The 72089-nt window shown below is 36.8% G+C and overlaps 1 protein-coding gene across 1 annotated transcript; it reads right to left on the bottom strand.

The window, feature by feature from the left end:
- Positions 1-23516: 23516 nt before the first annotated feature.
- LOC129233909 (MAPK/MAK/MRK overlapping kinase-like) lies at positions 23517-67790 on the bottom strand (the record flags this gene model as incomplete). Its single annotated transcript, XM_054867836.1, has 10 exons — positions 23517-23636; positions 26014-26146; positions 29718-29897; positions 32401-32505; positions 35280-35372; positions 40781-40866; positions 44680-44728; positions 51387-51465; positions 60434-60504; positions 67701-67790. Coding segments are annotated over 10 exons (1006 nt in total), but the record flags the coding sequence as incomplete, so codon positions are not given.
- Between the last annotated feature and the right edge of the window lie 4299 nt (positions 67791-72089).

The raw sequence follows: 72089 nt of genomic DNA, 5'->3' as shown, positions 1-72089 counted from the left end.
TGCTTTAAACGCGCAAAAGGAAGTTGAAAAATTGAACCTAATATTGCGAAAACTTAATTGACTGGCAAACAGTTTTTAAGTGTAAAAATCTGCTAAAGTGAATGCGTTTTGCAGGGTGCCCTGAAATAGGCTAACGGTTTTTAAAAATCATAACAAGAAAACAGTAAAAGTTATAAAAGCAGTTCATGCAGAAAATGCATGTGACAGCGCATCAATGTTTCCCCTCAGAGTTCCAGATTTTAGCTCATAGGGTTTCCAATAAATGACGCTGTGTGTAGAAAGCATGCTCGTATATCAAGGAAAAATAATTCAAAATCAGATCAAGTTTTTTCGAACGATTTGCGGGCTTACTCTCAAAAGCAGCATCTATTGGAACATGTAGGAGCTATATTCAGGAATTCTGTGAGGAAAAATGCATGAATTTTTAGCAATAGAATCGTGTTTATAACCTTGACCGTTTTCCTGTTAGTAATTTTTGAAACCATCAGCCGGTTTCACGTCACCCTGTATGTGTAGTGTAAAAGTAGATGAAAAATCTAGCTGTTAATCAATGTTTAAAGGCAATGTGTTTAATCTCTACATAGTATAAAATGAAGTCTCCAAAACGCGTCTGTGTGTTTGAACTCACAAAACTCGAGAACTACCCGGCCGATTTCGCTGAAATTTTCAGTTTGTTCCTTTAAGTCCTGAGAAGGTTTGCAGACCAGTACGAAAAAAATTCGATGAATAGTTCTTTCTTTATTCCAATTTAGGCCCAATTTTCACATAAATTCCCGAATATGGGGGCGAAAAATGACTTGCACATATTAAAATTATATATCGTTGGAAAGGGTAGAATTTTCCGCGTTCTACGCAATGCTCTAACTTAATTACAGCGGGAGTTATTCACATTTTTAGCTCGAATTTGTTTAGGCTTAGCTGAAATTTAGGCACAACTTCCTTCATTAAATCCATCTATAAAAAAGTGAAGGAATTGTCTCACAGTTTTCTTTTTGGCTTTATCGGAAAAAACGACATTTTTCACTCCAGGTCTAACTTGACCTATGGTCGTAAGTTTAACCCTCTATCTCCGTTAGAAAAAAAATTTCAAGCGAATTAAATGAAATTAAAAAATTTGTTCTGTATTCAAATTTTTAACCATTTTATCTTGCGTTTCCATGGTAACGCTTATTGAATCCATTGTTCATTTCCATCTTTCTCATTTTCAGTTCTTAAACTTATTTTATTTTGTGTTTCCATGGTTACGTTTTTTAAATTCTTCTTTCTCATTTTATTTTGATTTCTTAAAAGTATTTTAATATCTGGCGTCATTGTTTGGAGGGGAAATTTTGCATTTTTTTTTTCTTTTATTTAAGCCTGATTGTTGGATATACGTCACTTGATACAATTTTTATTTTCAAAGTAGACCGGGCAAAGCAGCTAGTCTTAATATATAAAAATCAATGTCCTGAGATAACATATATATATGAACGCACTGCCAATACCGCTGAAGCCTCAGACTTGAAATTTGGCGTCATATTGAATTTTCTAGCATTAATTGTTGTTCTTGTCAGGCTACAATTATTATTTAGTTTTATCAAGAATTGATAAATATCGAAGTCAACAGCGTGGAAATAGCTGCTTAGAACATTTTTGCATTAATCTTTGATGTTTAGTAATGCTTCTTGAATTCTCATTTCTTTCTACGTGGGCCAGAATATCCACAGGACTTTGAAAATTAATTTAAAAAGAATAAAGCGAAAAAATCATACGTACGAACAAAAATCACAACACTTTTAGCATTTTCTTCGTTACCACATGCGTTTGTTTTAGTTTTTAAGTCGGTCATTAGACAGTGACTGCAGTGCCCCCTATAGTTCGTTGGAGTTGCGAATTTTAAATTTGATATTGTTTTTATTTCTCACGTGATTCTTCGAGGCTTTTCTCAAGTCAAATAATAATGTTTCTGGCTTTCGCTTTCATTTTTTCAAAACTAGAAACGAAGTTTTTAAGAACATTATCACAGGCAGACTATCCTTTTGAATTTAGAAGAGTGCAGATTCCTGTAAAAGTTTGCTTTGCAATAACCGTTAATAAGTCACAAGGACAGACATTAAAAGTAGCAGGGATCAATTTTGGAGAAGACTTTTTTTTCACGCGGCCAATTTTATGTAGCTTACTCCAAAGTCAGTTTATCAAGCAGCTTAATAATTTTGGCACCAGAAAAAAAAAACTAAAAATGTTGTATACGAAGAAGTTCTTACTTAAACATATAGGTATAACAATAAAATGTGGATGGCCTGTGTTTGCAAACATAATCAATACTTTAAAAGGATCGTCAATAACAGTTAAAGATCGGTTAAGGACAAGGGCATATACATAAAGAGGCCCGGGATCCTCCCAAAATTAGAAAAAATTATCGGTAATAAGTAATTATTATAGGGGATTTTCGAAAGTACGTGCACCAAGCACTGTTAACCCCTGCTAATTCCATTACCCGAGCAATGCCGGGTACGGGAATGCTAGTTAAAGTAGAAGGTTAAAAGTTTAGAGTTTTATTTAGCATCTCGATCTTTTTCCATTAGTGCATTTGATACGGGTGCGTACGCTCCTTAAAAAGTGCTCAAAACGGCTTAATTTTTAATTCTTATTTTTTAATGCCCCTACAACTCCTAAATTTTATTTTCCAACTGAAGTTTAATGAGTCTAACTTCGCCACACATTTTAAAAATGCTTTCCTACTATATTGGCATGCCAATGAACTCATTAATGTTGAAGGATTTTTTTAATTTAATTCGGATTTTCTTGATTTAAATCAGATTTTTTTGACTTTTTAATCTCTTCAAAAATTTGTAGACATTAATTACTTTACACTTAGTAACATAATATATTTCATACAATAGAGGAATTTATTTGGCTTACTTTTAAAATTTGGATAAGTTTTGTAAAGTGTTAAAAAAAATTAAGAATTCATGTGCATATTTAGTGTAAAATGATATATTGAACAATTACTTTTCTTAACTATATTAGTCATGGTGCCTAAGAAAAACTGCAAATTTCTATTTTGTTATGAACTCTAGTTTTGGTGTAAAAGCAATATTTGAAGAGTGAAAATCTGTTACACCCACAGAAAGAGGGATCTATGTAGTTTTGCCAGTTGAAGTTAAGATTGTATAACGCAGTGTAGTTAAATTTAGAGAAACACATTCTAAAATGTAAAATTTAGCTATAAAAATAAAATTAGCTGGTATTAATTAATGATTTTGTTGAAATAAATGACGTAATTTTAATCAATTGATTTAAATATGATTTTTTTTAATCACTTCATTAAAATTAAGGAACCCTGCTATAGACAAAGCTTACGTTCGACGAGCACGACTGGTAGCGACCGGTTGGTTGATCATGTGACAACAATGATGTCGTCAATTACTAACCGGTTGTTCTCGAACCAATGCTTCATCGAACGCTTTCCGTTGATTACCAGTTACTTGCACAGACATGGCGCATGCGAATAACACGCAGGTGAAAAATACTTACACAGTGAAACCTGTCTGTAACAATATTTTTTTTTTCCTTGGCCCAAGCAAAATGTCAGCATAAATAATCAAACCGTCTATAACGATAACCTATCTATAACGATATTTTTTTAGGTTCCAACAGTATCATTGTAGACAGGTTTTACTGTAATTGGTCAAAAATGTCACGTGGTTCCATCAACCAATGAACCAGCTTAAGTTGTGGTTGACTGGTAGAACAACCAGTGAGGCTCATAGAATGACATTGGAAGCAACCAGTTAACCGGCAACTCTCAGGAATGCTGCGGTTAGCCACTGGTTAGTCACTGGTTGACCGGTTGAGCTCGTCGAACGCAACCAAAGATATAAGGGTCTGGTAGCTGAAATTGAGTAGCAATGTCAATAAGCAGCAGGGTTGGGTTTTTACCGGGAACAACTGGTTTTTACCAGGATATGGGAAAAACTAGGTTTTTACCAGTAAAAACCTAGGAAATACAGTTGGCTCTCTATTTAACGACTTTCAAGGGACCACAAAAATCGTTCTTAAGTAGAAAGCGTCCTTAAATAGAATGCTCCTAAAACTACCCTGGAACATCCGGGACCGTGAAAAGTCGTCTTTAAATAGAGAAAGTCGTGAAATAGAGCTCCGTTAAACAGAGAGCCAGCTGTACTATTAACCCCAGCTCATTTTCTGGCAGGCAGTTATTTATTATTCTTAATAATAAACCTCTATACAGTGTGTTCCGCTTTAACCTGTAGGACCTTTATTTTCGCAACCCTTAGTCCTAGATATATACTTCAATGGGGTTGTTTCCTTCAGTCAAAAGTACTACTTTTAATCACTAAAATTGATATAATAAGCAAAATAAAATAAAAAATACATGGACCCAGAAAATACTTTCATTTTCCCAACAGTTATTTTTTAATGTCTGATTTTTCAAACAAGGCGTGGTCTTTATGACGTCACAAATGATGTACTTCGGCGCATCTTTCTAGTCAGGGCCGGATTTAGAGGAGGGCAGGCAGGGCTACTGCCCCGGGGCCTCCACAACAAAGGGGCCCCCACAATAAAATTTTTACAAAATATCCTAACTTTCACGGGTCACCAAATTTTACACTTTTTCTCCCAGACTTTTTTTTTATTGTATTTCTACAAAGAATGCTTGCACAAAAATATTATTATCGATATATCAGAAAGCTAGTATCCATTTACTATCAATTTTTTTATTTGATCGAGCATTTAAGTGGCAATATATATTTTCTTATTCATTTGATTTGTAATTTGTACCTTTGAGTTAAAGAGAAATAAAGTAAGTAAAAAAAAAAAAGAAAATTGATTTGAATTCTGAAATTTTAAATTCAAATTATGTTTTTCGCAATCACGAACTGAGACAGGACCCTACTCATTGGAGTTATTGTTTCTAGAAACGGCTCCTGTCCCCCCCCCCAAGCCTGCCTCTCCTCCTGGGCAGTTACGTGTGCATAGTTGTGTGTGTGCGTAGACCTGTGTGTATGTACGTAGGCGTGTGTGAGTGTATGTGTGTGAAGTCGTGTGTGTGTGTATGTGTGTGAACATGCGTGTGTGTAGGACATGGACGCCTCCGACCAGGAGATCGGATAGCTCAAAACCGGAGCAGCCGCGCCGCCAGCAGAGGACGGTGGGCGGTGGTGCTGCAAAGGCTTCTGGTCCAAGTTGAAAAAGGCACGGACACCAAAAACGGTCAAATGAGAACAATAAGCAATCGTGATTGCTCAAAAAAAAATCGAAAAATGGGCAACTTTGCAGGTTATCCTTACAACTTCTCTCTTCTTGAGCTCAAAAATTTAAAAATTAACGAAATGGATTGAATGGAAATTTTTTAAATCGAAAATATGGGATATATACATATATATCAAAATATTCGGGTATATATCAAAGTATCGTATTATTTTCGAAAATATGATGATCTTTTCGAACCCTGATTAGGGGGCCTCCACACTTCCAAATCCGGCCCTGTTTCTAGTATAAAAAGTTAAATTTTGTATTTTTTGACTCATTTTTATTTTTGCTTCAAACTTTCAATATCTTTACCCTGCATCTCATTTTGAACATTTTTGCAATTGGATAGTAAACATCGAGAACTAACGATTGCGAAAATAAACGTCTTGCAGGTTAAAACGGAACACCCTGTATATCTTATATAAGATTTTATTATCTTGTATTATATTTTATACTAAATATATTATTGCGTTTTAGCAGCCATTGTACCATTGAAAAGTAATAAGATAACAGCTAGCTCATGAGTTTCCGATATAGAATTTGTATCAAAAATAAGGTGAAGGGAGAGGAACAAGTTTTGTGCTATTAAAAACAAATTGACTATTCCATTCAATTTTCAAAGTACATCAGTAGCTGTTCATACAACGTTAGAAATAGTTAATTTGTGCTACATGTGTATTATATATCAATGTAGATCACAGTCTTATTGTAATACGCACACACACGCAATCTTTTTTTCCCCTATAGACTGTTAAGAGGACAAAAAAAATTTAGATTGGTAAATTCATCTTTTGTTTTTTGTTGAACTAGACTGGTCAATTCAAGTTTTTTCTTTTGTTTAAAAAATGTAGCTCAGAAGAAAAAAATAAATTGGCTTCATTTTACTATGCGAATGAGTTTAAAGGTCATATTTCTTGAACACTAATTATTTGAATAAAATTACAGAAGCAATGAATATTTTCTAAGTATGAAAATTTTTACAATTAAGGTACATTTATTTGCATAAGTAAAATAATAAATTTTTTTTTAAAGAAAATAGACCAACTCATAAGAACAGTTTGTTTTGTTTTTGCCAAAAGTTAGCAAACATTCTCATTCATTTTTCACAATATATGAATAAAAAATTACCGATACTAATTATTTAACTTTTTTTCCCTTAATGATCAGCATGCAAAAATCTAATAAATCGGATCAAAAATCACATTTCGCATAACCAAGTAAAAAACTGCTGCCTTTTTTTTTGGTTCTTCGAGTCGAAAACTCATTTTGGGGGGGGGGGGGGGTCAAAAGTTTTAGTAGAGCTGAAAATTAAGTAATACCATGTAAATCGATTTTGATTTAAATAAAAATAAGAACTGTTCATGTTTACATCATGAACAGTTCCTATTTTTTAATTTGGCTTTTTGAAAGCTTGAACATGTTTACAACCTTAAACATAAACAGTTATAACCTCAATTTACTTTTAAAAAACAAAAACATGTGCATATAATTAGCAGAAACAATTAAAAATGCCATTTTTCTCCAAAATGGTAAAAACCATGGAGAAAACAGGTTCTTCCTAGGGCGGTAAATACCACAGACGGTAAACCCCAACCGTCTGGTACCCAACCCTGATGGGCAGGGAAAGGGGCATGGCCAGTTTGCCCCTAAATTGTTTCATGTCGAAGGTTCAAATTTTATTTTGGGGAATAATTCTGAAACTCTTCTACCAGTATCAGGATCAAGCAATCTAAATTTCCTATCTGCTTTAAGAAAGGAATTTCAATATTGAACGAGCGAGGATTTGAAAAAAGTAGAGAAATGTTGAGCGAGTGACGATTGATTTTTCAGCGGCTATTTTAGCTAGTTTTGTCATTGCCTGTATTGTTCGACAGGCATTTTTATCCAGTATAAAGAATTGTAGGATTATTACTCAAAAGTTGTTGAATGGAGGAAGTTATTGGGTTGGGTTAAAAACTGAGAAGAGGGAGGACTGGATCTGAAAAAAATCTGGGTATTGTCTATTATAAAATGTATTGCATTCTTGGTTGCAAAGCGTTCTGTGTTTAAAAACAACTTCGATTTGCTATTTATCATAAATTATTCATTATTTGCAAAATACAATGATTCATTATTTGAATAATATGTTGTATGTCCTTGTTTTTATTTATTTATATTCTCGTTTTCTCTAAAGGTTTTTAGTTTCTAACTTCTGTTAGAAGGCCAGTTTTGAAGATGAAATGCACTAGTATTGTTACATTTTGCCATGAAGTATAAAAAATGTGCTCTTCTATTCTGTCATATTACACTACCTGAAAAATTGGCCAGCTTTGTAAGTGAACTCGTTGTTTCAAATACTGTTCGGAAGTGGAATTTTATCAAAGAAATCTATTTTCATTTTCTGCAACCTGAGATACCCGGCGAAAATGGAGGATACTTCGGGTCATGACATGAAATGCAGTGTTTCAGTTCACCCGAGGGAAAAAAGTCGCCGATGAAGAAAGTCGGCTCTATGTGTCATCTTTATCTGAGGAGGAACAGCACACGGAAATTTTTTCTGACGAGAAAACACCGAGACTTGACTCAAAAATTCGTAACAAGTGCAAGCACTGTGACAAGTCATTTTTTCGAAATGTTATTCACACGAAGGAAAAACCTTATCCGTGTGAAATCTACAAGGTTCCTTTTGCCACTAAGAAAACTTTGCGAAAACACTTATTGACGCACACGAATATTTTATATCTTTTTTAAATCGCGCACCTAAATTTTATTTCGAAAAAACAAATTTCTTGAGCCTGTTTATTTTGTCAAGACTATTGTTGTTATAATTTATTGCAGTGGTTTGTGGATCATCGGTTTTTATGGATAGCATGCTGTATGTAGCATTTTCTGGCGTAAAGTGACCAACTACACTAAAAGTACTTATTCAAAAAGAAAATCTCGATTGGGATAAAATCGTGAATCGCATCTCTTTTGATAAATGACAGGAATATTATATAGTGGAAACAAAAATGTGATAGATAGTTTGAAGCAAAATGCTGATTTAATTGCGTAATTTTCTTTGTTTGGTACTTTAATGTTATGAGAAGGTCGCGGCGCATTTTCAATCCAATTTTTCATATTTATTGTCGCCATGTTTGGTCTTAGAAACTACTTTTTTGTCAATACCGTGCGTTAAATATTTGTACGCAACCAGCTCAGAGATTCCCTTGGTGGATGTCTGTGGGAGAGAGGAAGCCTATATTCAGTAATAGGCATCTTATAGCTGAAATGATTATAATGCTGATGAAGTGTTCACATGTATTGTATATCTCTCGTTTCTGGGAAGCATGTTCAACGACTGGCGAGAGCCTTAATATTTCGTTAACGTGATGCTTTTCAAGTATATTTGAAAAATTATCGAACCTTAGAAAAAAACAAGCTGACAAAAAAATTCTTTTAAAGCCGGGCGAGGCTCGGTCGTCCAGATATAATATAAACAGTGGGAACTGCTGAGAAGCATGGGAAATGCAGTGAATGGAAAAAAAAGAAAAAAGGTTGTTTAAACTTAAGAAACACCTTTTTTTTTAAATTGATTAGTTAAAAAGAAGAATTTAAGCACGCTGAACTTTATACCCCTCCTTGGATAAGAATAAAAGGAGGGAGTGCAGTAATTTATTTGCATGAAAATAATGGACAAAAGCTGTGAGAGTATTATTGGAAGGGGTCAATGAAAGGGTTACATATAATGTGAAAAGATTTGGTTATTAGACAATGGATAATGTAACGGTCTGCTAAACCTGGAAATCCACAAGTACATGTTGTAGAATCAGAAATTGAGAAACGAAGTAGGTAGGCAGGAAATTGGCCTTTATCTGTTTGATGTCTAAGTTTAATTTTTGGGTATTGTTCGAAAACTCTCCTGGAGGGCCGGTATCAGAATCAAGCCATCTAAATTGCCTATCTGCTTTTAAAAAAGTCAATGGTTCATATGCCGGATTCCGAGAATTATTTCGAAAGGGTGTCCAAACCTCTATTTTAACCAAATATGACGGATCTCCCTTTCTGAAAAGGACTCCCTCCAAGAGCGGGACCTGGATACTCTTTTAAGTAGTAACGAACTACTCAACTAGTTTTTTTTTGTAGTAAGTTACCGCCCCTAAGCTAGGGCTAAGGCAGAAATACTTAAAATACACCACCAGCTCGGTTATTCCATCCGAGGACTGCAGTTTCGGGCTTTTTAGCACTCATCAGCCCGGAATAGGAATCACATGAGCTGGAGGCGAAAATCCTCTTAAGGGAGCCAAGAGAGCCAAACAAACTGGTAGCTGATGCAGAATTAGCAAACCAGATGAGCGACCGCAGCAATGGTGCGCTTCAACTCAAAGATTGATGGCAAAGCTAAGGTATTTTATTGGTAAGCTGGTGGTGTATTTTAAGTACTCAACTAATACTTCGTGGCCCAGCTGTAACGTCTTTGTTTCGAATTCAGAAAGATCACAATTCTAGGACAATCAAGCAAAACAGTTTTATCTAAAAAACTCAAATCATTTTACTTTTTTATTATTTCGTTTTTACAGGATGTGGTATGTTATGTCCTCAACTTTAATGTAATAACACAGGAATACAAGTAAGGCAGCTTCTACGAGCTTCAATATCGTCCAATGTACACTTTCAACTCGTTACTGCAACTGGAACTAGACAAGGGCGCCCATATAGGGGGTAAGGGGGGGCTCGAGTCCCCCCTTCCTTTGAAATTAGAACTTCCTTGCTTTTAGTACTTTTTTCTTTGCAAAAATGTAAAAACATTTCTTCTCCAGCCATTAATGAATAAGTTATTAAAAATTAATTAGTCAAATTTTAATGACTCTAATCTGTTCTGAAATCAGTTTCCACGGTGAAAAAATTGAGCCCCCACCCCCCCTTGCAACTTTGTATATGGGCGCCCATGGAACTAGATGTGTTTCGGCGAAATGCTCCAAATTCTGCTCGTCTGCTAATCAGTTCCAACAAGTAGCTCGTCACGGAATGAGTCGATACGAATCCGTCCGTTCCAAAAACGACACGATTGTTTGAGCCACACTTTCGCTGTAGATGTTCTGACTCTTCATTGATACACCGAGCTAGAAATAATGCCGGGATGCTGGCAGACCGCGCAATAAGCTCAGACTGTATCTGTTTCCAACTGAACAGTCCCAGACGAAAAACGTTATTAGCGTGGTCCACTTAAAAACAAATTGTACTGCTTATGATATGAGGCTGTCTTATTTCTACATTCACCTGAAGTTTATACAATCGAGCCCGCTTAATGGAATGGGCAATTTGCCATGAAAAATTAGTCTTATAAGCGGGATATTCCATTATCCGGGATAAAAATAACACATATCAACGGTGTAGTACATTGGAATTTTATTACATTAATCGGGATATTATATTATCCGATATTCCATTAAGCGGGCTCGACTGTAATTTGAATATGATTTTTATATCAGACAACTCTCAATAACTCGAAGTCGTAAGGAAGCGGCTAAAAGCTTCGAGTTATCAGACGTTCCCTTCCCAGCCTTTGCAAGAATGTCTCCCATTCTCAGAAATAGTGTTTGTTAAGATAGACTATAACAATCATAGTTTAGAATAAAAAGAATTATCTGTACAGTGCTAAAATGTTTTCACAGAGAATAAATTATCTTGACATACTTACTTAAAAAAAGGAAGTTATCTTGTTTACATTACTTTCTTAATCGGACTTAAAGAAGTCATTCAGTTTGTTGAAAAATCGACTTTTTCAAGCTAAGCGTAATCAATTTTCGTTTTGACGTCCATTCTAAGCAAACACCACACAGTCAAAACTTAATCCTGAAGTCTGCATTGGAAATGGCTAAGCAGGGTGGCCATATGTTTAGGATAGCAAAACCCCAAAATATTGCAAAAAAAAAATTGTATTTTGACATCTTTAATTTAAATTATGTTTTTCGCAATCACGTTTTTTTTTTTTTTTTTTTTTTTTTTTTTTTTTTTTTTTTTTTTTTTTTTTTTTGCGTGTGTGCAGGCATGTGTGTGTGTGTGTGGGTATGTGTTTGTGCAGACGTTTGTGTCTGTGTGCAGGCATGAGTGTGTGTGTATGTGGGCGTGTGTGTAGGCATGCGGGTGCGTATGTTTGCGTGTAAGATATGGATGCAACCATGACACTGTTTTCGCTGGAGAAGCAGCATCGTTAGGCCGGTCGACGGTGGTGCTGCAGAGGGAGGCGGGGGGGGGGAAATAAAATCAGCGTAACGCCAAAAACAGTCAAGTAAGAACAATAAGCAATCGTGTTTGCTCAAAAAAAAAAAGCCCGAGACAATAATCAGCTAATTTTTATTTAATCTGGCAAAGCGGTACCAATTCCTAATCAAAGTCTGGAGGAAAATGACACAGCGCTGACGCTCCTCTCACAGAATCTGGGAGGGGGGGGGGAGAAATACCGCTAAGTTGCCACTAGAGTATTTTGTGAATGAATCCCTTTCTCATGCTGATAAAGCAAAGCACTAAATAAAAGAAATTTTTTTTAGTATATTTTTTTGCTGGGTTTTCGCGAATGAAATGAAAACAAAACTTGCGTAAGAGCTTCGACTAAAAAGTAGTTAGCTTCGAGATATAAAAACAACTCAGCATTGAAAAACACTGGTAACTTTGGGACCCAATAAAAACTTCGATATGAAGGAATATTCGAGTTACATGACTTCGAGTTATCGAGAATTGACTTTTTTTTACACACCTTGCGTTTGCTTTTAAGTGGTTACAGTACCTCAAAAATGATGAAACGATTAAAAATGTTTTTATCGCTTATTTCAAAACTAAAAACTATTCTGAACACAGGGGAAAAGTTTCATTGCTTTAGTTCAAATATTTAAAAATGTTATGAGTGGTTTTAGGCCATGCTCGCTATGTGTTCTTATGCAAAAAGAAAACTTTAAATTGCTTTTTCTCGATGATGGTTTTTTTGTGTTTTCATGTCAGAATCCTTAAGGATTTTTTTCTTTTAAAGATACAACTTTAAAGTAATACTTTTTGCAATTGGGATAACATATTTGACAATACTGTGCATTGGATAAGCATTTTATAAATTACTCAAACGTTTAGAGCATGTTAAACCTTTAAAAACCAAATTTTTTAAAAAAAAACTATGGTTTTTTACATAATTAATCACAGAAAATTTTCTAATAAACCCATAAGCAAATGCATGCACAGATTTTTAGAGATGATTATAGTGATGGTTTTTTTAATAAACTTTTTAAAAACTTTTTTTTAAATTAATGCAAAAATAAAAAAGCCTTAGAAATTTTAAAAAGTTGAAAATTTCCTCAATTTTTTGAATGTTTAAAAAAAGTATGCAATATTTTTCAATTTTGAAAATAAATTATTGATTGAGGAATAAGTATGCACGTTATAAAATGGTTTCAAAGAAATATAAAATTTACTTAAATTAAAAAAAAAATGTTTGAAAGGTATTCTGACCCCTTAATATTTTTACGACTCCTGTCGAGTCCTTCAAGCAATAAGTATGGCTGTTCATGAAAAACCCTTAACCATACTACACACACAACCATACACAAGCAGACGCGCAAGTCTTCAAAATAGTTACAGAGCAGAGCTATATCACAATGCTGCATGCTCAAAGGAGCCAAAATACCACGGAGTAGGAAGAAGGAGAGAAATGTCCTACGGGTTTGCTAGTGTAAAAGTGGCAACGATTGTTCACTTTTTCAATACATATACAAAAAGAGTAAATTGTAATTTTCGAAAACTTGATTGATTTCAACAAAACACCCCACAAATATCTCAAAAAAGCGTTTTAAGGTATAATTTTTTTTTTAATGAATAAGGTTTCTCGATTTTTTTTTCCATTTGGTTGTCGAAATAAATGCAATAATAAAAAAAAATAATGATAACAATTCCGTTTAAGCAGTGAGTAAATACATGAATAAAATTATTGTAATGAATATCAGCTGGAAGTTAAGTAAATAGAACATTAACATTTATTTTTATCTGTTAAAGGTCGTGAAAGCAAAAATTATTTCGCTTTAACTAGTTCTCGAAACATGTCACGAAATTTACAGCTAATTAAAAAATATTTACGTAATTAATTCTACTATATTCTCATTCGTCAATTATTTACAGGAATAGAAACATTCCAACTCATAAAAAATAAAACATCGCACAGCGCAATATTAATAGCAGACGAATTCGGCAAGTTGGTGATAAAAAATATAATTAATTTTTTCCATCAAAATACTGCGCAAACTTCATGTGGACGAAAGCCGTACATCGTCCACTATATTAGCCCCTTATTACAACCAATTTCCAGTAGTATTTTTCTTTTTTTTTTTGCTTTAATAGCTGCCTCTAAAAAAATGAGAAACTTAGCATCATTTACATTGATCTGCTGCGATTGACGGGAGCGGTTCGCCGACAGCGCCCTCTAAAAAAGTGAACACTCGTTGCCACTTCTAAATAGGAAAGATTCATCTTCTACCTCCCTGCAAAATACAGCACAGTACTTTGTCTCGTCGCTTTATTGACGCAGTCTGCACCCTGGTTCTATTCTAGCTCAGTGAATTTCCGAAGTCCGACTGAATCCAGAACGAAGCACTTCTGAGAGCCCGAGTCGATATAGGGGCCGACGCATCCGCCATTTTGGAGCAAACTTGATCCATTGCTTCGTAGCGATAGCATTGCTGCTGATATTTACATTTCTTTAGCACGTGTTAAATTGAGTCAAATGGTTGGTTGTTCGGCTTTTAATTGTGTAAAGAGCTCCAAAAAAGGATTTCAGATTTCCAGCAAATGCAGAAAGAAAAAAGAAATGGATAACTAATAGCCCGCGAAATGACTGGCAGCCTGGAAACGACGCCAACTGTTTCCAAAATTTTGCCAATGTTCACGTTCACTCTAACGTTCCCTGTTTGGCGAATGATTGCCAATAAAGGTAGCTTTCCCTGTTGTACGCTTGCTCCAAAATGGCGGATGCGTCGGCCTCTCCAGTTGTAGGGGTTCTAGAGTCGAATAGCCTCCGAGCGACGACTCCATGATTGTCCGAGTGACGTCAGATGGGTTCGGGCACCCTACCGACCGACTCCGGATTGCGACACGAAGTAGAAAAGACTCGTTGTTCGACTTGCTCTATGGTCTCCAGGGTTGCTGTTGAATAGGCGGCAGATGGGGCATGTGACCATGGTTCCGATGGTGGATCTGAAACGATATGGAATGCCGAAGTTAGACCTTAATTTTGCTAAACATGTAGTGCGAAATCTCCAACTTTCTTTTATTTGCAAACAGAAGATGGCAACATATAAAACATTTACGTCGAGATTTTCCCGATCATTTTCCAACAATTAAATCGCAGACGATATTTTATCATATTCAGTAAATTATATTCAGTAAATTACCGCCCATTAGCCAGGGCTAAAGCAGAAATACGTGAAATACACCGCCAGCTCAGTCATTTCCAGCCGAGGACTGCAGTTTCGTGCTTATTAGCACTCATCAGCCCGGCATAGGAAAGTGACTGAGATGGAGATGGAAAAACCTCTTAAGGAGGCCAAGAGTGCGAAACAAACTGGTAGCTAATAAAGAATTAGCAGACCAGACGAGTGACCGAACAATGGTTCGGTTCAACTCGAAGATTGAACGCGAGGCAAGGTATATTCAGTAAATTACCGCCCATTAGCCAGGGCTAAGAGTGCGAAACAAACTGGTAGCTAATAAAGAATTAGCAGAATAGACGATATTTTATCATGTTTTATCTTTTTTATTAGCAACTCCAATAAACTATAGAGGGCGCTGCAGCGACTGTCTAATGGCGGATGAAAAAGGTAAAACAAAGAAACGCCGCAACTTATAGCTTGCTTTGACCCTTTGTGAATGACAGTCATTTTTACTTTCTTCTATATCTAATATACAGAAGAAAGTATTGGATTCGTGCAAATTTTCGAATTTCGAATTTTGACGGATTCGAACGTTTTTAGGTGTGCTGAGTCCATTTCGACTATTTTTGAAAAATGTCTGTCTGTCTGTGTGTGTGTATGTGTGTGTGTCACGTCTGTGTGTGACCAGTTTTTTTGTGGCCGCTCTACAGCACAAACAACCGCATGAAATCGAACGAAATTTGGTACACATATGTGCCGCTATGTGAACTTGTGCCCATTGGTTTTTGGCGCGAATCCCTCCAAGGGGGGTGGAGCAATGGGACGTTTTTTGAGTTACGCGTGCTTGCTATTCCTCAGGAAGTAACTGGCGGAATCAAACAAAATTTCGTCCATATGTTGTCATTAACAGGAACAGGTGCTGATTCAATTTTGGTGTCAATAACTCAAACGGGGGTTGAGCTATAGAACGTTTTTTGTCGTCAATTGTGACTGCTGTATCTCAAGAAATAATGAACGGAATAAAAGAAAAATTTATCGGCAAGTAGCCCTTAGTGGGTATAAGAGCTGATTTTATTTTGGTGTCAACAGCTAAAAAGGGGGGTAGCGCAATCACCCGTTCTTTTTTTCCATTGTGAGTGCCCTATCTCAAGAATTAATGCTGCGTTCTGGTTGAAATTTGGAATATATATGAATCCATATGTAAACAGGCTTTGGTTCAATTTGGACGCCAATCGCTCCAAGAGGTGTTGATTTATTTTTTTTCGAATAAAAATAGCTTTATTAATGCAACAATAAGAAAGATAAATCGTAATAGATTGTCGTCTGCGTATTTCTCGTGATTTTAATTGCATGGAAATGATCGGAAATATTATCTCAATGATTTAAAATTTTTAACTGTTGCCATCTTATGTTTGTTAATAAATAAAATATTTGTAATTAATTCAAGCAAGGCTTTCAAAATAACTTTCAATTTTCGCTCTTTGCTTTGTTTTTGCAATAATTCAGACATTGGAATGGTCGTCAAGTTTTTTCATGTGAAATTTTGTTTTTGTTGGGAATATTGCTTCCTCATCAAGCATGGGGAGGGATCAGAAAAAAAAAAAGAAAAATATAGAAGAAAGTTTCATAATGGCCACAACATACTAGTTCATCGTGTTTGTGGGAAGCTTTCTTTTCTATTCCTCTGAAATTACATTACACCACAAACTGTCTGAAGCCTGTAATTAATCCCAAAGAAAACACGTGGAATGGAATATTTTACCTTTTTCTTTCGTATTGTTAATCACCGCAAGGTAGCGTATTCGAGCTCTGGAGTTGCGAATTGTTGATCAAGCTGTTTTTATTCGCACAAAAAATGGCAAAAATCAGTATCCTCTCGGAGCGTGCTAAAATTAAATCAGCGTCTGTTTTCGTGTAGATTCAAAATTTCATCTAAAACATCACATTAGTTCTTGAAATATAGCATACTCGATAAACAAGAAAAAAAAGTTCGATTGCACTACCTCCTTTTGAGCTATTGACGCTAAAATAAAATCAGCTCTTGTACCCTCTAAAGGGCCGATAAATTTTTGTTTGAATCCCTTCATTACTTCTCGAGATATAGCAGCCACAAGTAATGACAAAAAATGTTCGATTGCGCAACAGCGTTTTATCTATTGACACCAAAATTGAATCAGCACCTGGAGGTCAACATATGGACCAAATTTTTTTTCGATTCCGACAGTTACTTCTTGAGGTATAGAAGGCACGCATAACGAATGAAACATTCGATTGCTCCACCCCTTGGAGGAAATGGCGTCAAAACTAATGGGCACCAGTTCACATGGGGGCACATATATGTATCAAATTTTGTTCGATTTCATGCGGTTTTTGCTCTGGAGGAGCCACAAAAAATCGATCATACATACAGACCGACACACATTTTCCAAAAATGTTCGAAATGGTCTCGGCATACCTCAAAACGTGCAAATTCGTCAAAACTTCAAATTCGGAAATTTTCTTGAAACCAATATTTTCTTCTTATTATCAGACTAGCTGCATTGACCGGCGTTGCACGGTCTACCTCAAAAATATACGTTTTTTCGGCGTTCCAAGCGTTTTATATTGTGATACAAATTTTCTCGTTTTCATAACATTTTTTATTGCTGCTCCACTCCTATTAGTCATAGCGTGACGTTATATACAATGGACGACTTGCTCAATAAATGGACTATTCAACACAAATTTTTCAATTCGAACCAGTAGTTCCTGAGATTAGCACGTTCAAACTAACTCTTCAACTGTATATAATTAAGAAAGTAAGAAAGGAACTACAGTTTCATACAGTGTTTAATACAATTTTTATTGATATTTTAAAAGTATTAGTAAACACTTGTACTACTTAGTGCATGCGTACGTGAGGATTTCTTTCAATGGGTTCACCTATGTCATGTACACTGGTGCAAGAAATTAAGAGAATTTTCAGGTTTGGTCAATTATCTCCAAAACTACTGGACCGATTGAAACTGCGGCAACAAATATTGACAGCTCAACTTTTTGCTATTGAAGTGAAGTGAAGCGCTACATGTTGTCATTGCGCCAAGTTACTCGCACTCGTACGAATCACGTGTAGATAATCCTTAGAATGTTTACCATTTTCTTTTCCCCTTCTTGTATTGTCCAAAAATGTTTGAATAAATGTGTCACTTTTGTGTAACTTCGTTTTCTTCATGAACGTAACACGCCAACCTGCCGTAAAACAATACAAAACAAATAACCGTCCAAAATTTATAATACACACGCAAGATGATAAATAACATTCGTTAGAGTCGGAAGGTATGAAACAGCGGTTGCAAAATTGAACAAAAAAAAGGGGGGGGGGGTTAATATGGGGTTTGGTCCCCTCTAACAGACATATAGACCTTGCAGTGTGACTCCATACTTGAAGCAGTTTATGGGATCCTGGGGCAATGGACCTTATTCACGGTTTGGCAACGGTCCCATCAGCTGTCCGTCTGCGGGTATTTTGACCAATCACGCAGTGTCAGTAGTGCTAAAGAAACTCGTTTTATTTAAGGATTACTGGACTTGATGCGCATAATGAACATGTTTAGAGCTTAAAAAGACTTACGAATGCATGGAAAATGCCGAGAAACGGAGAAAATAAAAAGAGAATTCGAGTTTTCACCATGTTTGTGATAAGGAACCAAAGAGGCTTAAACCCATGAAAATACGATAATAAAGAAAGTATTTCGTATCAAATGAATCGTTCATCATTCTTTTACAGCGTTTCTTAGTTAAAAACTTAAAAAATCTCCCATTTTTAAATAGAAAGAAGAGTTTATAAGCCACACAAAAGCAAGTGTTATTATACGCTGTAGTGCCGGATTTTCGTCTGCTACAGTTCCCACAATGCACTGCAGTGAGGGTTTTTACCCGCAGTGACGTCAGGTGAATACTGTCCATTGTTTCTACTCATTCAACAACGCTATACTCAGGCTGTAGAGGGTCCTCGGAGGGGTGTTGTCCTCCCGAGAGAGTCCCAGACATAGGATTGGAGTCAAAAGATCTGCTTGGCCAATCCATCCAGTGGATATCCTACCCTTCAGGAAATTCGTCGACCAGAAGAGCTCTACGCGGCCTTGTGTTAGCATCCATTAAAATTAACGCAGGGCTAACGGCGCCCCTCAAGAGGTGAGCATAGGGCTCCAAGACCACATCCCTATACCTCGCAAATGACCCAGATCCTATCTCAAATACTTGGAGGGGCATGCAGCAGGGTTGGCCGAATTGGACCCAATTGGGTTGGACCCAATGGGTTTTTTTGAAAAAACCCATTTAAAAAAACCCATTATTTAGCCCACTTTTGGGTTTTTTAAAATTTTGTGAGAAGTTTTTCAAAAAATTAATTAATTTAAATACTTTCACAATTTAAACTTCTTTTTTATTTGTTCTTCACCACAGACAATGAACATAAAAAATGAATTTTGAGCTTTAATAGTATTTCTTAACTCTTAACGGCATTAAAAATATACTTCAAAGAATTTAAATAAATGTATTTAACCTTTTTCTTTAACTGGTCAATAAATAACTCAAATTATCTTGACCAAGTCCTGTCACGTCTGATTTTCTCAATATTTGTAGATTGTACAGAGGAAACTAATCTAGTTAAAAGACTTTCATGTGAATTATTTTCTGCTAACCAACACGTCACAAATCTCGAATAAACACAAGGTATTTTTTTTAGAAATAAACAGATTTTTCAAACGGTTCACAGAAAACAGAACAGGTACAGTATTTTCATTATTTTACAAAATAGTTTAATATTTCTTACCCTGTACACAGAAATAGAAAAACAGGCAACATAAAATTCAAAGAAATGTCTTGATTAAGCTGGATTTCAGTAAAAAGGGATTTAAACTAATTGAGGTTCTACAGTATTTTTGCATAACAAAATGAAATACTATAAAGCAAAATGCAAAAAAAAAAAATTTAATTAAAAACCAACAATAGATTTTATCACTCGAGAAGTAACTTTGCCTTAACTGTTGGCAATAATGAAAATTAAAAAATCTGAAACTTTAATATTCTTGGGTTTTTTCGTCTTTTATACTTTTCTTCAGAAAACTCTGAATTTTAACTAGTTTTCCAGCTTTTTACCCGAAGATAATTTTTGTGCTTTGTCCATATACTTACGCTACAATATGCTACAAGTACCCCACATTTTCCCTAAAAAAAAGCCAAAAAAACCCACATTTCTTTTAAAAAACCCAACTTTAGTTGGGTTTTTTTTGGGTTTTATTTAAAAAAACCCAAAAAACCCTGGGTCCATGGGCTTTTTTAAAAAAACCCGGGTTTTTGCCAACCCTGGCATGCAGCCATCCAACATGATGCCTGCCCAGACCGTCAAACCTCCTCCTCCATAATGGTCGATTTCGCGGATATTGGAGGGTTCTTGATCGGGTCCGGGTTCAGCTTAACCCACTATTCTTGTCCTCTGTTCACGTGGATAGAAGCAGGAACGCGCTAACCTCCCGCAAATATTCGCGAAATCGACCATTATGGCGGTGGTTGTTTGACGGCCTGAGCAGGTATCATGTTGAATAGTAAAGTAAGAAAAACAACGTTAAAAAAAGCACGCATTTGCCAATTACAGCAGACACGTGTTTCGGCGTTACAGGGAACGCCTTTTTCAATGCATAAAGTAATGAGCTTATGGATGAAAAGACATCCGACAAAAGCCAAGAGCAGATAAGCATGCAGATTAAAAGATAAAAATAGCGGATCAGCCAAACACCAATGAGAAAATTATAAACCGATCAGGAACCAATAGGAATGCAAGAAAGGCCAAGAGCTTTCTCTTAGGTACAAAACCCAGAAAGAAAGAATTCAATTGGACAAAGATTAAGCCGAAGCTTAAACTGGCTAATCCGCTATTTTTATCTTTTAAGCTGCATGCTTATCTGCTCTTGGCTTTTGTCGGATGTCTTTTCATCCATAAACTCATTACTTTTGCATTGAAAAAGGCGTTCCCTGTAACGCCGAAACACGTGTCTGCTGTAATTGGCAAATTTGTGCTTTTTTTAACGTTGTTTTTGTTACTTTACTGTTCAACACAAAGGTATTTATTTATCTTATCATGTTGAATGATCGCCCGCCCCTCTAGTATTTGAGAGATGTCGTCTGGGTCATGTATCTTGGGCCGTGGTCACCTGATTGGTAAGGCATTGGACTCGGGGCCAGAGGGTCTCGGGCTCGATCCTCGCTGGTCGAAGATCCACCGTCGTCATTAGTGGTGACCGGGCGACGTTAAATATGCTCGTGGTCACAATGTCCTCCAAGTGAAACGATACCTCTGGGGGTGCGAGACGAGAAAGTTTTTCAGCTCCTGGCCTGGTTTTAAATTCTCGAACTATCTATAGATGGCACCACCATCAAATGTGTTGTCTTCTGAAGGCAAGGCGCCTGGCACGCAGTCCTTAGTTTGAGAACCAGAGGTCCCTTTCATAGTTGATAGTCAGGGCCGGATTTAGAAGTGTGGAGGCCGCGGGGCAACGAAGGAGTGGAGGCCCCTAATCAAGGTTCGAAAAGATCATCCTATTTTCGAAAATTTCCGATACTTTGATATATATCCGAATATTTTGATATATATGTATATATCCGATATTTTCGATTTAAAAAATTTCCATTCAAGTCATTTCGTCAAATAATTTTTAAATTCTTGAGCTCAAGAAGCGAGAAGTTGTAAGGATGACCTGCGAAGTTAGCCATTTTTTGATTTTTTTTTTTAACTTACTTTATTTTTCTTTAACTCATTAGGTACAAATTACAAATTAAATGAATAAATATATATATATATTGCCACTGAAATGCTCGATCAAATAAAAAATTGATAGTAAACGGATACTTGCAATCAGGGCTTTCTGATATATCGATAATAATATTATTTTTATGCAAGCATTCTTTGTAGAAATACAAAAAAGAAAAAAAAAAAAAAAAAAACAAGTCTTTGAGAAAAAACGTTAAATTTGCTGATCCGTGAAAGTTAGGATATTTTGTGAAAATTTTATTGTGGGGGGCCCCTTTGTTGTGGAGGCTTCGGGGCAGTAGCCCCGCCTGCCCTCCCCTAAATCCGGCCCTGTTGATAGTCATGTATCTGGGTCATTTGCGAGGTATAGGATGTGGTCTTAGAGCCCTATGCTCACCTCTTGAGGGGCGCTGTTATCTCCCAGTTAATTTTAATGGATGTTAACACAAAGCCACATTGAGCTCTTCTGGTCGACGAATTTCTTGAAGGGGAGGATATCCACTGGATGGATTGGCCAAGCAGATCTCTTGACTCCAATCCTATAGAGCATGTCTGGGACGCTCTCGGGAGGGCAACAGCAACTCACAAGTCCCCTCCGGGGACCATCCATAGCATGAGAACGGCATTGTTGAACGAGTCGAAACAATTGCCCCAGGATCCCATAAACTGCTTCATTTTAAGTGTGGAGTCACACTGCAAGACGCCAGAGTAACGTAAGTCCAAAAATTGCGATTTTCCATTTATTACTGCAACGTATGTAGAAGCTTATTCCGCCATGTGAACGCAATTCCTTTAAAAAAAAATCCTTTTCAATTTTTTACCAGGGCCAAAAGGACGTGCGTCCCATCCTTTGCATGCGCCAGAAAAAAGTTTTTCCTCCCTCCTGTAAAGTGTTCATAATGTGACTAACGTCGTTCTGGCTCTGAGGTATAGATATGTCTGTTAGAAGCGACCATACCCCCTACTAACCTTTTTTTTTGTTCAATTTTGCAACCGCTGTTTCATACCCTCCGACTCTAACGAGTGTTATTTATGATCATGCGTGTGTATTTTGAATTTTGCATGGTTATTTGTTATGTATCGTTTCCATGCATGTACCTACTTACCAAATTTCATTAAAACCGGTCCAGTAGTTTTGGAGATAATTGACGAAATCTGAAAATTATCTTAATTTCTTGAACCAGTGTATATCAAGAAATACACCGCCAGCTCAGTCATTTCCAGCCGAGGACTGCAGTTTCGTGCTTATTAGCACTCATCAGCCCGGCACAGGAAAGTGACTGAGCTGGAAATGGAAAACCTCTAGGCGGTAACTTACTGAATATACCTGCCTTGCCTTCAAAATTCGAGTTGGACCGAACCATTGCTTCGGTCACTCGTCTGGTCAGTGCTAATTCTGTATTAGCTACCAGTTTGTTTGGCACTCTTTGCTTCCTTTAGAGGTTTTCCATCTCCAGCTCAGTCACTTTCCTATGCCGGGCTGATGAGTGCTAATAAGCACGAAACTGCAGTCCTCGGCTGGAAATGACCGAGCTGGCAGTGTATCTCATGTATTTCTGCCTTAGATATATCTTGTATTTCTGCCTTGGCTATAGGGCGGTAACTTACTGAATACAGTGTATATCAGTTAACACACTATATCGTGATATATATCCATTGATATATCAAATTTTTCGATATGTATTTTGAAAATATCATGATATCTGATACTTTCGATATTTAGTAACTGTAGTATTTCTGAAAATAAACTAGTAGAATGTGGTCATCACGAAACTTTTTTCCATTTATATGTAATGAACTCTTGAATCTAAGTTATATGTTCAGTAAATTCCGCCCATTAGCCAGGGCTAAAGCAGATATACATGAAATACAGCGCCAGCTCAGTCATTTCCAGCCGAGGACTGCAGTTCCTATGCCGGGCTGATGAGTGCTAATTAGCACGAAACTGCAGTCCTCGGCTGGAAATGACTGAGCTGGCGGTGTATTTCATGTATAAGTTATATGCTCTTAAGTTCGATGGTTTAAACCATATTTTATCAGAAACATTTAATTAAATATTATTTTTTATTATTATTAATTATTATTAGTTTAAATTATTTTTCTAGTCTCACCTTCTTCTTCCTCTTGGCCCTCCTGCCGGCAATGGGGGGCAAGTTGACCGAACGGTTCGTCTTGCAGTGGAGAGGGCTCCTCGACCCCTTCATCCCCATGTTTGGAAGCATCAGCGCCTTCTGGTGGAAAGAAAGGGAAGCAATCAAAAACAAATCCAAACAGGGAGCCACACGAATAGTGTTATCATGAAAAAAAGTTAAAATAAGCAGCTATCGAAAGAGCCTCGAACTATTTTTTTTTTTTTTTTTTTGACGCAAAAGCATTCCCTCCCCCCCCCCCCCCCGTTATTGAGATATTTGGTCTTAAATCCCAGAGAAATTTTAAGAGGCAAGAGATTGAAGATAGCATGCAATATGACAGGGACATCCATCTCCGAAGAGGGTGAAAGAGGTTTTCCGTTTCTCGCCGAAACTCGCTAAATTGGGCGACTTTTCTTAAAGTTTCGGTGGACTTTAAGACCTTCTGTTTCGATACCAGGGACACGAGAACAAATAACTTATGCATCCAGAAACACGTTTAAAGTTTCAAGTACAGGTTAAAATACAGATCAAATGCTATCCTTCGCAATAGACTAAAATAATACTGGAATGACATAATTCTGTAAGCGAGAGCACCTCAGCTTTATTTTCAACATCACGTTGGTTATGGCGAATACAAATTTACCTTGAGGTCTAAGAAGTCGTATGCATCGGTAGGAACACCGCCCATGTCGTAACACAGCTGAGGTCCGAGCCATGCTTTCGCTGATGTTTTTTGGAGAAACTCCGGAGTCAAACTGGGTTAAGGCCCCTATAGTGGAGGAGCCGCCATTTTGGAGCAAACTTGATCCAGTGCTTCGCAGCGATAGCATTGCTGCTGATGTTTACATTTCTTTAGCATGTGTTAAATTGAGACAAATAGGTGGTTGTTATCAGCTGTTAATTGTGTAAACAGCTCCAAAAAAGGATTTCAGCCCCTCAGATTTCCAGCAGATGCAGAAAGAAAAAATAAATAATTAACAGCCGACTAAGTGACTGGCAGCCTGGAAATGGAGCTCGCTTGTGTGAGGTTAATATCGATTTATTTCTCATGATTTTACTATCATTACGTTATAAATGCTCTGTAATCTCTGCTAACATGTTGCCGTGTCTTTTTTCTGTATTTTCCTGACGTGCGATAAGTACGTTTACTCCCGCTAGCACCAATATGGCGGATGCGTTGGCCTGTCCAGTTATAGGGGTTCTGCGCTTAGTAGAGGCGCGTTTCACGTCACTCCCGCGTTGTGCGATATCGAGTGTTTCTTACTTGTGGCCTTATGAAACTGTAGAGAGCGTTGTCTGGTGTCATCAGATCGGTTTCGTACTTATGACCTTATGAAACTCTAGAGAGTTGTCTGGTGTCATCAGATCCGTTTCTTACTTGTGGCCTTATGAAACTGTAGAGAGCGTTGTCTGGTGTCATCAGATCGGTTTCGTACCTGTGACCTCATGAAACTCCAGAGGGCGTAATCTGGTGTCATCGGCTCGGTTTCTTACTTGTGGCCTTATGAAACTCCAGAGACCGTTCTCTGGTGTCATCGGATCGGAACTTCACGGAGGCCAGCAAAAGAGAGTTGGTGAAGATCCCCGCAAAAGACTTGCGAGAACATGGCTCAGAACTCGGCAGTGTTACTACATGGATGACTCGACGTTAAATCCCGGTTATCACAAAGTTGCCATTTCAACTGCGCTTGCGCGCGGACTTCGCTTGTTTCAAAAATCTTGCTAAAATTAATTACAAACATTTTGAATTTGTTAATAAATATGAGATGGAAACATAAAAATTAAAAATCACAAAGCTTTCTCTGATTTACTTTTTAGTCCTCGGTAAAGATTGAGTTTTGCGTCTTAATTATTAATGGATTCGATGTCTGATTTTTCTGTCCTTTTTCAGGGTCAAATTTTTAACCTCAGAGGAGCGTACTAGAATTGCAGCAGCACTTCTATTACAAAGCCGAACCCTCAACCTAAATAAAAATGTATAATACTAAGCTGTTTACGCCTAACGTAAAATATCCGCAAAAGAAGGACATCTGTACTCATATTCCAATCATTTTTTAAGTGCACAACGTATTTTACGTTTATGTTAAATAAATATTTCCAAACCATTAAATACTGAGGTGTCATTTTTCTCTTTACATTATAAAGATTATCAGTTATTCATATCCGTAGTTTCATATACTATATCACGGAATCGCTGAGAAAATATTCTAATCGCATTTACTAATTTGTTGGGACTCTAGCTCAGTCTAAATATAAACAAGCAACACGAAATCTTAAAACAGAAAGCCCAAAAAGCTGTCCGCGCGCAAGCGCAGTTGAAATGGCAAATTTGATAACCGGGGTTTAACGTCTAGTACATGGATGGCGTTCATACCGATACTTATGACTCTTTACAACTTCAGGGTAATTGTTTATAACAAACATACAACCGTAATAGAGATATCCATCGGTCCTAGTGGACTGGAGCGTTCGTTACCTTCCTCTCCCTGGTGTGGAGCTCTGGAGTGGTGTCGTCCACCCTGGATATCGGGGAGGGGCAGGAGTGTTTGGAGCTGGAGGCGGTCCTCTGACCTTGGGAGGACACCTGCTGGAAGCGTTGCTCGGCCAACCTGGACACGAAACACCTAGGTTAATAAGGAGTCCTGTCCTGAGATAATTTTTAACAAAAATTATACATGAGGAATGTGAAAGTCCCGATTCCAAACAGGCTCTAATTTAAAGGCTGACGAGAAATAACTTGGATGGTACATTATAATTTTAATGCTAATGAAAATATTGCGACAAAACTTCAAAATTTATATGAATACATTATTTCGTCTAATATATTCACAAATTTAGCTTTCAACGTATCACAAAATTTTCGGCTATGGGCCACAACTCACTTAATGATATTTTATCCCATCCGTTGCATAAGGATTTCTTTAGGGAAGCCAAAGTTTTATGAGGTTTAGCACACCCTTGTCTTCAAGATGGACCAAACTGAATATCGTTCTAAATTCTAATCCATTAGGTTCGAATCTGGGGAATACGGAGGCCGTTCTTAAGCTCCAATGCAATCCGGAAAATGAGTCTTGCACCTATCTTGAGTGTGTTTAGCTCTGTGTGCAAGTGCGGAATCCAGCTTGAATGTCCATCTTTTGTTTCTAAAGAGCTTTTGCGACCAAGGTAAGACAGCATCTTCCAAAATGAGTTTCGATAGGTTTCTTGATTAATTTTTATCCCTTGATCAATAAAAACAAGTGGTGTTTTCCCCCTAGCACATATTCCACCCCAAACCATTAGATTGGGGTAGTTGACGCCGTTGAACAAAGCAAGAAGATCTCGGATACGAGGGTGTGTGCTAAACCTCATAAAACTTTGGCATCCCTAAAGAACTCCTTATGCAAGGGATGGGATAAAATATCAGTAAGTGAGTGTGGCCCAGAGCCGAAAATTTTGTCACACGTTGAAACCTCTGTATTAATCCTAAAGGTAGCCACTTTGAAAATTTGTAAATATAGTAGACGAAATAATGTAGTCATGTTTATTTTGAAGTTTGGTCATAATATTTTCATCAGCAATAACATTTTAATACTGTCGGCCCCGCTTTTTCGAACATCATCGGTTCCAAGAAATATTATTCGATTAAACGGGGAAATATTCTTTATCTTAACAAATTGAAAATATTTGTCTTAAAACGCAATAATAATGAATCAATAACTATATAATGGAAAGTAATTATTGGTAAAAATATATTGAAACAAGCTAAGTGAACGAATAAAATAATATAATTCCGCATATATTATAAGTGCGAAAGGAAAATCATAAAAATGTAACTTACAACCTCATCTGTTGTGTGCGAAAAATATAATTTAATATTTTAACGTCTAAAATTGTTCGAATACTTAATTCATTTTTAATTTATTGAAAAAACTTCTTAGCAAAATATTGTGAAAGCTGATAAATATATTCGATTATCCGGGGAAATGATTCGATTAAGCGGGAATCTTTAACAATTACCTCAATGGGGAAATATTCGGTTCAAAATGTTTTATTCGTATAAGCGGGGTATTCGTTTATTCGTTACCCGATTAATCGAGGCTGACAGTATATCATGTGCGGGCAAGTTTATTTCTTGTCATCCTGTAAAAACTACTGGTCCACTAGAACAGTCGTTACGCCACAGAAATTTGTTTGGTGAAGGAAAAAGAACAGATCCAAAATGTGCCGATAGATGGCTACGTCAGGGCTTAAATTAAGTTGGGGTCATTACTAAAACCTGACATGCCCACAGCATTTATTCGCAACTCCAGAGCTCGAATACGCTACCTTGCTGTGATTAACAATACTAAAGAAAAAGGTAAAAACATTCCATTCCACGTGTTTCCTTTGGGGTAAATTACAGGCTTCAGGTAGTTTCTGATGTAATGTAATTTCAGAAGAATAGAAAAGAAAGCTTCCCACAAACACGATGAAAAATAACTGTCGTTCATTAAGCGTCAAAGCAAGTTATAAGTTACGGCATTTGTTTGTTTCACTTTTTTCATCAGCCATTAGACAGTGGCTGCAGCGCCCCCTATAGTTTATTGGAGTTGCGAACACAATCTGCACAGATAACATCCATAACATCTAATCTGGTGTGGAGGTGACAGCGTATCGAACTACTTTTACGTAACTCATCTGTAAGGCTACTTGTTTCTTTAAGCTCCTCAATTTCTAATGTCAACATCACTGTCTTTGCTGTGAACTCTAATAAATAGCTCGTTAGCCCTTGGAGTACAGTACCTTTCTTACAAGCAACATTTCAGTACTTAACGAATCCCTTTAGTAGGTTTCCCCTTAAATTACCCCGACAACGCCATCTATCGGACCATTTTGAAGTCTTTTTTTTCTTCGCCAAAGTCCCGTGGCCTATGCTGCCGTGGGGGGTAAAGGGCAGTAACTGCACATTTTTCTTTTTTTTACATTTTTCTCATCTGTTGTACGTTAGCTTTATTGTACAAGCTTGCTTATCTGGTTTTCGCTGGAAAAAAAGGTCTAATTCCAACATTCTTCATTCCTAGTATTGAAGCCACCACACATTTCTTCAAATATCTCGAAAATTCATTTCTGCAGATACTGCCGTTTACCTGCACACGGCAGTACGGACTGCTCTGGCGAAATATCAAGTTATTTTACCAATAGTTTTTGAATCAGGGCGTTTTGAAATCGGAACTTTAATTATAATCGCCACGTGTATTCTGTTGAAGAAAAACAGCAAAAAAAAAAAAAAAACCGCACTCTTCATTAAGTTCTTAAAACCAGGTTGAGGCAATTTCTCCCTCAAAATGGCGGCTCTGGAATGCACACAAAGACTTGGTCTAGCCAACGGCTCGTAAATCTAAATGCCTATCACATTTGCCTCAAAAAGTAATCCTTCGTCGGTACACTTTCAACACTACCTGGCGACAATACAAGGATGTCGTTGCTATGGCGATGGATCCAAATAATTGAAATCAGATTGTTTTTTGCTTAATTTCAAAATTTAAATTTAGAAGTTAACAATTGTGTTCTTCGTTATTAATTTCTAATACCTTCGACAGATGGCAGTAGCAAGAGTACCGGGATTTCTTTATTGGGATTGTTGCGAGTTCGATGCAACTTCAAACTTTCTTTAAATGACGACATAGTTCTTGATTAAACACAGGAGATTTATTTGCAACTATGTACAAGAAATATCGTTAACAACTGCTAAATTAACCATAGCAATTAGGCAAATATCAATTAACACCGTAAACTCAACGGTAGCAAACGTATTTACATCAAAATACGCAAAAACACAGCGCAAAGGCCAATGCACACTTTCCAGTCAACGGCTGATACTAGACTCTACAGTTAGAAAGCAAACTCACTCTCTCCTTTCATTCACATGACACTCGGCACTTTATAAATCCAGAGAAGTTTTGACAAATTTCTCATATTTTCTTTTTATTCATTCACGAATCTTATCAATGAGAAATAGGGGACCGTATACTTCACTCGAATGTTAGGGGGTTGTATGTACATTACAAGAAACTATTTACAAAATTTACTCATGATCATTTTGCTCTATGTTAAAAGTGAGAAAGCGACAACTATTTAGTATTTAGGAGGCGTTGGTCTAGCCCCGTTCGTCCCACCACATTTTCATGAATGTCTTTGGATAAGAATGGGGCGAAATACCTGAGATCGTGGAAGTAGGGGCTGCGGAGGGCGGCTTTGGAAGAGGGGCGGTCCTCCTCCTCGTAGGCGCAGAGGGCGGAGAGCAGCTGCAGGGCGTCCGGAGACGCCCCGGGGCAGAGGGCGGCCAGCCCCAGCCCCGGCCGAGGCTCGAACCCGAAGTCTACGCCGACCAAGCGCCGACTGCAAAAACAAACCACATCATTTATTAGTTGCTGATATACAGAGTGTTCCATAAATGACTGATACATTTGAAAAAAAAAAATCAATAAAAACTAAACGGGGCAGCGATAGAAATATACTGTTTGTTGCATTATGCTTGGACAACATTAAATTTTCAGACAGACAAACTTTCAAAATTAGTTACAAGGTTCCTCAACAGATGGCGCTGCAGGTATTTAAGATGCATCTGCAGGTGTGAATGTCTGAAAATTTACTGTTTTTCCATGCATATTGCAAATAAACAGTGTATTTCTGTCGCTGCCCGTTTAGTTTTTATTGATTTTTAAATATACCGGTCATTTTGGCGATCTTACAGACTGCGTTTTCTTCTACACTTTTTAAAATACCTGCAGCGCCATCTGTTGAGAAACATTATAATTAGTTTTGAAAGTTTGCCTGTCTAAACATTTACCGTTGTGCGAAGCATAATGCAACAAACAGTATATTTCTATCGCTGCTCGTTTAGTTTTTATTGCTTTCTCAAATGTATCAGTCATTTCAGTAAATTACCGCCCATTAGCCAGGGCTAATGCACCGCCAGCTCAGTCATTTCCAGCCGAGGACTGCAGTTTCGTGCTTATTAGCACTCATCAGCCCGGCATAGGAAAGTGACTGAGCTGGAGATGGAAAACCTCTTAAGGAAGCCAAGAGTGCCAAACAAACTGGTAACTAACACAGAATTAGCACAGACCAGACGAGTGACCAAAGCAATGGTTCAGTTCAACTCGTAGATTGAACGCGAGGCAAGGTATGTATTTCTGCTTTAGCCCTGGCTAATGGGCGGTAATTTACTGAATATACCATGCCTCGCGTTCAATCTACGAGTTGAACTGAACCATTGCTTCGGTCACTCGTCTGGTCTGCTAATTCCATATTAGCTACCAGTTTGTTTCGCACTCTTGGCACTCTTGGCTGTGTGTACGCGCGCGCTTGTGTGTGTAGGCGTTCGTGTGTGTGTGCATGTAGGCATAAGTATTTGTGTCCGTGTGCAGGCATGAGTGTGTGTATGTGTGTAGGAGTGTGTGTTTGTGTCTGTGCGCAGGCATGAGTGTGTGTAGGATATGGACGCAACCTGGAGACTGTTTTCGCAAGAGGAGCAGCATCGTGAGGCCGGTCGACGCGAAGGTGGTGCTGGCGGGAAAATAAAATGATAGGAATTCAAAACAGTCAAATGAGAACAATAAGCAATCGTGATTGCTCAAAAAAAAAAAAAAATACACAGTTTAAGTCATGTCTTGACTAAATTTGAAAGGGCAAATTTTTCCAAGAGTTAACGGGTAAGGGGAAAATATTAAAGCATTTTAATACAAAATCAATAAATCTTGCTCATAAAATCACAGGAAATGTCTCAAGTACTGTAGTATGGTTGTAATAGAAGGCTTCTAATATGGGAGAGTAATTTTTCTGTAGTTTGTGACTTTGGATAATTAGCGTTTTGCTATTTTATTAAATTGTCACTTGGCAACCCCGTTCAAAACTGCTTTCATTTGTAAAGCGGAAATATAATAAAATGTTGAAGCGCTCTAGGTGGGGGGGGGGAGGCAGAAAATAATGTCTTTTTTTTAAACAAATATATTTTTTAAAGTTTTTATTTTTTAATTCACAACTTCTTAGGTCCGAGTCAAATTTCTTAGTTTTTATCTCACAGAAAATGTTTCCGCGATCGTAAGAAAGGGAAACAGGTGGTGCAACAATGTGTGGCGAGAATATTTCTAATTTTATCAGCAGAAAAGGAATGATCCCGAAACATGATAATACATGACCACACTGCTCGAATCGAGCCCTTAAGAAATGAATGAGCTGCTGTGGGCTGCTTCACCCACCATACTCACCTGACGTTGCACCATTTGATTTCCCTTTATTTCAATCTAACTGGGACAAAAACTTGAAAATTTGTCTGACATCCAAAATGCCATTTCCAGATATTTCGCTAAAGAGCCGACGATTTCTACCCATCCGGTATTAAAAATTTGAGCACTGGACAGCAAAAAGTTATTGATAACGAGGATAACTGTTTCGTTGATCTTTACTTATAATAAAGCTCAAAGTTTGGCTGGATATCTGTCGAGATATCTGTCCAGATCTCTGTCTGGATCTCTGTGACGAGCATAGCCGATTTTCAAGAAATTTGGTTCAAAATTAGTTTGTAGCATAGGGGTTTGCATTTCGAAGCGATGTTTTGAAAATTCGATTTTGTGCTTTTTCTATTGCAATTTTAAGCTTATTTTACCGAGCAAATTACCATAACGCGGGCGAGCAAATTAACATAGCAAATTGGCGAGAAATGCATCATCCATTATTTGTAAATATACAGGCGAACCAAAAGACCTTTTCATTTTCCACTACAGGCAAAGCCCTTCGGGTACCGCTAGTTAAAAATAAAAACTTTTTAAACTATTTGTTTGAAAAAAAAAAAAAACGTCAATATTTTCCGGTCTCTCTGATAAAGTGCAGTGCAACTCACTGTCTCCTAAGTTTGGCGAGGACGGACGGTTTTGGCGTTCCCAGGACGTTGTGGATCTTGTTGATTTGATCAATCTCACTGCTTCCGGGAAAGAGCGGCAAGTTCCTGGAGGAGAGAAGAAAAATACTGTTACAAATTCTGTAAATAGTAATTATTTTTGTGATTAATTTGTTGTAATCTGGTTAAATTTGGCGTTTATTCCATTATTTTTCATCTAAATTTATCTTAGTAACGTAACCGGTAAACAGTTTCTTGTTATAAATATACAACCCCCAATATTCGTATGATGTATATGGTCCCCGGATAACATTTGTGAATGGAATAAAAAGAAAACATCGAGAAGCATTTCGAAATTTGTCGAAACTTCTCTAGGATTTATCAATAGCGGCCGCGCGTGATTAAGAGTTGAGGTTTGCTTTTTAAACTGAGTCGTTAGCTCTGTTATTGTGTGTATTAGCCTTTGCGCTGTGTTTTCGCGTATTCGGTTGTAAATACGTGTGTAACCGTTGAGTTTACTGCGTTAATTGATATTTGCCTAATTGCTATGGTTAATTTAGTAGTTGCTAACGATATTTCTTGCACATAGTTGTAAATAAATCTCCTTTATTTAATCAAGAACTGTGTCGTCATTTAAAGAAAGTTTGAAGTTGCATCGAACGCGTAACAATACATTTGGGTTGATTCCCACTTCGCAAAAATATTTTGTTCAGAAAGAGCATGGTCGAATACATGGGGCGAGTTACTTTTTTTTTTTCTCTCAATTTTGACTTATTTTCTCACTTTAAAATTAAAAAAAAATCTTAAAAGACGTTAGTAGTAGTGTATAATAGGGTGTTCTAACTCAGCGGAGCCGGGGGAGCTGGCGGAGCCGTTGAGTTGTTTTCCTCCTGCTGCTGAGTTGAGTTGTTTTTCTCCTGCTGCTGAGTTGAGTTGAGTCGTTTGCCTCCTGATGTTGAGTTGAGTTGTTTGCCTCCTGATGTTGAGCTGTTTTCCTCCTGATGTTAACAACTCAACTCAACTCAGCAGCAGGAGGAAAACAACTCAACGGCTCCGCCAGCTCCCCCGGCTCCGCTGAGTTAGAACACCCTATTATACACTACTGACGTTCAGTCACTGTTTTCATTTTCGCTGTTGACGTCACAAGTGGTCACAACAGGTAGCCTAGGGTTACCAGAACAAAGTTTGAGGACATTGCCGAACACATCGCCCAATGAATCTTTTATTTAACGAACACTTCTCGTATTGCTAATAATAGGGAAGTTGCAACCTATTAAATGATCATATTTTGGCTATTGGATATTATTAATTGACCCTCAAAGCTAAAAAATTCACCATCGCCGAATTTCAAAACACCGTGGTTGATTTTTAATAATCCACGCGCAAAAGTGTGCGCTTCTGAAACGTCACGAGCCTACGTCACAGGGCGCGAATGGGCAGCCTTCCGCCGAAGATCCCTTGTTTTCGCTAGGGACATTTTGAGCGCGCTGATATTTATATTTTTTAGATATTCAATAATCCTTTTGAACACACTATGGAGACCGGATTCGTTAAAGCACAATCTAACTAATCTTCCTCAAGTAACATCAATGAGGATATTCGAATATTTCCGACAGGATGAGAGGTTTAATGTTCCAGTTAAATGCGAGGAGATAAGCCTTTTTCGTTTCGTCTTCGAAGTCGAATGCGTGACCTTCGGCTTCTCCCCTATCGGAAGAGGGCATGACGTCACTTCCTATGCCATTTGACGTCACAAGCGCTTGAACTTTAAAAATTAATTTAAAAAAAAACTACTTATCGTATCGCAAAATTTTTTTCACCTATGATGTTCATACATGTTACTCTATCATATAAAAATAAAATTGAAAAATCGAAAACTTCCCTATTGTTCACGGTGAAAATCACCAAAAGACGACCACGCGTTCTGCGCCCTTCCTCAATTGTGACGCCACACGATAAAGCTCTCTCTTTTAGAAATCTGACATTAAAAAAAAAATTAAAAATTAAATTTTGGGAAAATAAATTGCATGTTGTTGTTATTATTGTTATTATTTTGCTTATTCTATCAGTTTCAGTGACTAAAAGTAGTACTTTTGACTGAGGGAAAACACTCCCATTTCATTTACTATTTCAATTCATTCCTCCCACATCAGTCAAAACTGATTCTCAACCAAAATAAACTGCAGCTGATGCATAGTAGCTGCTGAAAGGGGTGGAACAAACAAATACATCCATCCCTTGGCATTCGTTTGAATTTTGAAGTCTTGAACTCAATCATGTTTTCCGTAATCACGAATCGCGATAGAACCCGATTCGTTGGGTTTCTTGTTTCTACAAATGAAATGGATATCCGATCCCTTTCCTGATTAAGCGGGGATGACTACACTATCAGGCCCGACGAGATGACATGTCAGCCAAGTCGGAAACTAGGTGCCCGGATCTTGATGGGACCCGGCGACACAGAAAAGAAAGAGGAGAAAGAAAGAAAATAATAAAGGAAAAGAGAAAGAAAAAGGAAAGAAAAAAAAGAAAGGAAGAAAGAAAAAAAAGAAAGGAAGAAAGAAAAAAAAAAGGGAACTCTGCATAATCGAAAACGTAAAGATTGAGTAGAATTTATTTTTTCGAAATTTACTGTTGTGGCACTTAAAATATAGTTTGTTTTTTAATAAACAGTTTTGATTTTTTTTCTCCTTTCCATTTCTTTCTTTTTTCTTTCTTTCTTCTTCTTTTTCTTGGGGGGAGGGGGCCCGGTGACATAACTGACAAGGGGCCCGCCTTGGCTCTCTACGGCCTTGACTACACTTGCAATTAACTCAACTAGTTGTAAAATTTGGTAAAAGTGCAATGAACAATGAGTTTCGAATGCATACAAAGTGACATACGTGAGAGCTTCGAAGAAGACACAGCCGGCTGCCCACATGTCCATCTTGTAGCTGTAGTGACCGCTGGTCAGAAGGCACTCAGGGGGGCGGTACCTGGGAAGCACAAAAAAATACAGGACTACCAAACAATTTGGATAAACTTATTGTAAAAATGTTTTTCAACTTTTGATCAAAAAAATGTTTTTTAAAAATATTGTAATTCAAATTTTGTCAATAAGCATTCGCAACTCCAGAGCTCGAATACGCTACCTTGCGGTGATTAATAATACTAAAGAGAAAGGTAAAACATTCCATTCCACGTGTTTTCTTTGGGGTAAATAACAGGCTTCAGACAGTTTCTGATGTAATGTAATTTTAGAAGAATAGAAAAGAAAGCGTCCCACAAACACGATGAAAAATGACTGTCATTCACTCGGCGTCAAAGCAAGTTATAAGATACGGCATTTGTTTGTTTTACTTTATTCATCCGCCATTAGACAGTGGCTGCAGCGCCCCCTGTAGTTCATTAGAGATTGGAATAGAACTGTTGAACCAAAGGCACCACGACTAGGGGTCACTGTCGCAACTGATCGAGGTTAGCCTCAGACTTTTTATTTTGAACTTTTCCTTCCTCCACAGATCTGAAGTGAACTGAGCAAAAAATAAAACAAATAAAATGAATGGAACATGGAACTTGTAAATAGTTATTTGAAGTTGTAAATAATGTGTTAATATATTGAGTTTCTTGAAAAAGTACTGTGCATTTTCCTCCAGTTGATTTAAATAACTCCCCAAGTAATAAAGATGGAGACGCCCAAAAAGAATCGGTAAAGGGATTTTTACCTACAATATCAATTTCGTTTAAGATACCGATTGGTACAGCCACAGGAAATCATTGTGGCTTCCAAAAAAAATTCTTGTTCGCAACTTTTGACAGACGATTAGGAAAAATTGGGGACAGAATGCCTTTTCTAATTGTATTTGCGGCAAACCTAGCCGGACAAATCTTAATGCTGTGATAGGATATGCGTAGCCTTCAAATTTGTCCCAGACTCCCTATTAATGCCCTAAAATAATACTTGTGACCCCGTACTCAGTGGCGCAGCCAGGGGGGAGGATTAGAGGTCAAAATACCCCACAGAACCCCTGGTGTTAATATATTGTTACAAATTCTGTAAATAGTAATTATTTTTGCCATTAATTTGTCGTAAAATCTAGCTAAATTTGGCGTTTATTAAATTATCTTTCATTTAAAATTATTGTAGTAACGTAACCTGTAAATAGTTTCTTGTAATGAATATACAGTCCCCGTGCATTCGGCTGAAGTATACGGACCCCTCATTTCTGAATGATGAAATTTGTGAATGGAAAGAAATAAGATAACGGTCTACGATTTTCGAGAAGCATTTCGAATATTTTGGAGTTTTTTCGATGTTTATAAATAGCCGCCGCGTGATAAAAAGTCAGTCTCGACTGAACCGTTGGGCAGAGAGCATTTATTTTGCTCTGTGTATTCGCTCTGTTTATTGCGAGGCATTTCGCTGTGTTGTTTTTCGTATTTGAATGTAAATACGTGTGTAACCGTTGAGTTTACGGTGTTGATTGATATTTGCTTCATTGCTGATGATTAATTTAGCAGTTGTTAACGATCTCTCCTGTACATAGTGTAAATAAATTTCCTGTGTCTTAATCAAGAACTGTGTCGTCCTTTCAAGAAAGTTGGAAGTCGCAACGGATCCGTTACAATATATTGCAAAATCTAATACTGTTGTTCATGTACATAAAAAGGCGGATATGACCAGAAACTCCACCTAGAAGGTAATTTCTGGCTGCGCTATTGCCCCCCTTCGTTTCAGGGGCGGACTGCCCCGGCGGCCCATCGATACGCCCTCCCGCCTGTGCGCCCATGAACAACCTCTGCGCCCCCTTCCCATTTTTTGCGCCCTCAAACTTGTGCGACTTTGTTTTTGAGCAATCACGATTGCTTATTGTTCTCACTTGACTGTTTTGATGTGCTATCATTTTATTTTCCCACCAGTACCCTCAGCAGCATCGCCGTCGACCGGCTCCTCACGATGCTGCTCCTATAGCGAAAGCCGTCTCCAGGTTGCATCCATATGCTACACACACACACGCATACACACACGCCTACACACGCGCGCACACACAAATATATACACATATGCCTACATACACACACACGAATGCCTACACAAACAAACACATACACACACTCAAACACATACATACACACACGCATACATACACACGCATGCATACACACACACGCATACATACACACGCATACACACACACCTACACACAACTACCCACACACTCATCACACTCATGCCTGCACACAGACACAAACACATATACCTACACACATACACATTCCGCACCACACACAAGCACTCATACACACAACTACCCACACACTCATACCTGCACACAAACACAAACACATGCATACACACATACACATACCCTCTACACACAAACACACATACCCCCCCACACACAAACACACATGCCTACACACACATACACCCCTACACACAAACACACATACCCCTCACAAACACAAACGCCTACATACACACACACTCGTGATTGCGAAAAACATAATTTGAATTCAAGATGTCAAAATTCAAATTAATATTTTTCTTTTTGCCCTTGAACCTAAGCACCTTTCTTTTTTTTTAAATTATTTTTTACCTATCATGCCTGTGCGTCTTCGTTTTGTTTTTTGCGCCCTCAAACCTACGCGCCCTCGGTTTTAAAATATGTAGTTGTTGTGTCCGCAGCTAACTAACACTACCGAAATATTGGGGCCATTGCTTCGAGAGAGTTGGATTTATTTATTTAAAGATAAGGCAACACAAGAAAGATGTACAGCACACAGAGAGTAACACATACGGCACCAGTGGGAATCGAACCCATGACCTATATCAATATGAAGCGAAGCTTCTACCGCAGAATATGTGCTCCCAAATATGTTGTTTCTTAAGCATCGTTAAAATTGTCTCAGCGCTAAGACTTTAACGTTACACTTTAGGAACTTCTCATTATTGTGCGTTTTGGGGCTGCAAATAAAAATTTCGCAAATTGAATTCATAATCTGAAGTTTGCATTGAAAAATTTTGTTTAATAATAGCATTGGATGTTCACGTTGTGCCTTAGTTTTTTGACAAAATTGTATGAATTGTTTTTTTAAAGTTTGTCTAAACATGTGTTTTACAATTTATATTTAGCAACATTTCTGTAATTTAGGGAAAAAACTGACGTAAGTCCAAAAATTTTCGATTTTCTGTTTTATTAGTGCATTTTATGTAGAAGCCTATTCCGCATCGACCCCACGTGTACGTCCCTTCCTTAAAAAATAATCCTTTTCAATTTTTTTATTAGGGAGAAAAGAGCGCGCGTCCCATCCTTTTGCATGGGCCAGAAAAACGTTTTTCCTCTCTCCTGTAAAATTATCACGATGTGACTTACGTCCCTCTGGCTCTGAGGTACAGGTTTGATCTAACCTTATTTGTGACCAAACATTCAAAAAAATCAATTTTTAAGGGATGCTCAAGTTCTATCTCAATAAATTTTCCACGATATCTGATGAATTTTAGTATGCAAAGATATCGTGTACATACAGTCAACTCTCGATAACTCGAAGTTCAAAAAAATCACTAGACATTCGAGTTATGGAAAGTTTCCGCAACAGTCTCGAGAGTTTGGGACTCGTTGAACATCTCGAGATAAAGAAATATTCGAGTTATAAACTTCGAGTTATCGAAATTTGACTATGTTTATTTTAACCTCTTCAGTCGGAATTATGAAATATTTGACCAAAAATGTTGATATTTGGTACACAGTGTACTATGGTAAAGGGTATCTTTTATACAAAATTTTGAGTTTGTAGAAGAAAAATTAAAAGAGTTATGGCACGTCCAATATTCCAAACTTATATTTTTGAAATACATATTTCATATACAAAAACGATAAAATACCAAACAAACTTCATTATAAAATGTTCTACAAACAATTATAAAACATAATATAAAACGTTTAAAACGATTAATAAAAGATTATATATTTCTTAAAAAATCAGGAAAAACCTCGCTTTTCAGATGAAAATGCATGGCTGGAAAAATGAGCCACTCTCTATCTCTCAATCCTTTTATGTCAGTGTTGTCAGTCCCAAAACGAAAAATTATTTCGCAGATTATAATAAGCAGAATGTAAAGAGTCAACTACAAAAAAAGTCAACTAATTAAATCAATTATTAAATTATTAGCAGCTGTTTAAAGCAGGGTTGGCAAAAACCCGGGTTTTTTTAAAAAAAGCCCATGGACCCAGGGTTTTTTTTAAATAAAACCCAAAAAAATCCAACTAAAGTTGGGGTTTTTTAAAAGAAATGTGGGTTTTTTTTTGTCTTTTTTTAGGGAAAATGTGGGGGTACTTGTAGCATATTGTAGCGTAAGTGTATAGACAAAGTGCAAAAATTGTCTTCGGGTAAAAAAAAGGTGGAAAACTAGTTAAAATTCAGCATATTCTGAAGAAAAGTATAAAAGAACTACAAAACCCAAGAATGGTGAAGTTTCAGATTTTTTTTAGTTTTCATTATTACCAACAGTTAAGGCAAAGTTACTTCTCGAGTGATAAAATCTATTGTTCGTTTTTAATTACTACATTTTTTTTTTTTTTTTTTTTTTTTTGCATTTTACTTTATTGTATATCATTTTGTTATGCAAAACTACTGTAGAACCTCAAGTAGTTTAAATCAGTTTTTACTGAATTCCAGCTTAATCAACACATTTCTTTGAATTGAATGTTACCTGTTTTTCTACTTCTGTGTACAGAGTAAGAAATATCAAACTTTTTCGAAGATAATGAAAATACTGTACATCCTGTTCTGTTTTCTGTTGACCGTTTGAAAAATCTGTTAATTTCTAAAAATATACCTTGTGTTTATTCGAGATTTGTGACGTGTTGGTTTGCAGGAAATAATTCACCTGAAAGCCTTTTAACTAGAGTAGTTTCCTCTGTACAATCTACAAATACCGAGAAAATCAGACGAGACAGGACTCAGTCAAGATAATTTGAGTTATTTATTGACCAGTTAAAGAAAAAACTTAAATATATTTATTTAAAATCTTTGAAGTATTTTTTTAATGCTGTTAAGTGTTAAGAAATACTATTAAAGTTCAAAATTCATTTTTTGTGTTCATTGTCTGTGATGAAGAAAAAAATAAAAAAGAAATTTAAATTATGAAAGTATTTAAATTAATTTTTTTAAACTTCTCAGAATATTTAAAAAAAACAAAAGTGGGCTAAATATTGTTTTTTTTTAAATGGGTTTTTTCAAAAAAACCCATTGGGTCCAATTCGGCCAACCCTGGTTTAAAGTGGTTGTCCAGTATACCGGACACCAGGTCTGAAGGGGTTAAAGGTCCACTACCCCTTAAGGAGTAGTTATTCGTTTCGGCAATTGAGAAATAGTTTATTAGTTCTGCCAATCTACTCACCACCTCGTCGAGATGTACTCGGTGTAGGGTCTCTTTGTGTTGATGCCGCGACAGCTGCCGAAATCGCCCAGTTTTAGCAGATTGTCCTGCAGGGGAAAGAAAAAGATTTAGTCTCAGAAGTAGAGCATCAGGAACATACTATTTGACCATGGATTATATGTAATTTGGCAATCTGCCAAGTAAAGACGGTTCCATCTGAATGAGTCTAGCAGGGGAGAAGGAAAAATAACGATGGGATTTTTTGATCACGCGTTTTATAGTGTCACTAGTGCCTTATTCATTTATTGCTTTCTCAAAAATAAAATAACGGAAAAAAATAGTTACCATGGAAACAACAAAAAGAAAATAAAATATTTTCATTTCGTTCGGGAACGTAAAAGCAAAATGGTAAGCTCAAAACTTTGTTGTGAATGAATAAATCAATTTTTGCCGTGAGAATACAGATCGAATATACTTCAGATTTAAAATATGTTGTTGTGAGCAAATGTTCATTTTTACAAAACTAAGACTAAATAATAGAGAGGCAAAAGTGCACATCTGTAACAAACCAACTAACACCCCTATAAACTAATAGATGCGTCCATTTCCGCCTATAAACCGGATATTAGCCTTTCCATGTAATCAATGGTCAGACAGTAAAGGAGTACTGAACACTATTTGAGCTTCATAAATTTTCACTTGTCTGTACATTTTTTTTTCCCTACTTCTTGTCTTCTGTATACACTGTAAAAGAATAATAATAATAATAATTTGAATCTTGACCTCTTGAACTCAAATTATGTTTTACGCAATCACAAGTGTGTGTGTGTATGTAGGCATGTGTGTGTGGGGGGGGGGGTATGTGTGTTTGTGTGGGGGGGGGTATGTGTGTTTGTGTGCAGGGGGTATGTATATGTGTGTGTAGGCACGTGCGTTTGTGTCTGTGTGCAGGTATGAGTGTGTGGGTAGTTGTGTGTATGAGTGTTTGTGTGTGGTGGGGAATGTTTATGCGTGTGTAGGCAAATGTGTTTGTGTCTGTGTGCAGGCATGAGTGTGTGTGTAGTTGTGTGTAGGCATGAGTGTGATGAGTGTTTGGGTAGTTGTGTGTAGGTGTGTGAGTATGTGTAGGTGTTTGTATGTATGTGTAGGGTGTTTGTATGTGTGTGTATGTATGTGTTTGAGTGTGTGTATGTGTTTGAGTGTGTGTATGTGTTTGAGTGTGTATGTGTTTGAGTGTGTGTATGTGTTTGTGTAGGTGTATGTATTTGTGTGTGCGCGTGTGTGTGTAGTTGTATATGTATGCGCGTGTGTGTAGTTTAAGGATGCAACCTGAAGAGTGTTTTCGCTATAGAAGCAACATCGTGAGGAGCCGGTTAAAAAAAAAAGAAAGAAATGTTTCTAGAAAATAATGGGCAGCTAGTGGGCCAAGTAGTTAACATGTGTGGGAAAAAACAAAAACGTGACTGGATTTTATTTGGGAAGATTTCTGAATTCTTCAGAAAGATTGCAGGTTCATTTCAGATAGGTTACTGACTTTTAGCGAGACACTTTAATATTTTTTGCCATATATGTTGCTGACAGATATTAGGCACATAAGCTGCCCAATATTTTCCAGGAATGTTTTTTTTACAGTGTATTCTAAGCAAAAAGATTTTCAATACCACTTTTCAGTGGTGCAATATTTGTCTTTCTTCAACTACAGATCATGTCTTTATATACTAACTAGAAGTACCCGCACGGCTTTGCCCGTAATAGAAAAATTATAAAGGTCTTTTGGTTCGCCTGTATATTTACAAATAATGTATGGTGAATTTTCTCGCCTAATTGGCTTGTGTCCATGTTACGGTTCCACGTTATAATTTCGTATCTCGCCCATTGGCTTGTGCCCATGTTACGGTTCCACGTTATGATAATTTCGTAATTTACTCGTTCATCTTATGATATATTTGTTCTTAAAATTTTAATAGAAAAAGAACAAAATCGAATTTTAAAAAAATCGCTTCGAGGTGCACACCCCCCATGCTACAAACTAAATCTGTGCCGCATTTCATGAAAATCGGCCGAACGGTCTAAGCGCAATGCGCGTCACAGAGATCCAGACATCCAACAGACATTCCAGACATCCTCCGGACAGAGAGACTTTCAGCTTTATTATTAGTAAAGATAATAAATCTGAAAGTCTGGATCTCTGTCTGCATGTCTAGATGTCTAGACCTCAGTGACGCGCATAGCGCCTAGACCGTTCGGTCGATTTTCATGAAATTTGGCACAGATTTAGTTTTGTAGCATGGGGATGTGCAGTGTGCACCTCGAAGCGATTTTTCAAAAATTTGATTTTGTTCTTTTTCTATTAAAATTTTAAGAACAATACCAAATTGGCGAGTATCCATTATTTGTAAATACCAGGTAGTGTCAAAAGTTTTCTCGTATTTTCCCTGTCCTGGATTGGAAGCCTGAATGTAACATATGCAAATTACAGTTCCTGCGCAGCTGATCTAAAATGGTAGAGCAGATTTGACCTTGATCATCCTTATCAGTTGCTGTGATTTCTCGTACTTGTGTAGACGTTGCAGGCTCTTGAAATGGCGGATGATAAGCTAGCAATTCGTGTTATTCTGCGTTTCCTCTGGAAAGAAGGTCTTAACGCAAGGGCAGAAGCAAAAGAAATTAATACAAATACAAAAGTGACGACCAGCAACAGGCTCTGGACCCAGCTAGGCTGGTCCTAGTCCATTCACAATCCCCAGTGAAGATCAATGGCCCTCTTAAAACTATCTACTCCCTTGCTCATCACCACCTCTTCCGGTAAGCTGTTCCAAGGTTTCACTACCCTGCTAAAATAATAATTTTTCCTAATATCCATGTTAGCCGGAGATTTAAATAGCTTGAGACAATGACTCCTCGTCCTGTTTTCAGTGCTAAACTTCAGCCCCGTAACATCTTTCATTTTAATAAATTTAAACAGCTGAATCATGTCCCCTCGGTCTCTTCTTTGCTCGAGACTACATTTTCAGCCTTCTAAGCCTGGAATCGTAGTCTAAATGAGAAAGTCGATTTATTAGCCTTGTAGCCCGCCTTTGAAGCCTTTCCAATACATTAATGTCTTTCTTAAGATAAGGAGACCAAAATTGAACAGCATACTCCAAATGGGGGTCTTACCAAACTTCTATATATGGACAGAAGAACTTCTGTTTGAAATAGATCTATTGATAAACCCAAGCATCTTATTGGCTTTGTTACTAGCAATGTGTTGAGGATCCAGGTTTTGTCAAGGAGCGTACTGCTCAAAATCGGTTTAAGCGTTTCAAGGAAGGTGATGCGACCCTTGAAAAGAAACCAAGATCTGTTGCCGATAACGAAGTTTTGCTGGAAGCTATCCTGGAAAATTGATTCTTCTTAAAGTACCATTAATCGATACCTCCGCCAACTGGGGATCGTTGCGCATTTCTTTTTTGGGTGAAAATACCAAACACCTTTTGGCTCAACCTAGGCGAACCAAATGACCTTTTGGGGCCGTGGTAGCCCGATCGGTAGAGTGTCGGATTCGGGGCCGGAGGGTCCTGAGTTCGAACCTCGATGGTCGAAGACCCACCGTCGTCATTAAAGGGGACTGGGCGACGTTAAATAGGCTCGTGGTCTCAATGTCTTCCAAGTGAAACGATACCTCTGGGGGTAGCTATTAGCTCCTGGACTAGTTCTAAATTCTCATTAACTATTCGATCCGGTGATGGTGCTGCCATCTGTCGGTATATAAAATAATGGAGGCAAGGCACTTAGTATGCAGTCCTCGACATAAATACAGTTGTAGTCAGTTGTGACTCTGAATAGGAATAGAAAATGACCTTTTAATTTTTTACTACGGGCAAAGCCGTGCGGATACCACTAGTTAAGGAATAAAGGAGGAATCGAAAGGAACTTACTCTGATGAGCAAGTTTTCTGGTTTCACGTCTCTGTGGAAGATTCCGTGCCTGGAATAAACAAGAAATAAAACCAAACTATTAGTTTCCAGCTCATTAAAGTACTTTTAATAACATAGCTTAGTTTGTATTGTTACAAATTCTGTAAATAGTAATTATTTTTGTGATTAATTCGTCGTAATCTAGCTAAATTTGGCGTTTATTAAATTATCTTTCATCTAAAATTATTGTAGTAACGTAACCTGTAAATAGTTTCTAGTAATGAATATACAGCCCCCGTACATTCGGCTGAAGTATACGGTCCCCTCATTTCTGCACGCTGCCATTTGCGAATGGAATAAAAAGAAGATATGAGACATTTGTAGAACGGAGTAGGATTTTCTGGAATATCTGAGGAGCTCTCTTTCGATGTCTATAAATAGCCGTGCCGCATGATAAAAAGTCAGTCTCGATTGAGAAGTTGTACTGAGAGTGTATTAGCTCTGTTTATTGCGAGGCATTTCGCTGTGTTGTTTTGCGTATTTGGATGTAAATACGTGTGTAACCGTTGAGTTTACGGTGTTGAGTGATATTTGCTTAATTGCTGGTGATTCATTTAGCAGTTGTTGACGCTCTTTCCCTGTACATAGTGTAAATAAATCTCATGTGTTCTCTCAAGAACTGTGTCGTCATTTCAAGAAAGTTTGAAATTGTGTCACGAGCTTTTTACAGTATGTTAATAAAAGTCTGACATGCACGTCAAATTACTTCTTTGCATACTTTAAGAAACATTTTTTAATTTCTAAAAATTATTTCCGTCGCAAAGCCAAAACATTTCTGCATTGAGTGATCCAGGAATGTGCAAACCTCTCTTGCTTTGTTTTCGACATTATTTTTGGATGCTTTTGAACACACAGTGACATAGAAGTCTTAAAAGTCATAAATGTCGGTATTAACACCATCCATGTCCTGACACAGCTGAACTCTGCATGCAACATGCGTACGCACGTACAGATGTTACGGAAACACTAATGGACTCGAGGATAGCCAGAATGGATTTCAGCGGATTGCTCTTCAGCGTGGTGTGAAAAAAAAATATAATTTTTATTTTGAGAGCATCCCCCTTTTATTTTCAAATTTAATTGAAGTTCTGTTTGAAGGTTTGTTGTACAACAGTTATCTTGAAGTCCTTAACCCCTTCCCTCTCGCTCCCGTGAATATGCCGGGATGGGGTTTCGATCTTCATTTCTCACGCCCGTGATATTGCCGTGCTGAGGTGTGCAATATTAACGCGACGAAACGATTAAAATCAATTCATTTCTTTGGCCCGGAATACATTTAATTTCTCTTTGTATGCACTAGATGGCAGCACCAGTCAACGTTAAACGTAATTGCGGATTTTAAATGTAATTGCAGAGATGCAGGAAGGAATTTTGGTACTACTTACCAGATTGTTACGTTAGCCTCTGTATCTCAAGCTTTGAAATTTACCACACAAGAAAAATTTACTTATCTTTACTTATATTACACAAAAGATTAATAAAATTCTTTTTTAATGTTTTAAAGACTTATTTCTTAAAATTTCGCTGCTTGCTTGGGCTTGCTTGTTGATTTTTCATGAAATTTTAATTTTTTTTAAAAATTTCAATCTAAAAAATATTAAAATTGAAAAATTAAATGCACATGTTGTACATACACTTATTTTTATATAACTTTCTTAAATAAAAAAATAGACACTTTTATGACCGTTTTCTTGAATATTATTCGATCGTTAAGGGGTTAAGAGTTATAGAGTAAGAGCCCATGAGTGCCAGACCTACGTCATAGTACAAAGGCCCCAAATTTTTCTGCGTAAGGACATCACTACAGGTAAAAAAGGTTCCCTATTATTTAAGCTGAGTACCGCTGGTTTTGGCGGGAAACGGGTAGCAAAATGTGCGTCAAAAACTGAGTCAGTCCATGTCAAGTGACCTCGCCGTCTCCAGCCGACCATCTCCGATTTGAACGAAATTTCATAGAGGTCCAGACATGCCTTTGAAACTCACCTGTACAAATTTTCAGCTTTCAAGACCCAAATCCTGAGGATCTAGGATCGAGAAAAAAAAGGAGCTCCAAAATGGCGGATCAGCTTTGTGAACCGAATTGCCATCTTTGGCACGGTTTCCCCATTGGAAGCCATTTTGGAGTCCACTTTTACTTTTCTTCATGAGGTATCCTAGATCCTCATGATTTGTGTCTTGAAAGTTGAGAAATTGCACCGGTTAATTTCAAAGCAGGGTTGGAAAAAACCCGGGTTTTTATAAAAAAAAGCCCATGGACCCAGAGTTTTTTCGGTTTTTTTAAAAATAAGACCCAAAAACCAAACTAAAGCTGGGTTTTTTAAAAGAAATGTGGTTTTTTTTTTGGGGGGGGGGGAGGGGAATGTGGGTACTTGTAGCATATTGTAGCGTAAGTAAGGACAAAGCACAAAAATTGTCTTGGGATAAAAAAAAGCTGAAAAATTCAGCGTTTTCTAAAGAAAAGTATAAAAGACGACGCAACCCAAGAATGGTGAAGTTTCAGATTTTTTAGTTTCCATGATTATCAACAGTTAAGGCAAAGTTACTTCTCGAGTGATAAAATCTCTTGTTTGTTTTTAATTACTACATTTTTTTTTTAAATTTTACTTTATTGTATTTCATTTTGTTATGCAAAACTACTGTAGAACCTCAAGTAGTTCAAATCCCTTTTTACTGAATTCCAGCTTAATCAAGACATTTCCTTGAATTTTATGTTGCCTGTTATCCTACTTCTGTGTACAGAGTAAGAAATATTCAACTTTTTCGTAAGATAATGAAAAAAAAAAAAAAAAAAATACAATCCATCCTATTTTGTTTTCTGTCCGACCATTTGTAACACCTATTAATTTCTAAAAAAAATTCCTTGTTTATTCGAGATTTATGACGTGTTGGTTTGCAGAAAATAATTCACATGAAAGCCTTTTAGCTAGAGTAGTTTCCTCTGTACAATCTACAAATATTGAGAAAATCAGACGTGACAGGACTTAGTCAATATAATTTGAGTTATTCAATTAAAATCTTTGAAGTATTTTTTTAATGCCATTAAGCGTTAAGCAATACTATTAAAGTTCAAAATTCATTTTTATGTCCATTGTCTCTGTAGTGAAGAACAAATAAAAAAGAAGTTTAAATTGTGAAAGTATTTAAATTAATTAATTATTTTAAGCTCCTCAGAACCCAAAAGTGGGCTAAATAATGGGGTTTTTTTAATGGGTTTTTTTCAAAAAAAAAAAAAAAAACCATTGGGTCCAATCCGGCCAACCCTGCTTCAAAGGCATGTCTGCACCTTAGTAGAACGTCCTCCAAATCGGAGATGGTTGGATATGAGGACCACCAGGTAACGTGACATGGAGTGTTATCTATGATATTTAGCTTTTTTCAGGAATTTTATGCATCTTTGCTACATGTTTCCTGCCAAAGCAAGCAACTCAGCTTAATTAATAGCGAACCTTTCTTACCTGCTGTGATGTCCTTACGCTAAAACAATTTTTCGCCTTTATACTATGACGTAGGTCTGGCACGCATGGGCTCTTGACCCATCATTAACATCGGCACAACACTCAACCACGTCAACTTTGCTATTATCACGGGACGCGGGAGCGTCCCGCCCCGCCAAGGAAACCAAACGTCAGCAGCCAACAGAAGCAAATCCACCGCCAAAGAAGAAAGATAATAAAAGCGACCAAGAACAAGATTACACGACAGAACAAATTGGGGTTTTTTGGGTTTTTCACCCCTCTGTATATCAGCCCCATGAAGATCCCCGGAGTTGATTTTTGGTACACTCAATCTCTATTGGCCCCTGACGCCGTAAACCAAAATACAATCCCCAGGACCATCAGGGGGAGGAGGTATTAAAGTTATAAAATCGCTGTTCAAAAAAGTTTTCGCTTTCTTTGACAGGGCTACAGCCCAGACGAAAAAAAGGAATCAAGCTGAAATTTCGCACACACATTCCTTGTGCAATACTGATGTGCCTTTTGTGCCATTTGACCCCCCTCCCCTTCCCCCCCTCGTTTTTACCTCCCAAATTGTACCTTCCCGGGGTTCTATAACAGCCCCCCGGGGGGCTACGGTATTGATTTTTTGTATACATATTCTTGGGGGCCCATTAAGTACATATACAAAAATTCAACCCCCAGGGACATCATGGGCCAGAGTAATTGAAGTTTGAAAATCACTAATTTCCCCTAAATTCATGTGTACTTACTCTCAGCTTATAGGGTTTGTTAATCTCTGACTGCAATTGCAATGCTAGAACAGATCTAAGATCTAACAATTATTCAAAAGTTGTCTTTGGAAATTAAATTAAATCAAGACTAATAAAACATATCCAACAGTTGCAACTAGACCTTAAATCGCGGATATCACAAATTTGCCACAGCGACTGCGCATGCGCGCAGACTTTGCTCATTGGGCTTTCTGTTTTCAGATTCTATGTTGTTTGTTTATACTTAAGCAGAGAAACAAATTAATGAATGAGATTAGAACGCTGTCCTCCCCCCCCCCCCCCAAAGTTTTGCCGATACGAAATTTCCTTCCCCCTGTTTTTCAGTTTCGATATATTTATGGAGGGAAGAAATTTTAAATGTCGGCGCGAAACTGGGGTTAAACCATTACAATATTTTACGTGACAAATTATATGAAACTGTACGCATAAGAATACGGCACATATAACTTTTTAATTGAAAGCGAAAAACAGCACTTTTTTATTGGTTTGCTTATTTTCTAAATTAATGGATTTTTCACAAACAACACATAATGAATTGAAAATATATGAAATACGTGTGTGGATATCCGTGCTTTGCAGTAATTTGTTAGCTGAAAATTTTTTTGCAATTAATTTAAACAAGACTATTAATGAGCTTAGTCCGCGCGCAACATGCGCATTCCATTCGCTATGGCAAATTTGGGATATCCGCGATTTGACATCGGGGGCCGTGGTAGCCCGATCGGTAGAGTGTCGGATTCGTTCAAACCTCGATGGTCGAAGATCCACCGTCGTCATTAAAGGGGACTGGGCGACGTTAAATAGGCTCGTGGTCTCAATGTCCTCCAAGTGAAACGATACCTCTGGGGGTGCTAGCACCAGGTAGCTATTAGCTCCTGGTCTAGTTCTAAATTCTCATTAACTGTTCGATCCGGTGATGGTGCTGCCATCTATCGGTGTAAAAAATAATGGAGGCAAGGCACTTAGCATGCAGTCCTCGACATAAATACAGTTGTAATCAGTTGTGACTCGAAATCGAAATCGATTTGACATCGAGTAAAGTTGTGTAGATCTTCTGACACATTCAAATTTAAAATATTTAATGGCTTAGTTTTTTTTTTCTTGGTGATAACATGCGTTATTTCGTTTTTTAAATGAACTTTTAAACAAAACTAGGTATTAAACAAGACAAAAACTTCTATCAAGAAAAAGATAAATCACCAAACAATTAAAATTATCCCATAAAACGTAAAATAATCCACGATTTAAGAAAAAATGTAATTAAACAAAAAGTGAAAAGCTAGATTAATATAGCCCTCAAGCTGTAAAACATTTAAAGAAACATTCATGAAAATGTTGAATAATCTGTCAAATAAACTGTAATAGAATTTATTGCGAAGTTATAAAATACTCGAAAACAATATAATTTAAAATACAGTATTTTATTATCCAAGAAGTTTTCTTTGCAACAGAGAGGATACAAGGATTGCAATAAAATTTAAACCGCCCCATTCTCGCAAAATGAGCATAGAATCTTAATAGTCCAGAAAATAACTTGACGTAAAATTAGGCTAGCCATTATTGTTCCTTAAAAACACAAAACAGCGTTGTTTCAATTGAAAATTTTCTGACTTGAAGTTCTCAATTCTAAAAATACAAAGTAATAATATCAATGCAAAAAGATGTGATATCTCATCAAAAACAACCCTGTTGTAAAAATTTCCCCGCCAAAAAAAACCTTTAACTTTTCCGCACAAAAAAGAAAACCTGCATTCCAAAAACCCTCAGCCATAAAAAGTTATGATATCTAGTTTGTCCGCCAAGTATCTGCCAAACTATCATCCTCCCTCATCTCCTTTTTCATCACAGCTACTTCCATTAGAACCTCCTCCCACCTTCAACTCCTCAGAAATATGGATAGATCTTTTAAATTGTTTATCTTGTTTGGCGGGAAGCTTTTCAAAGTGAAGTGATGGTTGCTTGGTGAGCAATAAGCTTCCCGCCAAACAAGATAAACAATTTAAAAGATCTATCCATATTTCTGAGGAGTTGAAGGTGGGAGTAGGTTCTAATGGAAGTAGCTGTGATGAAAAAAGAGAAGAGGGAGGATGATAGTTTGGCAGATACTTGGCGGGCGAACTAGATATCATAACTTTTTATGGCTGAGGGTTTTTGGGTTTAGGATGCAGGTTTTCTTTTTTGTGCGGAAAAGTTAAAGGTTTTCTTGGCGGGGAAATTTTTACAACAGGGTTGTTTTTGATGAGATTAGAAAAATTACTATAAATACCGAGTTTTTGCATTCCTTCAGTCTTCGCACGGGTGAGATACTATAAACAAACTAAATCCTGAACACCAATTACGACAGTAACAGCAAATAACTTAACACATTCAACCCTCATTTGGAGCCCTAGGACGGGAACGGTAAACGCACATTGAACCATTCTGAGAATAGGAACATCACCTGTGTATGTGGTGCAGGGAGCTCAGTAGCTGGTACATGTAGTTTTTGACCCTGAATTCTGGCAATGGCTTCTGGCGAGCTGGAAAGAGAGAGAAAGATGACTATCAAGGAACAGAAAGTACTGTGACAGCGAGAAGCAAACGGATGTAGGTAACAAAATCGAATATTTGTACTAGTAACCCCTGGTAGGTACTGACTGCTACATTGCATAATTTAACAAAAAAAAAAAAAAAAAAAACAATGAAATTCTATCTAGAATCTGAACTTCTAACTCGTGTTCAGGGGTGTTCCCATAGGGATAGCGATATACGTCGTATACTCTCTATATACGCCGTATACTCTCAAACATTTTTAAGCACTTTTATTATACTTGGTTTGATTGTCACGGAGAAATCTGAGGCCTGGTTTTGCTTATATTTCTGAAACTAGACCATTTAGAGACTTCGGGATTTCACTAAATGATTTGCTTAATCTTAAGGTGCAAAATTGTAGAATAAAATTATTATTGAGTCAATTCACTCTTTTTTTTTTTTTTAAGAGGCAGAAAAGTTGTTTTGTCCTTTTGAGCGCATTATGAAAAGTGCCTGTTTGGTGATACTTGAAATTTCAATAACTCCAGTGGCATAACCCTAAACTGCAGTAGATAGCGTTCATTGTTGACTACTTTTTTGTTTCTTTATCTACTATAATGACAGTCTCGCCAGTAAAAGAGTTAAGTGATCGAATCCAGTGCCATCCTTGTCAAAATGAAGCACTTCCCTGCATGTCAAACATTACTAAAAAAAGTTATCAAATGATCATGTCGTCGCGCGAGTTTCATTGTTGATGATGTCAGGAGCGTTACTCGATCCTTGGCTGTTATATACACTGGTGAACAAAATTAAGAGATGGAAGGCATTTTCACACATTTCTCGGAAAATCTTTACTAATAATAAAGCTGAAAGTCTCTCTGTAAGGAGGATGTCTGTAGGATGTCTGTGACGCGCATAGCGCCTACACTGTAAAAAAAATTCGGAAACGTTTCTGAGTATATCGTGCAGCTGCGGTTCATGAAATTTTCAAAAACGTTTCTGAGTATTTCGGAATTCTCTTTCTGTAATGTCCGGAAACGTTTCCGAGTATTTCGGAATTCTCCAAACAATTTCCAAAAACGTTTCTGAAAATTTCGGAATCCTTTTTCCGTGATTTTTTCTAAAAAATAATTCTTTACTATAGTATTGCATGCCATATCAGTTTCAATTCTTTCATATCTAAGAGCAATGAAACAAGCAATTTTAGAATTATTCGTGGATTTTTTTTTCTGAATTTCTAATGACAAATAGCATGGTTAACAGCATAACATATGCACAGTTATAAATTTTTGAAAATTTATGAAATAATATAGTAGTTTCATTCATAATCACAAAATCGTCGGGGGAGGGAAGGGGAGTACTTTCTCAAAAGTGGGATTGTTTGTTAAACAATATTAAACTTCAGTTTTTCTCTCAATATTTTCAAGACAAAATTATCAACATATTGTATTTTTAATGCAGAACTTAAAAACATATCTTGTATCAAACTTGATAGCTTTTATTTTCGGATAAAATTTGACAGAACTTACCTACACTTTGCGTTCCGAAATTCGTTCACGTCAAGTCAATTTCTTTGACGAACAAAGTGTACCGAAAAGTACCAACAGAGAAATTGATAATTTAAATATGACACCAAAGTTCCCCTGCTGGAACCATTCGGGTTTATTCTTCTGTTCTTGCCCTTTTCCAGTTTATCACAAATATAGATACTTAATCAAAATAGGTTACTGATTTAGAGTGTGCGCAAAATGCATTATATATTTTATTTATTAAAACATTGAACTCTATTACATGATTATTCCATTTCATATATACGAGAGTCCCCCCCCCACACCATAAGAGTGATGGTGCACCCATAAAATGATATAAAGCGCCCCTCACCTTAAAAGAAGCAACCCCTTGAAAATGTCAATGGCACAGTCTGCGTGGTGAACGCCCCTCGTCTTCTCACCATATGTGCATTGCATATTAATAACATAGTATTTAAAAACTGATCACTTTTAAAACGATGACATGAAATAATATTACTTTTTATTTCAGCATGTAAATGCAGCTGTTCCATTTTTGCCACTGATTCATTCCTCCTGAGTGTCCTACATTAAACTAGTATATCCACGAAGGAAATGTTATTTTCGGAACTAATGTCAAGGAATTTTTTTATTGTTAACCACATTTAACATAATGAATAAGCAGATGAATTAATTTCATAACTATGTTCTTACTAATAGATAACATGGTCATTTTATAATGGTATAAATATTTTTAAATGAATGAATAAATTATAATAAAAAAAGATAAATTATACCGGCACATTTTTTGTAAAGCACTAGCTGCGTGCCCGGCGTTGCACGGGCTACCTAAAAAATGTAAGAGCAGTCCAGTTGATGCTTTTGTAGTACACTGACACTAGTTTCTAACGCGTTAAGGAATAAATAAATGCGCGTAAAGCAAGGTTTGCAAAACACCAGTAAAACATATTTTTGCCAAAACACCTCATCAACGTTAATAATCGTTATCAATGATACAAGTTATGAGTACATTTTCAGTCAGCACAAAAGGGGAAAAGATATGCATTATCAACTATAATCTTTACTCACGTTAAACTGAATTACATCTGATAGACTATATCGGAAATATTTATGCACAATAACAATCCGCTTTTTACATAAAATAGTCTACTATCCGGCGTTGCCCGGGTGTTTATTAATGCAACATACCACTCAGATAAATATTTGGATGGATTCTATCCACATGGTCGTACAAGAATTACATCAATCCGTTTTCCAGGTACAAACCCTCAAAGAACTCAAATAACTTGTAAATCACTCATTTACCTTACGACGTGCACGGTCCTCCTCGAAAATGAAAGTTATGTCATGTGACGCGTATTTAACAATCAGGCTTAAACAAAAAAAAAAAAAAAACACAGCAAAATTTTGCTGCAGATTACGGCAAAATAATCGAAAAGTAAACAACTTAAACACCCTGATTACAGGAAAAGCCTTAAAACAAAAGCCTAATTTTATTTCTTTATATTCGAGAAAAAAAAATTGCAACAGATGTTTCTTTTCAATGATTTTCTTCACGCTGTAAATTTTAATAAAAGCGTTCATCCGGAAAGTTGAGTTGAAGCACTGAATAATAATTTGAATGGAGGAAAGCCTTCGAAAAATACGGATTTTATTTTGAAATCTAAGAGTCATAATTAATAATTTTTAATTGATATCTCCGCTAATTATTATCGGAGGATTATGTTAAATAGCCAAACATGAAGACGGGAAGATGACGAATCCATCGATACCTGGTTCGATGGTCAGTTCACTGTCGTTCGGGAGAAGAAGCTTGGACATAGATAGATAGATAGATAGATACTCAGATTTTATATGTATAAGATATTACAATACTAGAAAATATTTGCATTATCATATTTCTAATGAATTAAACAAATGATTTTTTTTTCTTTTTGAACCAAAATGTATGTACATCCAAGTATTTCGAAATAACTTTTCTGTGATTGCTTCTCAAATATAAATCTTACTTCTTTTGCGTAATTAATCAGTTTCAGTTGGTTACAACAAATAGTACACCGCACACATAGGTATGTAGGATAACTTTAAATTAATTCGATAAACCCAAAAACAGTTACAATTGGAGCCTCATCAAATGCAAATCAACAAAAATATAAATGTATATAACAACATGTTTTAAAATATTCATTAATACTTACAAGTGAACATGAGCGGAAGAAAATCTAAGTACCTCCATTACAACTGAATAAGTAATCCAAAGGGTTTCGTTTCATTAAGTATAAACACGGGTGTTGAAACTATTCACGCTTGAACACACAATATATATCTAATTATGGTCGCATTGGAAATTGTAAAGAAGCAAATGGTTATTAACTAACTTAATAGCTGCGTACATCGTCTAAAAAATCAAAGGCAGTCCAAAATGCAAAGGCGTAAAATTAGTTTCGACACATTTTACTACTCTCTAGACATGAAATAACAAGCAGTCCAATGCTGAACAGTTGCTGACTGCAGCAACCATAGATAAGAAAAAAAGAAGTTCTCATTATTTCCGACTCATTGGCGGCTGTGTTGGAAGGATGAAATAGGTTTCGAAGCGTTGCGTCATCACTTCCGCTTCTAGATATCTTGAAATAACAAAAAGCTTTCTGAATATTGAGGAGTTCGCTATTGGATGAAGGATTCCTACTATTTCGGAAACGTTTCCGATATATCCAGAAACGTTTCCGAAATTTGTTACAGTGTATACCGTTCGGCCGATTTTCATAAAATTTGGCACAACGTTAGTATGTAGCATGGGGATGTGCACCTCGAAGCGATATTTCAAAAATTCGATGTGGTTCTTTTTCTATTCCAATTTTAAGAACAAAAATATCATAAGATGGACGAGTAAATGACGAAATTATCATAACGTGGAACCGTAACATGGGCACAAGCCAACTGGCGAGATACGAAATTATCATAACGTGGAACCGTAAGATGGGTACAAGCCAACTGGCGAGAAAATTCACCATACATTATTTGTAAATATACAGGCGAACCAAAAGACCTTTTGATTTTTCTATTACGGGCAAAGCCGTGCGGGTATCACTAGTATTACATAAAACCGGGACAGTTGGTTGCTATATAATGACACTGTGGCGCTGATGTCACTGAGTTGAGTTTACGTATTCTTGTGGGCGTTGCTAAAGCAGTAAGAGGTATAAAAGTCTACGGCCACCTGCTCAGCTCATAACACTCTACAACACAGTAGCGATTTGTTTTGTGTTTCTTGAATAATCTTGTTGTTTTTTTTAGGTAAAATGAGTTAACATCAACGTTTAGACGAAGGTTTGAGGTGGAGAATTATGGGTAGCCCCAAAGCAGAATGCTACTAAATTTGTGACGTACGTCGCAGAACAGAATGCCTGAGCTGCAGAACAATTCTGTTAAAATGCAAGAGGAAAACTCAGAAAAATTTTGTGCAGAAATTCTACAGATTTCTGTGGAATTTCTGCAGAAATTGCAGATTTTCTACAAATGACTTCCATCTCAAGATAGAATTTCGCAAATTTCCTTAAAATATAAGAAAATCTAAAATTCTTGAAAAAAAAAGTTAATTCTGCGGAAAGCTCGCGAAAAATGTTCAATTTGATAAGTTATTTGCAGGAACTTGAGATTTACTTTGAACTTAAAGAAATCTGCAGAATTTGTACAAAATTCTGCCTTGAGATGGAAGATGGATGTAGAAAATCTGCAATTTCTGCTGATTTTCTGCAGAAATTTCATATTCTAAATCTGAAAAGTTGGTTTTTTCTAGCCATTTTTGGTTTTCCTTTTCCTTATTTTTTCCCATCGGTCTTTATCCACTGCAATTTTCTCCACAGAATTGTCACTATCTCCCACTGTTCCACAGAAATGCATAGCAACAGTGAAATTTTTAACAATGAAAAAAAAAAAAAAAAACTCCTGTATGAAACAATTTTGATTGAAGGCTCCCAATTTGTGGAAAAGATGACGATAGTTGCTTGTGTATAGAATGCTTGGTACTTGCAGAACAATTTTGGTCAAATGATTTTACGTTGCAGAACATCGTCAAGCATTCTGCTCTGGGGATGGGTAGATTTGAGGCAGGAAAGTTCTAAGCTCAGATTGCTAGAAAATTGGGTGTAACTCCTAGCGTCGTTTCGACTTTGTGGAGTCAGTTTAAAAACAGTGGGGCAGTGTCCAGGACAAAGTCGTCCGAGAGCAATAACGCCCAATAAAGACCAGTATTTGTTACTTACAGCCCAGCGCTTAAGGACGTCAACAGTACCGCAACTGTCTAGGGACCTTGCTGCTGCCACAGGAACATTAGTTTCAAGGAAAACAGTTTGCCAGGAGGCTTGGTGAAAGAGAGTTTTATGCCAGAAGGCTCGTCAATTGCATCCCACTCACTCCTTCCCAGAAAAGAGAGCGTGTACAATGGTGCAGACAGCACCAACACTAGACACAGCTCTTTTAGGCTAATGTTCTTTTCACAGATGAGTCCAGATTCAGTCTACAACCTGATTCTAGGCGAATATTCATATGGAGGGAACCTGGGACTCGATACCATTCCAGTAACATCATGGAAAGGGATCATTATGCTGGTGGAGGAGTGTTGGTTTGGACAGGAAACATGCAAGATACCCGCACACCACTCCTTGTAATTGACACTGGTTCCGTGAATGCCTAGAGGTACAGGCAAGAGATCCTATAACCCTGTGTGCCTCCCTCTATGTGCTTCCTATAACCCTATGTGCCTCCCTATAACGGAACCAGTGCCCCTTGTAATTGACACTGGTTTCGTGAATGCCTAGAGGTACAGGCAAGAGATCCTATAACCCTATGTGCCTCCCTATGTGCCTCCCCCTATGTGCCTCCTATAACCCTATGTGCCTCCCTATAACGGAACCAGTGCCCCTTGTAATTGACACTGGTTTCGTGAATGCTAGAGGTACAGGCAAGAGATCCTATAACCCTGGGTGCCTCCCCCTATGTGCCTCCTATAACCCTATGTGCCTCCCTATAACGGAACCAGTGCCCCTTGTAATTGACACTGGTTTCGTGAATGCTAGAGGTACAGGAAAGAGATCCTATAACCCTGTGTGCCTCCCCCTATGTGCCTCCTATAACCCTATGTGCCTCCCTATAACGGAACCAGTGCCCCTTGTAATTGACACTGGTTTCGTGAATGCTAGAGGTACAGGAAAGAGATCCTATAACCCTGTGTGCCTCCCCCTATGTGCCTCCTATAACCCTATGTGCCTCCCTATAACGGAACCAGTGCCCCTTGTAATTGACACTGGTTTCGTGAATGCTAGAGGTACAGGCAAGAGATCCTATAACCCTGTGTGCCTCCCCCTATGTGCCTCCTATAACCCTATGTGCCTCCCTATAACGGAACCAGTGCCCCTTGTAATTGACGCTGGTTTCGTGAATGCCTAGAGGTACAGGCAAGAGATCCTATAACCCTATGTGCCTATGTGCCTCCCCCTATGTGCCTCCTATAACCCTATGTGCCTCCTATAACCCTATGTGTTTCAAGGGTGCTGTTGGCCCGGAATTCGTTTTGTCGACGCACAATGCCCTACCACATATGGCTGTCCTGGTTGAGGAGTATCTGAAAGCGAAGGGAATCATTGAATGGATTGGCCAGCCAAATCTTCTGTCCTTAAGGGGAGTCAGTACCCTAAATACTTTCAAAAATTCGATTTTTTTTATTTTTATATATTTTGAAACTCCATTTCAATACCTTTTTAATGATACAAGCATCTTGAACGTGCTCATATTAGAAGTAAGTTAAAATAAGCTTTAAAAAATGTAAAACCTATTTTGAGGAGGCATGATTTTCACCTTTAAATTGCAATATCTCGAAATGGTATTTTTTAAACTAAATGTTCCTTTTTCTCAGAAACTAAATTGTGTTAGGCTTTGAAATTTTTACCACCTATTCCATACATCTAACTGCATATACTGAAGTAAACTTTTTCTCATATTCGAAAATTATTTTTTTATAGAGCTGATTTTATGTGGCAAAATGGTATTTTTTGAAACAAATACAGTGTCTTACACATTAGAATTTTTTACAAAAAAACTAAGCTTTCGTTCTGTAAAATTTTACTTCAGTATAGAGAACAGAGTCTACTTGAGGTACAGAAAAAAATTCACACTTGTATCTTTAATAGATTTTCAGAAAAAGGTACATGAACCTGTGCAAATTAACATTGGCGGTATAGGGGATACTGACTCCCCTCAATCCCATTGAACATGTTTGGGAAGCTCTTGGGAGGGCTATCGTGATACGCCAACCACCACCCAGAACCATTCCAGAGTTAAAAACTGCTCTGGTGGAAGCGTGCGAGGATATTCAACGCGAATTCCTAAACTCTCTTATTAACAGCATGCATACTCGTTGTACATGCTTCCTATCTGTCAGAGGTGACCACACACCATACTAGAGGCGCTAACACACCATACTAGAGGCGCTAACACACCATACTAGAGGCGCTAACACGCCATACAAGCCTCACTTTCATTGCCATCTTTCATCATAAACTTAAGTCCATATTGGACTGCTGGCAATAACTCTTGCCAATGAGTGGCACTTTAATTTCTCTTTTGCACACATTATTGTCAAACTATAAGTTATATCCATACCACATTTCATTAATTTTTATCCAGTATTTCTCAAGATATTCGGGAAACAATATAATACTCGAATTTCAGGTAAACAATATAAAGTTATAAAACCAAATCGATTATTAAAAAACAATTCTTTTACTTGGCACCGCGGCTGTTTAATGAACTAACGGAAGATGTTAGGAATGAGAAGAACTTTAAAAAATATAAACAAGGGGTCAATGAATATGTACAAAATAATGACATTCTATCAACAATTAATTTTTAGCTGATAAAATATACTGACTTGCCAACCGGGGGGGATTTTGTATTGAAATTTTTATACTATTGAATGTTTCAATGCGAGTTATTGTGTGTGTTTTTTTTTTTTTTTTTCTGGAGTCAAACAGTCCAATAATTGTTCAGTGTAAAATTTTTACTACTTGTGTAAAATTAATTTGTAAATATTTCTGTTAATACATATTTGTGTTTGTACTCCATACTAAATCAATTAAAAAACACTGCGGACAGTGCCTTTGGCGCTCTTTAGTGTTGAATTTAATACTAACTCGTGTTGAACTATAGTCAAGATTTTCATAATGTTTTGTTATGAAGTTTGTAATTTATGTTTTATAATTTGTAAGTTTTTTTAACTTTACTTTTTAATTTTGCTTACTGTTATGTATGTGTATTTTGTTTGTTAATAAATTTATCTTATCTTATCTTAAAATACCTTCCATCTCTCAATTTTGTCCATCAGTGTATATATGAGTACTGGAAATGTGCGCTGACGTGATTGTTGGACAGTTTTGTAAGTACTGCTTACCTTTGAGCAATTCGTACATGTTAAGGTCCATAAGCTCGAAGACTAAACACAGGCGGCCCGACTTTTTGTCGCTGGAACAGACAGAAAACTTATGAATTTCGTATCATCATGTTACAAACGACAGTGAGCAAAAAAGTTAAAATAAATAACTCCTCGGTGTCTTCAAAAAAAAAATTCCTCTCAAAACTCCTGTTTTCTAGAGAGAGTTATCTCGATATTCTAAAACTTTCGTTTCACGTTATCGCTATCAATACGTTGGAATCGTTATGACAATCAGTAAGGTGTACGGACAGAGAGTATATAAGGGAAATTCAAATGAAACCCGGTCACTAGTGTGTAAAGTAATGGTTACAATTTTATCAACTCGAAAATAGTTGCCAAAACTGTTAGCACAGTTATCCCTTTGCGACATTAGTCGGTCGATTCTATCTTTGAAGAAGCTAGTAGGCTGCTGTAGGATCCAGGCTTGGATCCAGTCACACAGTTCGTCGTCCGTTATGAATTGATGTCCGTGAATAGCGTGTTTCAGAGGTCCAAAAACATCTAAAAGTCACACGGTGAAAGATCCGGACGGTACTGTGGATGTTTCAACGTTTCCCACCGAAACTGTTGCAATGTAGTCTTCACCGCATAGGCAGTGTGTGGGCACTTTTGGACAACGTGCCTGGCCGTTTCGACTCAATGACCGAATGACCCGTCTAAGGTTCTGCAAGGGCGGACGGATCCAGAAATTTCTCAAGGAAGGGGCGATTGATTTTTATTACTTACTTTTTACCATGTATACTGATTAAAAATACTGATCACAAAGATTTTGGACACAAAGGTTTGGAACTGTATCTTAATTTCGAAACAGTTCCGGGATATGGTCCCAAACTTAAACCTCTCTTCTCCTAACATCAATGACACTCGTCTAAATTTGCGTTTTTTGAACTTCATTTTCGAAAAATTATCGGTGGAGAGCCCCTCAAGGGACGCCCCCATCGCCCTTCCCTTGTATCCGTCCCTGAGGTTCTGTCATAACACTGGGCAGTGACTGATAACACTGAGCATTGATGGTGGGTCTCCACTTCAGGAACTCGACAAGCAGTGGGTTCTTGTGGTCAAAAACCAGGACATGTTCCGTAGTGGAAGATAATCTGTGCAACCACCTTCTCTTCGGTGTGAGACCACATTGTCGCTGTGAATTATCAAATACTGCGCATGCGTCAGTCTTTCGACCAATAGATGGTGCCTCTATACACGCAGTTACGTCACACCCTCTAATGTCTAACGTGAAGTCTGACCAGGTTTCATTTGAATGAACCTTATATAATAATCAGGGGTGATTGTGTTTCGGTATTTTACCGAATTTCCGGTATTTTCGGACATATTTCCGGTATTTTTATGTCCGAAAATACCGGAATTATGTTGTTGTTTTTTTTTTGTTATGCTTTTGTCTCCCTACCTCCGCAATTTTTTTTACTATATAACACTCATCAAACATACCTGCAAGAGTCTTAAGATGGGCACCTATATCCCTTAAGATGGACAAATGTCAAAATAATTTATATAACACCAGCTCAAAAGTAACTTTATAACCCATTAAAAATTTAATCAAATTTACACACAATATTTTGACTCCGAACTATTTAATCCTATGGCAAAGGTGCACTTAAGTAGTAGGGGCCAAAGATTACCCCCCTCCCCCCGTTCTCGCTTTGAAACTTTCAGGTATTTTTTGATGAATTCACAAACACCCCTGATTAATCCCGATGCTTTGACCAATGACTACCCTTGAAGCAAAATTTACTGATGTAACTTTTTAACTGTTTAGTTAGCTTATGTCCTAGAATGAGCACATTTGAGAGTTATATTAGCAAAACTTAAGTAACAAATTCAAGTTCTATTCCATATGCTGTAACTTGAAGAAGCTATGGGGTCTCGAACATTGGGGGTCCCTGGACTTGGGCGGTCATTCCAAGCTCGTCAGCTTGCGAGATCGAGATTTTCGCTCACGTGATTGGTTGTGACGTAGAAATGTCACAAAGTAGTATTCTAATCTACTCGAACCTAGCCGCAAGCTAACTTCGAGTAGATCAGAATACTACTTTGCGACACTTCCACGTCACAGCCGATCACGTGAGCGAGAATCTCGATCTCGCAAGCTGACGAGCTTGGAATGACCGCCCTGGGCCCAGTTGGTCCAAGCTTTCGTCAGGGCAAGGGAACCCAGAGCTCTGGTTCCGAGTTGGATACCTTGACCAACCCTCGAAGTGAAGTTGACTGATAAGAACTTTTAAACTGTGTAATTAGCTCATGTGCGCTCTTCTTCTTTCTTTACTAATAATAAAGTTGAAAGTCAGTCTGTCAGGATCTCTGTGACGCGCATAGCGCCTAGACCGTTCGGCCGATTTTCATGAAATTCGGCGCAAAGTTAGTTTGTAGCAGGGGGGTGTGCACCTCGAAGCGATTTTTCGAAAAATCGATGTGGCTCTTTATCTATTCCAATTTTAAGAACGAAATTATCATAAGACGGACGAGTAAATGACGAAATTATTATAACGTGGAACCGTAGCATGGGCACAAGCCAATTGGCGGGAAAATTCACCGTACATTATTTGTAAATATACAGGCGAACCAAAAGATCTTTTAATTTTTCTGTTATGGGCAAATCCGTGCGGGTACTACTAGTGAAATAATATATTTAGGAGTTGGATTGCTTATGTTCTCTTAATCATAAATGAGACTAGAAAATTGTGATTCTCGCCCGACGATCACTTTAATAGAAATTTCTGTAACAAAATGTGATGGGTTTTATGAAGATCAAACGCTCGAGGTATTTCCCTCCCCGTTTCCACGTCAAATAACTTTATTTTGTAAAATCGAGGGAAAAAATTGAGTTGCAATGTGTTGGAGGATATATTGAAAATAGGGAACTTTCGATTTTTCAATTTTATTTTTATATGATAGAGTAATATGTATGAACATCTCAGGTAAACAAAATTTTGCGATACGATAAGCGGTTTTTTTTAATTAATTTTTAAAGTTCAAGCGCTTGTGACGTAAAATGGCATAGGAAGTGACGTCATGCGCTCTTCCGATACGGGAGAAGCCGAAGGACGTGCATTCGACTTCGAAGAGGAAACGTAAAAGGCTTTTCTCCTCGCATTTCTGGAACATTAAACCTCTCATCCTCTCGGAAATATTTGAATATCATCATTGATGTTACTTGAGGAAGATTATTTAGATTGTGCTTTAACGAATCCGGCCTCCATAGTGTGTTCAGAAGGATTATTGAATTTCTAAAAAGTAAAAATATCAGCGCGCTCAAAATGTCCCTAGCGAAAACAAGGGATCTTCGGCGGAAGGCTGCCCATGAGTGCCCCGTGACGTAAGCTCGTGACGTTTCAGAAGAGCGCACTTTTGCGCACGCATGTTTAAAAATTCATTAAAAATCAATCACGGTGTTTTAAAATACGGCGATGGTGAATTTTTTGGTTTTGAGGATCAATTAACAATATCCAATAGTCAAAATATGAACATTTAATAGGTTGCAACTTACCTATTTATGACTTTTCTGTGTTAAACCGATGCAACTATGATCCAATCAATCAGGGATGAAAATCTTCCGCGTATCCTCGATTTTCCGCTTTTTTTTTTTTTCATTTTCTGGCCGCCGAGCATTTTCAAGCGATCGATCGCGATCTTCCCGTCAGGATTTTTGCCGACTCACGTGTTCTTTCTAAGGTAGAAAGAAGAAAGGAACTTCGTTTCGCGGATGGGGAGGGAAAAAGGCTCGAGAATGACGTAGAAAGCGTCAGCGTTTATGCGTTTCGAAATCCGATTGCATCCGCTTCCAAAACACTCGCTCATTTTTGTCTACTGTGCCATCCTATCGCTTAAACCTTTATAACTTTTTGTAGATTATTATTTTCAACCCTTCTTGTATGTATTTTATTTTTTGCTGATGACTTGTACGCAGGGGCGGCAAATAGGGGGGTCAAGAGGGGGCGGACGCACCCCCAAATTTTTTGAGAGGAATGATAAAAAAAAATGAGCAAATTCAATCAATTCAACGTCAATCGCAAATCAATACTTATGAAAAAGTAATCTTGCTGGTTCTCCGTAATTGTTAATGAAACTCGACACATTTCCAGACATGAGCAAATGTTTTCCGTTTTTTTAATGATTAATTAAAAATTCATCAAGCCCCTTTACTGGCCTTTTTAGAACAGAAAAAACTGATGAAGAATCACGGTTAATTTTAACTTAAGACATAATTTCCTCATATAAGCTAAGTATTCATTCTTGTGTGCTCTGTAACGATGGTTATGAGAGGCCCGTGCAGTGGTGTAGCAGCAAGATTTTCACAAGAAAATGCCGTTCATTGTTACGGTCATTGTTACATTTTAAGTGTGTTTAATTAATTAGTGTTCATCACTTTCTTCTGCTAGAAACACATTTCAATTACTCAATGCATAGTATGCTTTCATAAATACTTCTTAAAAATACATACTATTTTTGAAAAAATATTTTACATCAACAAATATCTTTTCTGGGGACACTTGAACTATGCAATCTCGAAGTGACACAAGAGGGTCTTCAGGAGGCAACACAAGATGATCTTTTAAACCATAAAAATCCTTCTCGATAATTTCAAAGCGGAGATTTTGGAAAACGACTCTTTCAATGGTTAAAAGGCTAATGCCCTTTAACATAACTTTGTTTGAATTTTTATTCGCTTTGTTTGTATTGAGGAGCGTTTTTGAACAATGCTTTCTTTCAACCAGCTAACCTTAATTTTTGGACTGTTCAAGCTTTAGTTCAAGCTGCAATTGAAACTATTAATAAATTTCGCGTAGATGTATATTTCAACCAAGTGTGGATGTTTTCAAAAAAAAAAAAAAATCTTACTCCAAGACTATTTTAAAGAGGCGCAAAGAATATTCAAATGAATTTAGAAGAGTTGACCAAAATGCACATGTGACGATGTAAAGTCAAACATTGATTCAACATATTGTAAAAAGGAATAGTTTCAGTTTCTAATGAATTTAACACAAGATTCGATGATAAATATTTTCCTGTATTGTTATCTCTATATTCCTGTACTGTTGGCCCTATATTATCTGGATTGGATATTGAAAACAAAAAATAAAATATCTCAATTATAAGTAAAATTTATAGCAGGAGTCAAGAAGAATTGTTAGAGACTGGACTATTCAATGGTGAAAAATAAAGACCATCAAAATTTTTAAAGTTACCTGGGTGATTTTGAAGCGCAAGATGTGAAAGGCGTGTTTTCATACGTAACTTAGTTACTTCAATTATTTTTCGACTATTCCAATCAGTTCATCTAGTGGAGAAAATTCATTTTCGTGTCTCAGGAGGTTAGAGAATTATTTTCGAAGCTCAATGAGGGAAAAAACTTACTGAAAAAAGAGCATGACACCACACTGGGCATTGCTGGATTAGGAACAAGATTTCCAGTTATTCTGTATTTTAATCTTTTAATTGTTTATTTATTTTTTGTTTTTGTTTTTAGATACTATTTCGTCTATGTACTAATATCTTTTTTAACAAATTTGCTTCTTGATTATCATTTGCAATTCAAAATTATTTTAGTATTTGCGTAGTTTAAACATCTTCATCATCTCAGGGGGACATCCTTCATTATTTATTCTTCGTCTTCATTACTATCACTGGAGGCAGATATTAAATCCAACTTTGAAGGTATTTGCTGTGCGTTTTCGAATTCTAGAAATGAAAAACAAGACAGAGAAAAAAAAAGGGGAGTGTTTTCAAACAGCTATACGAAAAAAAAATTTGAAAAAGGAAAAAAAAAAAAAACGTTTGTCTAAGTCTTGGAGATAAAGAAACATTTTGGTCTGTTGGTCGAAAAACGTATTAAGTGGCTTCTCTGATAAAGGGTAACGTAAAATCCGGAATTATTAAACATTATCAGTATAGCCTTTTACAAGGGGCAACAGAAAAGGCCATCGAAAGAGGGATAGGTAACGTACGAAACAGAAAACGTAAAATTGATATTATTCGTTAAATAAGGAAATAGTAGTTACTATGCCTTTTTTTCCTGACGTATTCTTTAAATAGCGTGTCATGTTAATAAACTCCAATTCAAATATTCTTTTCATGAAATATCCCTCATAAGTCACCGTCGTTTCGTCGTCGTTTCAGTACCTAGTTCAATTTCTCAACTATCATTCATAACATTGAAAGCAAAGTCAGATAAAATGATAATTTTTTTTATTAAAATGTAATCCTTTTATAGGTGATTAAAATGCGTTATAAAATTAATCCTTATATTTATGTGGTAGAAGTAAACTGGCGAAGAGAGATTCAACACATTAATCCATTTAGTGTTTCGCATTGATTCAAAAAGTTATAAAACGTAATTTATGTTGCCGTTATTTATGCCCAAATGACTCTTAGTCAGAAATGCGCTTACTCCTTGGTTTGCACTGTCTCAGGTCATGATACAAAAAGGAATGGGACACTTTCTTGGCTGCCATCAAGTGGGATGAAAAATCGATGTGTTCCTTATTAAACTTCAAAAATGAAATCATTATATGATCGTTCACTCTCAATCTTGATAAGTTTTCTCGTGTAAAACGTATCACGGAGAACTAACATTTTCTTACTTCAAACACCTTAATGATAAGCAGGATCCAAAAAATGCCGAACACCACTCCTAACGGGTGTCAAAAGTAAAGTAAAATAAAATAGCTTGGCAACTGCTCTTTCAGAACCAGAATCTTAGTGTTCCATACTACACTGCAATTTCTTTTTAACTCAGAAAAATTATTGGTTTGCAGCCTAAAATTTATCTTGCCACCTAAGATGTTGCAATTTGTTTCGGTCTCTAATGGTAAGCAATGCTTAACTTCCTCATTAAAAATCAAGCTTAAAACTTTATTAAAAGATGAAAACTGTAGTATCAAGATATTCTGCATCATAACATTATATTATAAAATAAATTACAAATTTTGTCATAAAATTTTAAATTGTTTTTGAACACTGATTTTATGAATTCTAAACCCATATCATGATTACTTGCTGTTATCCAATATGTGTTTTGTTCCATACTGAGGTATAATTCATATTTAAGAAACTCGACCCTCCAAATGAAATACTGAAATGCCGCCCCTGCTTGTACGCTCATTGTTTTGCCACGCCCATTTCACAGCCACATCGTGCAAATAACCCCTCACCTCCCTCTGGCGCAATAGAGAGTTATTTCTACAGTACTTGGAGCTGTGGGAGGGACACTCACAAGATGATATCGTGCAACTGGATGACGTTCAGGTGCGGCCGGATTCGACGGAGCGCCCGGACTTCGGTCAATCCCAAGGCCTGATCCACGCTAAGGAGGAAAAAAAAACAATAAATCATCTATATAGTAAGGCACTTACATTAATTTGGGTTTTTTAATTTAAATTAACGAGTTTCGGAAGAAACAGTTTAGTACATAGGGTAGTTTCGACTCATGCCGGTTAAATTTCTGCCGCTGCTTATTTGACTTAAAATATAGGAAGGAGGGGGTTGCGAAGTACTGTCCTCTCATGGCAAAACTATAAAATAAACTTTCCAATCCTTTACTTAAGAAAAAAAAAAAAAAACTGCCAGTAGTGTACCTATCTCATTCTGTCTGAAAGTTATTTTTGAAGTTGTTGAAGGGTTGCTCTTCGTCAGTTGTAATATTATAACCAATATTATAAATATAAATGATAGCAATATCATGATGTTCTAGAGTTCAGACTATTTTTCAGGGATATTTCAACGTTTATACTGTTTTGCATTTACTGCTATGGCAATGGAATAAATTTAACAATAGTTTTTTCTTAATTTTGGATAGCTATACCATATTTTATGAGTTTTTCTTCCGTTTTATACCAACACATTCCATAAAACTGCTAAAATATTAGTGAGGAGGTTAAAATATTAAAAATGGGTGCCTCAAAATTGTCCTCAATGGCTGTACAACAACTTTTATTTTATAACATTCTATTGCAGTGTACTAAGTTAAACATATTAAATTTACATAACAAAGCTAAACAAATGAAAAAATGTTTAACGTTCTTTAAAAGAATATACAGGGTGTACCGTTTTAACCTGCAAGACCTTTATTTTCGCAACCGTTAGTCCTAGATGTATACTTTCAACTGCAAAAATGTTCAAAATCAGATGCAGAGTTAAAATATTAAAAGTTTGAAGCAAAAATAAAAATCAGTCAAAAAATATAAAATTTAAATTTTTATACGGGCCTTAGGTCCTCTAACTTATATTTAGGGAAATAATCTCCATTGAAAAACAATTCCAACACAAAAAGTTTTACATTAGTACGACCAATATTCACCGAGATATGAAACGAAGCGTTTTGCGACTTACACCACTTTTCAATCACCCTTTTGGGGAAAATATAGCGGTTCACAAGTGTTTAAAATTATATATGTGCATAGAGTGGTTTTTAAAATTGTTCGAGGTTTTGTTAAGTGTTTTTGTGTATCACGGCATAACATTTGCATTTATTTTTGAATAGCAGTGAAAAATATAAATACCATGATTTTCTTACTTTGACGACCTGTCCTTCTTCTGAAAGGGCGATAAGTTCCAATCTCATCTTCTGTATGGTCCCTTAAAACTTTGAACCCGAATATCTCCTTGAGTTTTGGTCGCACAAATGTCAAGTTTTTTGTGTCATAGTTTTCAATGGAGATTATTTCTCTAAATATAAGTAAGGGGACCTAGGTTCCGTATAAAAAGTTAAATTTTTTATTTTCTGACTCATTTTTATTTCTGCTTCAAACTTTACCTTAGCTCTGCATCTGATTTTGAACATTTTTGCAATTGGAAGTATACACCTAGGACTAACGGTTGCGAAAATAAAGGTCTTGCAGGTTAAAACGGAACACTCTGTATACATATTATTTTGTCTACTGATAAATATAATTTGATTTACTGATTCCTCTTATTTACCATGAAATATAGCATGATTTGAACTTACGCTCCATATAAGTTGTGGTAAACATTAGAAATAAAGGCTGAAAGTGAAGAATTATAGATATCAGTTCGAACCAGAATTCAGATATTTAGCTTAGTTTGAACCAAGCTGACCGCTTAGTTTAGAAGAAAAAGATGGTCTGACTTAAAGCCGAGAGTTCGAAGATTCGTGGAACTTTGTTGCTTTGATTTAGTGTTCTATTATTGCTTTAAATGTCTGCACAACACTCCCCTGATCTGAGATGAACGTCGTAGCGAGGAACTCTTTTTTCCTTACAAGGCTACATTCACCGTCAAAGAAACCTATTTACAGTCACATTGTATGATTTTTGATTTTCTTTTCTAAAAGAACCAATATATACTAAATTATTTTTTTTTTCTCACAACTCAACTTTGACTTTGAAAACACTACTTAACACTTCCAGTCCCCCCCCCCCATTTCACCGACACTAACATTTAATTCCCCATCTCACTGAGAAATTCCCTAAAATAGGGATAACTGCAATGGGTTACTCTCTCGGTTTGCCAACACTATTTTTTCCGAAAATGAAAGATGAAATAAATAATTAAATGTATTTATCATCAGAAATATATTAATTTTCATCTTTAGTCATTTAAATCTTATACAATGTAAATACGAAAACAAATCGTTAATAACTTGCCAGAGTACTGCTATCTTTAATTGTTTTTGGTTCCCGTAGACGGTTCAGTATTTTACATTATTGTGCAAATGCAGTATTTTGTAGCATTTTTTTCAGAGGAAATTCAGTATAATCAGCAGGCAGTGATCACGTGACCCAGTGCGGCGTAATCCATGATTTCATTTTCTGCAACTTTGCTTTTTTCAGTGCATAAATACTGTGTCTCTTTTTATTAATCATTTTCTTTATTTATCATTATCGTTAATTATTTTTAGCGGAAGATAAATCTCATCTTATCATTTCTTTTTTTATTTATTACCCCCCCCCCTTTTTTTTACTTCCTTTTACAAAAAAGGAAGTATTGCATTCGCGAAAAAAATTTCACCCAAAAATCGGCCTTTATTTCCATTTTGCTCACCCCCAAATGAATGTTGTTGTTTTTTTTTTAACCCGAGCACACGTGGATATGTGCCTAGGAACCTACAGATACCCGAAATATCCATTTTGACGATTCCCGAGTTAATTACAACGAGTTTTCTCGTGACGTCTGCATGTACGTATGTATGTGCGTATGTATGTCGCATAACTCAAGAACGGAATGTCCTAGAAAGTTGAAATTTGGTACGTAGACTCCTAGCGGGGTCTCGTTGTGCACCTTTCTTTTTGGTTGCATTCGGATGCTCCAAAGGGGGTCTTTTGCCCCTTTTTGGGGGGAAATCATTGTTAATTTTGATGCAAACTCAAAAGGTGTTATAATTTGGCGGACACTTGGCGATATATCGCCAGTCTTTTGGTCGCCAAGTTTTGTCGCCAACTTGGCGACAAATTTGGCGATTAAAAAATTTTTTTTTTTAATCTGGTTTTAATTTGGCCACTGTTGGTGATATTTAGAGAGTAAACTATTGAATCATATTAAAACTGCCAATAATGAGAAAATGACATTAAATTGGAGTAAAAGGAAGTCATGTGATGCACACATCAGCTCGTTTGGTATTCCTTGTGGGTTGGGCATTTGTAAGTTATTACTTTATTATTTAGCTTTAAACGTACAGATACAATAACTATGATGGATCTTTATAAGTTAAATCTTCATAAGTTATTTGTTTTTCCTTTGATGTCCTTTGAACACTATTCAGCTTATCGTTTCCTTTAGAACATCTTGACCGTATAGCAGAAAGAGCAGGACACCAAAGCTTTATCCCTACTCAGATTTACGAATTAGTTATTATATCTTTAGAGCTTTGAGAAACAAATATCTTAATAACAAATGGTAAGGCAACTGTTTGGTTGCTTTTTACTTGCTTCCTTCAATATATTCTATGAGTAGTAAGCAAAAGCAACAACATTTAAAAATTCTAACGAGTTATCAAGATGTTTAAAGACTTCCGGTAAAAGCCAAAAGGCTGGTGTGGTTGCTTTTTATTGCTTAGTACAGTGAAACCTGTGTAAGTTGACCACTCACGGTGCAGAACTTTGGCGGTACACTTAGACAGGTGGTCAACTTATAAAGGGTGGTAATGATTTTTTTTTTGTCATTTCTTGCACCATGTATTCATTTTTTCAGTAATTCACCCTTACTCTTTCTGTTCAACTCACTTTCATTGTTTAACATCATTGAAAGTGAAACAATTATTAAAAATACTATCCAAATAATTTTTTTACTTTTTCCTTGTTTTTAATTATAATAGACACTGTAGTTTTAGAAATTCCATATGTGCTAGTTAATTTTCTCTGGCTTTCTCCACTTAAAATTAATTTTAATATTTCATACTTTTTATTAATCTCAAGTTCCACTAACTTTCTTTTTGAAGCCTTTTTATGTAAAACTTATAGCACAAAGAGCAACAAGCTCGACTCTCCCAGTTCATAAAGGCACAATTAAAATGTCCTATCTCTTAATCCCTTGCACCAGAAATATGTAACTTTACTCATTAGCAGGCCCAGATTAGCGTATCCGAAGTGCGAGGGGCCCGTGTCCTTAAATTGGCCCTAGAAATTAAAGAAAAAATAGAAAAAAATAG

The sequence above is a fragment of the Uloborus diversus genome, unplaced genomic scaffold (assembly GCF_026930045.1).
Source record: "Uloborus diversus isolate 005 unplaced genomic scaffold, Udiv.v.3.1 scaffold_799, whole genome shotgun sequence".
Classification (NCBI taxonomy): Eukaryota; Metazoa; Arthropoda; class Arachnida; order Araneae; family Uloboridae; genus Uloborus; species Uloborus diversus.
The sequence above is the reverse complement of the archived record's forward strand: the minus strand, read 5'-3'. Positions and strand labels throughout refer to the sequence as shown.